This window comes from Oncorhynchus masou, chromosome 24 (genome assembly GCF_036934945.1).
Source record: "Oncorhynchus masou masou isolate Uvic2021 chromosome 24, UVic_Omas_1.1, whole genome shotgun sequence".
NCBI lineage: Eukaryota > Metazoa > Chordata > Actinopteri > Salmoniformes > Salmonidae > Oncorhynchus > Oncorhynchus masou.
The window spans coordinates 80,720,168-80,792,256 of NC_088235.1; the positions used below are offsets into that span (position 1 = coordinate 80,720,168).

General features: G+C 43.4%; 3 protein-coding genes and 1 long non-coding RNA gene across 6 annotated transcripts; 2 read left to right on the forward strand and 2 right to left on the reverse strand.

The window, feature by feature from the left end:
• The first annotated feature begins 10,050 nt into the window (after window positions 1–10,050).
• Window positions 10,051–26,283, forward strand: onecut3a (one cut homeobox 3a). The gene is made up of 2 exons (XM_064932960.1): window positions 10,051–11,092; window positions 25,991–26,283. Exons 1-2 carry the CDS (start codon window positions 10,051–10,053, stop codon window positions 26,281–26,283), a joined length of 1,335 nt encoding a protein of 444 aa, XP_064789032.1.
• Window positions 26,284–34,602: 8,319 nt separating this feature from the next.
• Window positions 34,603–41,167, reverse strand: atp8b3 (ATPase phospholipid transporting 8B3). 2 transcript variants are annotated; one of them, XR_010451304.1, is made up of 11 exons: window positions 41,130–41,167; window positions 40,919–41,005; window positions 38,581–38,612; window positions 38,047–38,203; window positions 37,728–37,906; window positions 37,304–37,416; window positions 36,702–36,813; window positions 35,941–36,594; window positions 35,210–35,815; window positions 34,841–35,079; window positions 34,603–34,717 (listed from the first exon to the last, which is right to left on the reverse strand). XR_010451304.1 is itself a non-coding variant. In XM_064933194.1 (10 exons), exons 5-8 carry the CDS (start codon window positions 37,738–37,740, stop codon window positions 36,575–36,577), a joined length of 258 nt encoding a protein of 85 aa, XP_064789266.1. In that variant the 5' UTR covers window positions 37,741–37,906; window positions 38,047–38,203; window positions 38,581–38,612; window positions 40,919–41,005; window positions 41,130–41,167; the 3' UTR covers window positions 34,603–34,717; window positions 34,841–35,079; window positions 35,210–36,574. The 2 variants fall into 2 exon arrangements, 1 of the variants encoding a protein (XP_064789266.1); XM_064933194.1 differs by having other exon boundaries at window positions 35,210–36,594.
• Window positions 41,168–47,428: 6,261 nt separating this feature from the next.
• On the reverse strand, window positions 47,429–49,109 carry LOC135511721 (uncharacterized). Its single transcript, XR_010451305.1, has 4 exons — window positions 48,682–49,109; window positions 48,005–48,062; window positions 47,792–47,870; window positions 47,429–47,583 (listed from the first exon to the last, which is right to left on the reverse strand). It is a non-coding gene; the product is annotated as an uncharacterized LOC135511721 (long non-coding RNA).
• Window positions 49,110–55,352: 6,243 nt separating this feature from the next.
• On the forward strand, window positions 55,353–68,928 carry nfil3-4 (nuclear factor, interleukin 3 regulated, member 4). 2 transcript variants are annotated; one of them, XM_064933195.1, is made up of 3 exons: window positions 55,353–55,433; window positions 55,916–56,577; window positions 67,684–68,928. In XM_064933195.1, the coding sequence occupies exon 3, from the start codon at window positions 67,791–67,793 to the stop codon at window positions 68,628–68,630; it is 840 nt and encodes a 279-aa protein (XP_064789267.1). In that variant the 5' UTR covers window positions 55,353–55,433; window positions 55,916–56,577; window positions 67,684–67,790; the 3' UTR covers window positions 68,631–68,928. The 2 variants fall into 2 exon arrangements, with proteins under 2 accessions (XP_064789267.1, XP_064789268.1); XM_064933196.1 differs by lacking the exons at window positions 55,353–55,433; window positions 55,916–56,577 and adding an exon at window positions 61,426–61,456.
• The last annotated feature ends 3,161 nt before the right edge of the window (window positions 68,929–72,089 follow it).

Below are 72,089 nucleotides of genomic sequence, written 5' to 3' on the forward strand. Positions count from 1 at the left end.
CAGCGATATGCCATCCCATCTGGTTTGCGCTTAGTGAGACTATCATTTGTTTTCAATAGGACAATGACCCAACACAGGGCTATTTGAAGAAGTAGGAGAGCGATGGAGTGCTGCATCAGATGACCTGGCCTCCACAATCACCCGACCTCAACCTAATTGAGATGGTTTGAAATGAGTTGGACCGTAGAGGTAAGGAAAAGCAGCCAACAAGTGCTCAACATATATGGGAACTCCTTCAAGACTATTTGAAAAGCATTCCAGGTGAAGCTGGTTGAGATAATGCCAAGAGTGTGCAAAGCTGTCATCAAGGCAAAGGGTGGCTACATTGCAGAATCTCAAATATGAAATGTATTTTGATTTGTTAAAAACTCTTTTTAGTTACTGCATGATTCCATATGTGTTATTTCATAGTTTTGATGTCTTCACTATTATTCTACAATGTAGAATAGTAAAAATAAAAAAAGACCCTTGAATGAGTAGGTGTGTCCAAACTTTTGACTGGTACTGTACATCCAGTATCGTTCAGGGTCTCAAAATGCTGATGCTGACAGGTTGTCCAGATGACCGCATAATGGATGTCCAGTTGAAGATGATGAGTCCTCAGCAGAAGAGAGGAGAATAATGATACTGAAGTTAAGAGTGGTGGAGTTGACTGATGCAGATACTGTACCATAGTGGATAAGGCTGTCCTGAACATAGTTTCACAGGTGCACATGGTGATAATCAATAATCAAACAAGAAGACTTACTCTTACTCTTACACATATGGATGAAGAAGATGTAAATGCAAATGACACTGCCATGGTGGAGGGTCTTGGATCTGGAGAAAAAGCCCTCCTGATGGATTTTGAAGAACTAGAGCAGTGGCCAGGTTAACCCTCCTTGCCTGACTTAACAGCAGAAGACTGGTATAAGCTTCAGCTGGAAGACCCACACCTCTTAGTGGTAATATGCTGTTTTGAAGTAGGTGAGAAGCATCGTGAGAAACAAAGGATGCAAGAGCCTGCCGAAGTCAGGATAATGCTCAGAGAATGGGATAAGTTTGTTGTCAGAAAAAGCATGATGTTTCTAAAAGTTTAAGAGCAGCGTGGAGAACCTTTCTTCCAAATGGTAATACCCTAAAGGCAATGTGCACTATTTATTTATTTATTTATTTAACCTTTATTTAACCAGGTAGGCAAGTTGAGAACAAGTTCTCATTTACAATTGCGACCTGGCCAAGATAAAGCAAAGCAGTTCGACACATACAACGACACAGAGTTACACATGGAGCAAAACAAACATACAGTCAATAATACAGTATAAACAAGTCTATATACGATGTGAGCAAATGAGGTGAGATAAGGGAGGTAAAGGCAAAAAAAGGCCATGGTGGCAAAGTAAATACAATATAGCAAGTAAAACACTGGAATGGTAGATTTGCAATGGAAGAATGTGCAAAGTAGAAATAAAAATAATGGGGTGCAAAGGAGCAAAATAAATAAATCAAATACAGTAGGGAAAGAGGTAGTTGTTTGGGCTAAAATATAGGTGGGCTATGTACAGGTGCAGTAATCTGTGAGCTGCTCTGACAGTTCAGACACTTCAGACACTAGAAGGTATCCATAATGAAGCTGGACACCTCAGTACTGACCGAACTCTCGATCTTGCAAAGGCTCGCTTCTACTGGCCTAGAATGGCATTCGAAGTCGACAAGAAGTATAAAGAATGTCTGAGGTGCGTGTTACGCAAGGGTTGAGTGCAAAACCTAGTGAATATCAAAACACAGCTACAGTGGCTAGAAAAAACATGTGAACCCTTTGGAATTACCTGTATTTCTACATAAATTGGTCATACAATTTGATCTTATCTTCATCTAAGTCACAACAATAGACAAACACAGTCTGCTTAAACTAATAACACACACATTATTGTATTTTTCTTGACTATATTGAATACATCATTTAAACATTCCATGTGTAGGTTGGAAAAAGTATGTGAAACCCTAGGCTAATGACTTCTCCAAAAGCTAATTGGAGTCAGGAGTCAGCTAACCTGGAGTCCAATCAATGAGACGAGATTGGAGATGTTGGTTAGAGCTGCCTGACCCTATAAAAACACTCACAAAGTTTGAGTTTGCTATTCACAAGAAGCATTGCCTGATGTGAACCATGCTTCGAGCAAAAGAGATCGCAGAAGACCTAAGAATTGTTGACTTGCATAAAGCTTGAAAGGGTTACAAAAGTATCTCTAAAAGCCTTGATGTCAGTCCACGGTAAGACAAATTGTCTATAAATGGAGAAGGTTCAGCACTGTTGCTACTCTCCCTAGGAGTGGCTGTAAGAGAAAGATGACTGCAAGAGCACAAAATGCTAAATGAGGTTAAGAAGAATCTAGAGTGTCAGCTAAAGACTTACAGAAATTTCTGGAACATGTTAATAACACCACTGTTGACGAGTCTACGATACGTAAAGCACTAAACAATAATGGTGTTCATAGGAGGACACCATGAAAGAAGCCACTGATATCCAAAAAAACCTGTTGCTGCGCATCTGAATTCTGCAAAAGTGCACCTGGATTTTCCAGCGCTACCGTCAAAATATTCTGTGTACAGATGAAACTACAGTTGAGTTTTTTACAAGGAACACACAACACTATGTGTGGAGAAAAACATCAAAACCTCATCCCAACTGTAAAGTATGGTGGAGGGAGCATCATGGTTTGGGGCTGCTTTGCTGCCTCAGGGCCTGGAAAGCTTGCTATCATCGACGGAAAAATGAATTCCCAAGTTTTATCAAGACATTTTGCAGGAGAATAAAAGGCTGTCTGTCTGCCAATTGAAGCTCAACAGAAGTTGGGTGACGCAACAGGACAATGACCCAAAACACAGAAGTAAATGCACCTTCTGAGTGGCCCAGTCCTGACCTCAACCCAATTGAGATACTGTGGCATGACCTCAAGAGAGCAGTTCACACCAAACATCACAAGAATATTGCTGAACTGGAGCAGTTTTGTAAGGAGGAAGGGTCCAAAATTCTTCCTGACCATTGTGCAGGTCTGATTCCAACTACAAAAACGTTTGGTTGAGGTTATTGCTGCCAAAGGAGGGACAACCAGTTATTAAATCCAAAGGTTCACATACTGTGAATGTTTAGTGTGTTCAATAAAGACATGAAAACGTGTAATTGTTGTTGTGTTATTAGTTTAAACAGACTGTGTTTGTCTATTGTTGTGACTTAGATGAAGATCAGAAAAAATTTCATGACCAATTTATGTAGAAATCCAGGTCATTCCAAAGGGTTCACATACTTTTTCTTGACACTATATGTTACTAAAACTAGTCTGTATAGATTTTCTCTCACAAGAACCTGACAATTCAGACACCAGAAACATCTTAGTGATGTCAGATCATTTTACAAAGTACTCTTTAGCTATCCCAACTAAAGGTCAAACCAACAAGACTGTAGCCAGAGCACTTTAGGAGAGTTTGATTTTTTCATTATGGATTTCCTCAGAGTATTCATAGTGACCAAGGAGCCAGTTTTGAGTTTAAGCTGATAGCGGACATATGCTCTATTGGAAATCACAAACAACCCCATACCACCCTTGTGGTAATCCTGTTGAGCGCTTAAATAGGACTTTATTCGACATGTTAGGCACACTGAGTGACAAGAGAAAAGAAGAGTGGAGACATTATGTGGAACCCATAGTACATGCATACAATTGCACTCGCATTGACAAAACAGGTGAGACTCCATTCTTTCTCATGTTTGGGCCACAAGCTTGGTTATGCATTGACCTTTGTTTTGGCCTGAGGCCTGCTGGCCACATTGCAACCATGCATCAGAACTACGCTAAACAGCTAAGAGATGACTGAAGTACACTCACGAGTTGGCTGTGAAATCTGCAGAGAAGAGTCAGATGTCCAACAAATGCAGATGTGACTCAAAAGTGATAGCATCTACAATCACTTAAGTTGACAGAGTGCTCGTCTAGAAGTGCATTCGAGAGAAACACAAGCTACTGATCGCTGGGAGTCTGATGTGCACATTGTGGTACGGAAGATATCAGATGACATCATAGTGTTTGAGGTGAGGTCCAATAGAGCCGACGGCCCAGAAAGAACCCTCCACTGTGACGTGCTAAGACCCTGCGGCTTCCTGTCCCCATCTGATGATAACCAGCAGGAAGAAGTGAACGTCCTGACTCCACCTAACACCAGGCAGAGAATGCGGAAGCATGGAGGTGATGTTTTAGAGAGATGGATAAGGATGTGGATGAAGACATCCTGGAGCCTTTCCCAAGTGGTCATGAGAGTCATGACATGGGAAAGGGTGTATCAGTGAATTTTGAAGTTCTGGCAGGTGATATTGCGAAAGGTGAACCACAATCCTCACCATTAAAGGCTCGATCATTAAGGCTTGATCATTAAGGCTTGATCATTAAGGCTTGATCCTTAAGCCGAAGAGTTATCTTTGCCCAATGGGGTGGAGTCCATTGTTGAGACAGTGGAGGAGGTCACAACTGCTCCAAGAAGTTTGACTCAGGAGCGCAGACCTCACAACAGATTGAGTTATCCTATGATGCTGGCGGAAATCACACCTATGGTATCAGACTGTGAGGATCTCAAAGAGCTCTCTGACCTAGGGAGGTTCTTAGTAAATTTTGTCACAAAACAAAGTGAATTAATGCAGCATCAGTGTAAAGTCATTAAAAAGCTAATAGAACTCTTAGCTCAATCATGTTACTGGATTGTCGGGACAACGATGTTAAGCAGGGGAGAGTGTAACCCTGTGTTACTTTTGGATATCATAGTGCAGTTGATAGTACCAGTAAAGCACTATAGTAAAATTGTGCGTTGCCCCTTTAAAGTTCCTTAATTATTCTATGGCTGCTGCTTTATCCAGACGTGTCCTGTATTACTCACAGAAGTATTCATGTGGGATGTTTTTTAACGTGTTTTGAGCTACTGTTTTAGTCATATGGAACTCTGTTACTAGGCAAATTATGGATACCTGCGCATCATACACCATTGCTCTTGCTTAAAGGTGGAACTGGTTCTGAAGTCATCACGTGATCAGCGAGGGATCATCTCGTGTCCAACATAGTTCCACATCCATCACATCCCTGCTCTTCAAAGCCATTGTGCACAAAGTTTTACAGCTTAAATAGGCATTTTATTTCTGGGATTTCCTTTCCTATGACCATAGGTTTATTTCTGACTGGTTGTATTTAGTTCTTTACATGAGATTATTAAATAACAACAATCTAGCAGTAATCATTTGTCTCTGAAAATACTGTTGCATATTAACTTCTGCATAAGCACACGGCTGGCTATATTTGATTATATACACAAATATACAGTTACACATGCAAAAGAGAACTATTAATAATGTCATTTGAAACCGATAGTCTTTGAATATTGACAGAGCTAGGCATGTAATTTACAAATCAGGCAAAGAAAATCAAGACAAATAGGCCACAATAATTATTCACGCATTGAGGTAACCACCTGACAGGCTAAATCCCATTTTAAAGTGGAGCTACGAGTAAAATATCCTCAAAATTTGGACCGCCTACCCAAAAAGCCTTTTCTACAATCCCATATCTGATGTTTTTCGTGATCCAAAGAAGCACCTTTGGCGTCTGTATATTTTACTACTGCACTATTGATGAATCGCACCCTGATTTATAGATCCATTGACACTGATGAATTAGGACTGACTTTAGCAGGCAGCAAGCTTTAAAACCTCTTAAGGATTAGCCCCCTTTTTCGACCTAAAGAAGGAAATCAGACCTAAGACCAAGAATAATAGGTGAGGCACCAGTAGCCTTCTCTCTTAAAACCAAAGGTGCAAGTTGGATCCAAATAAGGTTCTTGAGAGTGATGCCATAGGGGAACCGTTTTAGGGTCTCTGAAGAACCATACAAAAATACAAAACCAGAAATATTTTGGCCCTCCAGGACAGAAATTGAATATCCCTGCTGTAGGGTTTCAAGACTTATTTGCATATTCCCCAGGGTGCCTTTGGATTGAGTTTTAGAGTTACCAGTACAACCCATGACTGTGTTTGAAATGGTTATTGCATTAATTAAAAAACAAATCCATTCCAAATGTATTTATCATATGCACTGAATGCAATGAAACACAAGAATTAAAATATATACAGGGAGTACCAGTACCAGATTGATGTGCAGTGATACGAGGTATTTGAGGTAGATATGTACATGAAGGCCTTGTAAAGTGACAAGGCATCAGGATAGATAATAATAATAAGGGATAAATAAAGAACATAGTAGCAACATCATATGATAAGTGTAGATGTGTGTGTGTGTGTGTGTGTGTGTGTGTGTGTGTGTGTGTGTGTGTGTGTGTGTGTGTGTGTGTGTGTGTGTGTGTGTGTGTGTGTGTGTGTGTGTGTGTGTGTGTGTGTGTGTGTGTGTGTGTGTGTGTGTGTGTGTGTGTGTGTGTGTGTGTGCGCGCGCGCGTTTTGACTCCATTGGCTTGGGTGGCTGAAGTCCTTGGCAATTTCTCCAGCCTTCCTCTGACACCGCCTGATATAGAGGTCCTGGATGGCAGGGAGCTGAGCCCCAATGATGTACTGGGCCATCCGCATCAACATCTGTAGTGCTTTGAAGTCAAGGGCGGTACATTTACCATACCAAGGGGTGATGCAGCCAGTCAAGGTGCTCTCGGTGGTGCAGCTGTAAAACGTTTTGAGGATCTGAGGGCCCATGACAAATCTTTTCAGCCTCCTAAGAGGGAAGAGGCGCTGTCGTGCCTTCTTCAATATACATGTTTGGTCCTGTGGCCTTCACCAAGTGAGATCATAAGTGAAAATGTTGACATTCAAATATAATTATTTAAGACAATACAATACAGATTTCATAAGGCCTTCTTTTGAGGGCCTAGTTCTACCATAATACAGTGGCCTGAAACTCGTTGTTCACAGGTCACATCAGACCTGCAAGGCACATTATGCTGACTTGCAATATGATGTGTAATTCCTATTGGAATCCGGCCAGATTGGGGATATTCAACATTTGGAATTTGCATTCACCTGCATTCAGAATGGCTACAAGGGTTGGGAAGACTAAGATATCAGACTACCTTAAACATCTAAACTGGAACAACCATTTCAGTAACGGGTGCAAAATGTCCAAGTAACAGATTGGAATAGTTTCGAAAAAAATGTATGTATTTATACTGTATTTGATTAGCGTAACATTTATTTATCAATCAACATACATGCAAAAACAGATATTGAAACAAACAACTCTGCTTATTAACAACAACACTGATGTTCTTTTTCACCACTGAGTGTTAATTTAACGTTTTACAGTGTTACTTTAACTCCTGAATCAACACTAGAAATGTTACATGGAAAAATCAACACTCGTTAACACTTTGCTATAAAAGAGACACATCTGCTGGCTTTCATACATTTCAATAACCTTTTACAATTCTGAAGAACCGTAGATGCCATGTCAAGAACCCCACACTTACCTCAAAGGTTTTTTATCAGGCAAGAGTTCTTGAAGTAACCTTAAGAGCTGAGGAAGAACCATTTACGAACCTTTGTTTTTTTCAGTGTATAGCGTCCAACTGTTGCCACATTCACTGCATACAATTGCATACGGCCTATTGCCTATACCTTTCAAGGGGAATGTATGTTTTTCTTATTTGCAAACATTTAAAAAAAAAGTGTTTTTGCTTTGTCATTAAGGGGTATTGTGTGTAGATTGATGAGGGAAAGAAACATTTTCAACAATTTTAGAATAAGGCTGTAACGTCACAAAATACGAAAAAAAGTGAAGGGGTCTGAATACTTTCCCGAATGCACTGTAAATATTCACACCCCTGAGTCAATACATATTAGAATCACATTTGGCATTGATTACAGCTGTGAGTCTTTCTGGGTTTTTTTTCTCTAAGTGTTTTTGCACACCTGGATTGTGCAATATTTTCCAAATGTGACTTTCAAAATGATTACAAGCATACCCATAGCAATGATTACAAGCATACCCATCGCATGACGCAGCCACCACTATGCTTGACAATATGGAGAGTGGTACTCAGTAATGTGTTGTATTGGATTTATCCCAAACATAACACTTTCTATTCAGGACAAAAGTAAATAGCTTTGACTATTTTTTTCCAGTATTACTTAGTGCCTTGTTGCAAACAGGATGCATGTTTTGGAACATTTTTATTCTGTACATGGTTACTTATTTTCACTCTGTCAATTAGGTTTGTATTGTGGAGTAACTACAACATTGTTGATCCAACCCCAGTTTTCTCCTATAACAGCCTTTAAACTCTAACTGTTTTAAAGTTACCATTAGCCTCATGGTGAAATCCCAGAGCGCTTTCCTTCCTCTCTGGCAACTGAGTTAGGATGGACGACTGTATCTTTGTAGTGACTGGGTCTATTGATACACCATCCAAAGTGTAATTAATAACTTCACCATGTTCAAAGGGATATTCAATGTCTGCTTTTTAATTTGGACCCATCTATCAATAGGTGTCTTTCTTTGCGAGGCATTGGAAAACCTCCCTGGTTTTTGTGGTTGAATCTGTGTTTGAAATTCTTTGCTCCACTGTGGGACCTTACATATTATTGTATGTGTGGGGTAGAGAGATGAGGCAGTCGTTCAAAAATCATGTTAAACACTATTATTGCACACAGAGTGAATCCATGCAACTTCTTATGTGACTTGTTATGCACATTTCTACTCCTGAACTTATTTAGGTTTGTCATAACAAAGGAGTTGAATTCTTATTGACTCAAGACATTTCAGCTTTTCATTTTCATTGATTTGTAAACATTTCTGAAAATATTTAAAAAATCTCTATTTAATCTATTTTAAATTCCAGCTGTAGCTCAACAAAATGTGGAAAAAGTCAAGGGAGTGAATACTTTGTGGAGGCACAACAAAAGGCATAGCATTTTCCCAATGACTTCTCCCTAAATTGCATTCTAAAAAACAAACAGCATATAGCATGTGTGTGAAATAAACAATGTGTGTGTCCTCTCCTGACTGAAAACTCCAAGGTGGATAGGCTACCTTGCCATTTTTACAAAGTGCAAGATTTTTTTAGAAGAACAGAGCTTTTATTCATGGCAGTAGCATGATGTTAAGCATTTCAATTAATATTTAACTATTGAGAAATCACATGTTCTGGTGCCAAGTTAGGCAGCTTTATCAGGCTAAACCAAAGTCTCTTATCCAGGACTCCCAAATAGCTCAAGGTAAATGTTGCTTGGCGAGGGCTTGCAGTTTGGCTTAAGATACATGTCTGTCTCTTATCTCTTTAAATGTCCAATGTAATCTTGTTGAGGAATTCCAGGTTTAGTTTACAACATGAGCAAACCTCTGTCTGACAAAGGGCTAATGATGTCAGACAGCCCCAGACTGAATCAGGGGCAGACTGGGACCAGAAATCGGCCCTGGGAGTTCTAATGGCAACTGTCCATTTTTTCTGTTGTGGCCACACTAGCCATTTTTTTCACCCGAGACACCCACACCGGACAATTTTATCCTTGAGGTCCCCATTATTAGCCAGCTAAAGATTATTTTGCCCATAAAACCCAAGTCAGATAGCGCCACTGGGCTAAAAATGGAACAACCCATCTGGCATTTGTCCGAAATGCCAGATGGTCAGTCCACCTTTGGACTGAATGCTAACACTGTAACACAGTGCGCGCGCACATGCACAGTCACGTCTTAACATTTGCGCGGGCACGTCAACATACACGCTGGAAGCACAGCCTTTGCTTTCGATAGTAGTGGTGCGCTACAGCGAATGGAATAGGTTACAAACAAGCAGGCACCATACCAGAAGTGTGAGCAGTGGTTGGTGGCACAGCTCTGTCGCGGGCAACTGATCGCTTGAAATCATGCTGGATTGACTGAAGAGACTACTACAATCAATGGCTTGGCTTTGAAATCGTTAACATTTTATTGGAAAGGAGTGTGTGAGACAGAGGGAGAGGGAGAGCGAGGGAACAAGAGAGTGCGCACGAGTGAGAGAGGGGAGAGAGAGGTGTAAATAAAGATTATTTCAACAATGGAACTTACAATGGAAAACATTGGAAATCTGCACGGCGTATCTCATTCTCATCAAACGGGTGACTTAATGAACTCTCCGCACCACGCACGGCAGTCCTTGGCGTCACATCGGAACTTGGTGTCGCACGGACGGTCAGCCATGGTGTCCAGTATGGCCTCAATATTAGAGGGAGCTGGGGAGTATCGCACAGACCATGCATTGTCCGGTCCCTTGCACCCCGCCATGACTATGTCCTGCGACTCCGGGATGACCATGAGCAGCACTTACACTACGCTGACACCACTGCAGCACCTGCCTCCCATAGCCACCGTCTCGGATAAATTTCACCATCATCCCCACCCGCACGCTCACCACCATCCGGCCCATCAGCGTCTCACCGCCGGTAACGTCAGCGGCAGCTTCACGCTCATGCGGGATGACAGGAGCCTTGCCTCAATGAGCAACCTCTACGGCCACTACCCTAAAGACATGTCTGGCATGGGCCAGCCACTGTCCCCTCTCTCCAACGGCATCGGGTCTTTGCACAACTCGCAGCAGACTCTTGGCGCATATGGTCAAGGAGCCCACCTCTCCAACGACAAGATGCTCTCTTCGGGAGGCTTCGAGTCTCACGCAGCGATGCTGTCCCGGAGCGAGGAACACCTGGCCCGGGGATTTGGGGGCCACGGGGCCGGGATCATGTCATCCCTGAACGGTATGCACCATCACAGCCATCCGCACTCTCAGGCTAACGGATCCATGCTCTCTGACCGGGAGAGGCAGGGGGCGGGGGGCGGGCAGGGAGGTGGGTCCGGGCAGGTGGAAGAAATAAACACCAAGGAGGTGGCACAACGAATAACGGCCGAACTCAAGCGCTACAGCATTCCCCAGGCCATCTTCGCCCAGCGGATCTTGTGTCGGTCCCAGGGTACCCTGTCTGACCTGCTGAGGAACCCTAAGCCCTGGAGTAAACTCAAGTCTGGCCGGGAAACCTTCCGGAGGATGTGGAAGTGGCTGCAAGAACCGGAGTTCCAGAGAATGTCGGCACTCAGACTAGCAGGTGAGTAAAGAGACGTCCAAATGTGAAGGGATCTTAGAAGTCAATGTGGCGAGACTATCAATCGCTACTCAAACAGATATCACTGTAACAAGTTAGTATAGATTCTTTGAGGAGTTAACAATGGCTATTATTCTTTAAACTTTGTTAAACCAGCATGTTGAATTGGTTGTTTGAAAATATATTTAAATCCAGATTTGATTGACTGCTTCATGCTCATATAATAAAGTATTCTTGAGTAAACAGCAGCTGTGGTAGTCTACTCTGCAGGTGATATTCTAACGTGTGCTTCCAACGTTATACTTGAATCAATTTTACGCACGCGCGTAATGGGGAACACACACACACACACACACACACACACACACGCGACAAGGTGTTTAGACCACAGACAATAGGAAATCAAACAGGGAAAGCCCTGCATCAAATTGATTGTGCTTCTCTGTAACTGTATAATTTGGGCCACAATAACGCATCTAGGCCTACACTGGTGGGATTATTGACCAGAAGTTCAAAATGCACATATTCACTCTTCTTCTGGTGTTGAGTCGTTCCATTAGCCTCATGTTAAATATCGTTTTGTCAGCGTGTTATGTATCAAATGGACCTGGAATTCTCGTGGGCTTTCCCTTCCCCTGTCTACTCCGCGAGGCACAAACAAGGCGCGTCTGAGATGCTAGGGCCTAGCAGCGAGTCGGGAGCGTGACCCCTTGCAAATCGATACTTCGGGTCCCCGCGTCCCTTTTCAAAGTAGAACACTGATAAATGATCGATTTGGATCTGAAAGACAGCTCAACAAACAGATGCGCCTGTCTTTGATTTTCAACATTCTGCGGCTTACGCTTTATTTATAAAGTTTCCAAGTCCTTTATAGGTGGAATAGAGACTTCATAGTGATATTGTGATTATGAATAAGTAAGAGTAAAATAAGAACTGAAAATAAGAACTGAATGGAGGTGAAATAAAAATAGGCCTAATGTCAGAATGAACTGTGAACGATGACTTTCCATACCAACTCTAAAACATCAGCAATAACAATACAGTCGAAGTTGTACATTGTGTTGTAGCCTGTACTGGCTCTAAAAATACATAAGCCTAGTATGTTGTTGTTTTTACATAGGTCTATGCAACTCTAATGCACACAACTATAAGGTATTAAGGCCTACACTAACCTACTTAAGGATGGCAAAGCAAAAAAGCTAAAGGCATTTACTTCAATAATGTTATTGGTATTAGTTGAACCCCAAACATAATCAATACTTGGTCTCAAGTTTGGAAACGCACCAGAAATGTACAATTTAATTGGCAATCATTGCTATAATCACTCCACTTTGAGACTGAGAAATATATTTCGAGAGATGGGATGTTTATATAGCTACGATTGAAATATTTATCCATTATTTCCACATTTACCTCTGAATTCATAAGTTATAACCATGTATTCATTCATCAGTTCATGTATTAATGTGTCCAGTGAGAGGTAAGAGTTTGGAACAATGACCACCCGGCTATCCCAAGCACCTGCGGTGAAAGCTCCAAGAAGACAAAAAAAAAAGCAACCGAAAACTGTGTTCTTGTACAAGATATAAAGCTTAGGAGATAATTAACGAGTTGGAAGTGAGGGCCACTTTCATTGATGTTTCTCCAAATGACTCCGTTTGGACATGCACGCGCTTCAAAACGCCAATCAGTACTTCTCTGTCTTATTTCAGTGGACAGTTCAATTAAGCAGATATAGTGGCATATTTTAGTTCCAGTCAATGCCCTATTGAAAAGCACTTAATGGCATGTAAATTGTTCCGCATTTAGTGGGGTTCTGGTAAATAAAGATTTAAACACTCTACAATTGTCTCTTTAAGTGCCATTGCTGTTAAACCTAATTGAGCAGTGGGGTTTTAAAGGCCCCCCCCACACACACACACACACTATGATACAAACCTCTAAATGACTGGACTGAAGGCACAAAACTAGAGCTATGGCACATAACTTCCCATACATGTGTATTTCTGCATGCATGTAGTCCTACAGTATGCCTGTGTATGTGTAGCATGCATGCACGTTAGCATGCATTCATTTTAGAATTGATACGCCTGTGCTCTATTTGTACCCCGATGGCTATTCTTCATACTTCATTAGTTTACAGGCTATAGGCCTAATAGGTATAGTGCAAGTATCATTAATTATTATCAAGTATCAATCAATATCATTCGTAGTAGTGATATTATCGTGATTGTTATGGTTATTGTTGTTATGGTTATGATTATGGCTGTGATTGTTAAATAGCTGCGCTCTTTGCGAGCGAGTGGTTATCCTCTGGCCCTGACGTGCTGTCTGTTGTCATGTGAGCTACCTTGTGCTGTCAGTTGCTCGCAGGCAAAATGACAAATGACTGTGGTATGTAAATGGTGGGAGCTACATTTTACTTATTGCATTTCAATTCGCCATTATCCACTGTGCGCATGTGGGTTGGGAGTGAGAGTTAGGATTCTAAAAGGGAGGGTGCGGATTCTCGGTCGGCCACATCAATCAATACATTCAAATTACTATTCCAAATTCATCATAGTCCCACAAATCAATGCCGCTTCCCTGCTTAGCTAATGTGAAAATGCCAGTGTCTGCACACTCACATGACAATCTTCCCCAGAAAATTAAAAACAGAGCACGATGTAGTCAAATGAGGGGGGCTGCATGCCCTTTATTCGCACACCATAAAACACATGGTTACAAATGTGTGCTGCGTTGTCCCCGAGTGGAGGGCAAGGTGAATCTCACTAAAGTACAAACCTATAGTATGGCCTACAATTAAGTCCAACCTGTGCCTCGTAAAGCATTACGTTGATCATGTATCAAGCTGATTGGCTTTTTAGGACAGCTCATTTACAAAAACAAGCTCACAAAGTGTATATGTTGAAATGTTGAACCAACGCAAACAAGGGTGCATTATAGGTAAAAACAACAACTTGGATTGTGTCGAGAAAGATACGGAAAATGGAGGTCTGAGAGACATTTAAAGATTGCATTTACGATCAAAACAATTCGTATTTGCATCTGCGTTGAATTCCACACTCCATCTCAATGTATTTAGTCGGGTCAATAATGCAGTGATCGATAACGATAGCCAGTGCATCTATCAATTATTCCGCCTCAGCACTCTCTCCCATTGGACTCTCCCAGAGCGGTGGGGGGTGTCGGGAGCTGAAGGGGGTGGAGAGACTGGAAAAATCCCCCATTGCACACCTTTTTCTCTCTCTCTGTTGTAATCATGTTACATCTGTAGACTGGATGGCAAACTCACTCTCAAAACACCCTTTGGGGGTTGGGTTATACAATCAGCCTGGATCTGTGTAAACATGTATTCACCAACGCATTGTTCCAGACACACTCGGGAGCCAAGAGGAAGACAATAGAGACAACAAAAATGATTCGATCCTGCCAAACCACCCATGCGTAAAATACGACGCAATGAAAAATTTCGCAAGAGCATCAATCTCATTTATCCAAAATGTAAAGGGGGAATATCAAAATTGTGTCGTTTGTAAAAATTCGATTTTGGGGGTGAGATTATTCTCTGTTCTGTTTTGTTCTGTACCAAAATACAGGCAGACTATGGATAGGGAGAGAATAGCTCAATCAACTTCATTAGAGGCTAGGCCTACATTCACATCAAGGGAGGTCAACCTCTCTGCTGTCCCCATACCTTTTCCTATTTATGGATGGAGGAATATTTAAGATGGCTATGCTACTCATGAAAAGCTAATATAAGTAAAATGAGTATTTTATGAATCTATTACCTAGCAGTCATCCACATGCATGCATCCTTCATATACTCGGAAAAATGTCTGCCTGCCTCTAAACAGTTGGGACATAATCCCAATGCCATCACTGTACCTAAGCATCGACCAACCCAGCCTGTTCCACACACCACTAGCATTTCTATCCACCTCCAAGTGTATTTGCTACAGAAATGCTCACCCCCACCGACAAAAAAACATTTTCATTTGGGATCACCGCTGTCCATGGTGCTGAAATCTTAGAACCGTACTGTTGTCCTGTTTGAGGTAATGAATTTTGGCTTTGCTGTAGCCCTTTCCTGCAGTGAAGTGACCTAGTGAACCAATGGGTGGAATTGTATTCATATTTGTCATAATTTCATAATTTATAAACTGTTTACGCTGAAAATCTGGTGTTTCTATGTCAAACGGTTTTGTTTTATTTCCATCATTAGTTAAGTATTTAAAGTGTAATATTGGGATGCAAACTCAAAATTGAATACATTTCAACTATATATCTGACATGGTACAGGTGTCTTCCTTTTTTAAGCAGATAACCATGTGTGGGGTGTATAAAGGGCTTGTAGTAATAAAAGACTGTGCAACAATGTATGGTTGAGGTAGGCTATGTTCATCTCCCAGATGAGTCAAATTCTTTCTTTTGACATGTTCATATAGCCTGCGTCTAGCATACTGTATGTCCTTCACCCACCATCAACATGTCAAGATCAATAATATCACACAATGTCACAATCAGATCAGTCTCACCATCCTGTGTGGGCTATGTTAAGACACATAGTTCAGTCCCTAGAATAAGGTCCATATACTCAATCTGGAAAACACTTTTCTGGGAGATTCTTCTCAAGAATGCACCTTTTCCAGTACTTAAAAAAGCTAAAAAAAAGAAGCTAAACGACACTCAGCAACATATTAATCAAAAGCTGTGATGCAAGAATGTTGTTTATGTTCTAACCCGGAAATCCGGTTAGCGGTTTTGATTGAATATAGCCTTTAGGCGTGATTGATTTAGAATAATCGAAAGCAGGCTTTTTTCATGAAGAGACGGGTTGATACAGGCCTGCGAAATGATCGATGCGAACTTTAATAATTGATAGGCATGGGGAACAGAAGGGGAGAGAATCATGCAGCTGCGGTTTCACAGACGCATTTTGTTAAGCACAGCAATGTGTGCTGTAAATAGGTCTACTGGGATTCACACACGCGCGCACGCATGCACACACTGAAATCATGTGGCTGTTGTGGACAATAGGGGCCATTTTCTCCGGGGCACAAATGAAAATCTATTCACATTCTTCAAATCCATTCCAAATGTTTGTCAATGCAGCCAGATGACGAATTCTGATTTGTTTTTCTGCGTTTGAGGAGACGAATTGAGTATAGTGATGGAGAACGTGCACTCACAGACACGGCTCCCCATTTTTCCAGTGTAGCCTATGTGCCTGCATGTGTGTATGTGATCGGGATACTGAGTGCGTCTGCGCCATACATTGTTAAGGCTGATCTGGCGAGCTCTGAATCTGTATCGATTTCCATTCCCGGGTCTCTCCCTTCCATCGCTGGAGCTACGCCATGCAGGCATAGGCCTACTCCCGCTAACACTTCCCCCCTCCGCTGATGTGCAACACCATTTTCTCCATTAACAGCTCACCCTTCATAACGTACAACGGAATGACTATTAAACGCATGCTTTCATTGGCACTTGCATTCACACGACCAAATCCTAACTAGTATTCCACTAATCATAGGCTATGTTGACGTTTCACTAAAATGGTGAAGCAGTATTCTATGGATAAGGGAATAGCCTAAAATGAGATTAGGCCTATGCCCAGACAGACCTACTCTGAAAATTACAAAGTGATCAATAAATGATAAAGTAAAGCTCTGAGACAAAATACTATTCCGTCCCTTACACAAGAAAATGTGCGCAGTCGCACCTGCCTGCGCCCCACTCACGCTGTACAGTAGCCTTGCTGCACTCTTGCTGCATATTGAGGGACCAATATCGTTCAAATGTTCATCCTGTATGTACATGCTCACACAGGCTACACACAGTACACACACACAGTCGGGCAGAGAGAGAATTCACACGGGGGCATGCAATTATAAATGCAGCACATATAGGTCTTTCTAACCCGTTTGCCTCAATAGGCCTACAGTTTAGAATACCGTCTATTCTATTTTAGATGATCAATTCCTCCGCTTTTCCGTCGCCCCCTCGCCAAACCGGATCGATAGGAGAGAATGACCTTTAAATCAAATTGCTAGGAGACTGAACTGTGCGCACGAGGCTAGCATCTAAGGGTTAAATGACGTTGCGTCACCGATTTCAAATATAAAACAGTAAGAGAAGCCATTTGCTGAATTACAGGATCATTGTTGTAGCCTGAAATCACAGCAACATTTCCCTGCCAGATAATATGAAAATTATGCTGTTTGTAGGCCTATCATATGTTTTATTAGGCACATTGAATATTCTATCCAAAATAACTTTGGCACCGTAAACTGTGACTCTAATTATCAACACGTGAATTGGCATATGGCTGAAACAAAGGCATATCGTTTTGGGTTTAATCGATTTCCCAAAATATTTTGGTGAAGTGGAATGAGTAGCTAGCGAGACAACATTATACATCTAGCCAACCTTCACGTTATGCTGTTTGTAGCCTAAATGGGTATTTGTAGTGTGAAAATGTTGTGACAAGAATCAACCAAGCCAATGCGCGTGCATGTGATGATGGAATCTGAGCTAATGCAAGTCAACTGCATCCACTTCTATGGGTGCGTATACTGTCCAATACAACACTTCCCGTGCGCCCTGCGTAGCCGGGGCCTGGTGGTAAATCTCTGCGCCATGGTGCTGAAATGCTCTCTCTCTCCTTTTAGCAGTAGACGCTTATCTGACGCCAGACAGGACATTGGTTATTAAAGGTCCGATAATGGCTTGTTTAATGCCCGATCTAAGGCGAATAGTGCAACGTTCGAAGAACAAGGGAAAGACAATGCCCACGCAATTCTTTGAAGGAGAGAAAATGCACACATCCCCATTTAAGCCTGAACGAATAGGTTAATAATAGGGCAGCATTAGCCAATAGCCAACCAATTAGGCTGCACTGATAATTGAATGGCAACATGCAATGACAGCAGCCTCATGCATAGACCAATACTGAATTCATAGTGATTTAATGAACACAACCATGTTTGCATATTACAGGTTCGGTTGTAGACAATAGGCCTATACAAATTCTACGGCAGTATCACGGATGATAGAAATAAGATGTTTTATGAGTATGCTTTTGTAAAAGTATGATTAAAACTGACTTCCGAAAAGGCCCCTATTACCATAAAACGTGTTCGGGCACTGCATGCCAACAATCATCTGCAGACAGAATTGGCTTAATCGATTATTGTCGGATCACAGCAAAGAGATAAATAAGCAGTCGAGGGGCGTAATGTTGTGCATGCTTGTAACAAGATGATTTGCACAATAACACATGGTTGTGTCTACATTTTACAGTGGTATGAATAGTAAAACAAATAGAACACACGGGAATGTCACGCCTCCTTTTTTTTACGCCATACACATTTTTTTCCAACATTTAAACTTTTCATTTAACTCAGAGTTGAATAGTAGACAAGTAATTCCAAATAGCATGCAGCTTGACTCATTGAAGACGGAAAACTGAAAGTTAGGACAAATTGTTATTAACCATACTTTCACATGAACAAATATGTGATCATATTACGGACATATTATTGAATACATAAATAATTAAAGAGCCTGAAAAAGACAAATATTTGAATGTCCAAACGGCCTAACCTGAGAGAGCCGAGCCTGCATGCGCTCAAATACACTGACTGTAACCTGGGTCGATCACCAGCCGATTGCAGAAAACCGCAGTCACACACACACAGTACCCACAGATGCAACCCGAAACTCCAGTTGGGCAAACCCACACAAATCAACAAAGGAACAAAACGACCGTGAAATCAATTGATGAAATAATCAATGCGATATTACATGCGAAATAAACAAACGGAGTGGAGTCCAATATAAAAATGTGAATTGATGTTTGAATATCAATTCAGTGAGCCTATCGTTTTGATTATTCAGGCCAATACGGATCCGGAATCTTTAGACCCCTTTTCTACTATTGGCTACAAATGAACAATGTTGTTGCTCATAGAAGCTATATATATACATAATTACATAAAATGCATATCACATTCAATAATCCAATATCAAAATTAACACACTTAATATGTGTATGAGTGTACGTGTGCTTGTATGTAAATCATGCCCATGTATGGCATTAATTGCGGTTTATTACTATTCGTTCAGGATTTTCACAAGGTACAATAATTACACCACGGTGTATATCTCAATCATATAACGCAGGCAAGCTCCTTTAGCTCATTTGTTTTGGGTCCAATGCAGATAATTATGTTACCTAAACTAGCCACACGGTTGTTGCCATTTTTGATACTTTCACGCCATAGTTCGCAGTGTTTTAGATGTTAATGATACAGGTCTTGTCTCCAATTTCATTAACGCAACTCACACCCACATATTATGTGACCTCAAGCCCAACTTTTTTTTTACCATGCTCCACTTTTGTTCGATAGACTATAGTTATATAATTGATAAAATATTGGATTCATTTTAATTCAATCTACTCTGATTTGTTAATTCTAATAATAATTATTATTCGTAGTATTTATTGATACTACAATTCTGCTTTTATTACATAGGCTACTATTTAGTCATATTTGCAGCCATTTGAGCTGCCTCGTTGGTTGAATAACATTTTCCATACAAGTTCTCATCTGCACTGTTTTTTCAGCTGACTGCAGAATTAAATCCATCAAAATTGACCTTTGAGATGATTAGCAGGCTGCTTCAGTGATAAAAATGTTCAGACCTTCCCATAAATCACTAAAAATAAGAAAAATACTCAAAGAGCGACGTAAAGTAAATCAACTTAAGGTTTAACTTAATAAACAGGGGTAGGATTGGTACCCTAGGCCTAAGCAATATGTTGTTTTTTTTGGCGTTACAGAGCAAATTAAAGTTCTGAACATGCCAGGAACAGTAGGCCTATATGAGTACGGAAGAACAAACACCACTGTGATGTTTGAACAAGCATTTCTCTACACTCGCATTAACGTCTGCTAACCATGTGTATGTGACAAACACAATTTGATTTGAACAAGATTCCCTTACTGATAGGCGGGTGCGCAGTGTTAATGTTGGCCACACAACTCACTCAACGATATGTGTTGTTTCCTGCGGTAAATCATCTATACTGCCAATGAAATAACACTGACTGTTTGTCTTCATTTTATTTTAAAACGTAAAACAACATACCTCAACAGTCTCTGGGCCAGGGTATTGGAGTTTTTCATTGTCTATTTGATGTTGTGGCCTGTAGGCCTATATATATCGCTTGATGGTGTATTTTTTTTAACCAACCCATCTATGGAGATTTGTTGCTATAAAACAATTTAAGAATAGGATAGGCTATGCAAAAACAAATGTGTATAAGTACGATCACACAAGAAAAGACTGCCCACATTCACAATATCAACATAATATAACTGCACTTAAATAATCGAAAACGATGAGGTGATAATCCCTATTGGAATAAACTAAATAACAGCCCATATTAATGATTTGAAAAGCATATTGCATGTCCACCTCTCACATTGACCCAATGACTTGTTACATGCCAGTTATTCATAGTAAGTAATTATGAACAACAGGTTGAGTCCATGGTTGACATAGTGACTGTTTCTCGCCCGCAGTAGCCCGGCCTCTGCGGGAGAGAGTCGCACCGCACCCAATTTCAGATCAGCCCCATTCAAGCCATCGATCCCAGGCAGACCGGTTGGCTGAACGGTGCGGTTAGTTATCGATTCCCCCACCATACCCCACCCCCTCTGCTCTCCCACTTCAAATCCGACAGAGCACACACCTCTAGCCTGGCTGCTGAGACAGATTTCACACGCTCACATATTTATTTATTTCAGAAATGTGTTTATTTATTTATATAGGCCTACCTGTTTGTTTATTTTTTTTAAAGTCATCTGGAAGCATGACGTGTCTTTTACTAAAATTGGGGATTAGTAACTCAGGTATAACTTAAAAATAATAACAATGAGATCAAATGTGTTATGATTATATACATCAAATAAGTTCACAATTAATTTACAACGAATCCCATAACATCAAATGATTTATAAACAGACAAATAGACAATGTCGTCCAAATTTGAGATACACCTGTTGTTATTTAGGATTTAGATAAGAAACTCACAGACATGACAGACCTCTTGATGTAAAAATATTATTATTATTATTATTTTGTAGTCTTAAGTATAGATCAAGTCAATCTCAGCGAAGTTAGTCAATGTATTAACATGATCTGACTCTTGCAAACATGTTGCACTAGTACTTGTATTGCTGTTTCACATGAACTGTATATCTCTAACAAGAAGAATCAGTCGGTTATTGCCTTTCTTAAATCAGGGAAACACCAACATGACAGAGTGCATAAAATAAAGTAATGAGGTGTCACCCAATTCTAAATGTTTAATCATAAAACAAAAGTAGAGTTTATAACACTATTGCAATCTATAGATGGGCACTCCTACGTTTCCCTTGCAGGCTGTTTACTGAGAAATGCCACCATATTTCATTGTGCAACTTTCACTGACTTTTGTTGCCAATTATGATATGCTTTATCAATCAATTTAAGCATGACGTCTACAACATTTGCCAAGACACTAATTTAGTCACATTTGACTTCAGTTAAACATTACTGGTAATAATCTGAATGTTTCCATCGATAATCTGAACACTTGAGCACTGTTTTCAAAGGAATTATGCAACTGTGAATGGCACAGCTGTTATCACAAGTAATGAGGTACGTACATATTGTATTATATCAGGTTCTGGGCCTGCATACTTCATAATATGTATCTTAAGGTGATTAAGGAAGTGATCACTTGGCTTCTATTTAAGGCAAATATTAAAGCAAAAACAACAACATTTGACTGGTGAATGTTGCACACAAAGAAATCTCTGACTGATGATCTCATATATAATGGTAGCCTAATGACTGGTAAAATATTAACTATAAATAACATATTTAAAAAAAATAAAAATAAATAAAAAAAAGTCAAATGAAAACGTACGCTACCACTGAATTTATCCTGAACTGCAGTTAGAACCATTCTTCTTCCATCAAGTGATTTGAGCCGGGTGACTTTCAAAGTGTTATTAAAGTCGTGGGGGAATGCCTTGCAGCAGAGCAGTGTGCAAGGTAAACAAACACATTGTATCAAGTTATCAGTATATTAGCATCAACTCTGCCTCATTACATTAAGGAGTATTGAGTTGGAAGTACTTTGCATTGGGAAACCTTGGCACTGCCCTGCGGTCTGAATGGAATAAATACTGTACAAACTAGCCTTTAAAGTGCAGCCCAGTCGATACACATACTATCAATCTTTGTGCAACACAACATAAGTGAAAAACAAAAAAAACATTCCTTTATAATACTGCACGTCCCATCTTACAGCACTATTCAAGGTCTGGAGAAAAGGTGCATCCGATTCTGTGGCATCTAGAATCCTGCAGGGGGAAATAATAGAGTTTTAGATAACACATTGATACATGCCAACTGGCAGTGCTTATAAGGCAGAGATAAGTGCCTCGGGTTCTTTTCTGTAAGGGCAATGGAAGCATGACTTGAAGGTGGCTTTATAGTGTGTATGATGTTGAACCGCAGCCAGTAAAAATGTTTATTGGTAGATTAATTACATCGGTAGAGTAGACCATACACCCTATACACTTTAACCAGAAGTCCTGAACGGAGATGTGTTTTACATTTAGGACTGTTGACATTAAATATTTAGCCATGGCTATTAGACAGTATTAGCTATATTGTAGGACTAGATGATCATCGCCCTACGGGGCATTATATTTATTCTGCATGGCCAATAACCAAAACTCGTTACAAAATATCGTTCATTCCATAGATCCAATGTGATTTCAATGTCTAAAGATTAGGCTACTTCTATCTTTTGGCACGAACTTTATTTTACACCTAGTAGATTTCTGTTTTTCTCATACAAATAGAAAGGCAGCACAAGATTGGCAACATGGCCTTTGGATGGCTTTTGGATAACCCAGGAACTGTCAAGCGAAGTCCTACGAATAACAAGCTTCGTAGGCAAGTGCAATTACATAGCGGTTTTTGGGAACCATTGTTTCTACAAAATTTTAGCAAATAAAACCTACAATTAACCAACTCGAAAGACGCTTGCTACATGGCGCGTCACGACACGATTAGTATCTGTAGGTTATTTAGCATCCGTCTCCTTTCCCTGCATGTTTTGTGTCCCTGCCCCGCCTCTTCCCATTCTCTTCTGATGCATATTTAATTACACGAACTGATTTTCACACATTAATTATTCACAAATCTACCAACCGATATTGAACACCCAGGGCCTTTCCCGTAACCTCTGTAATGCTAGCAATAATAACTCCCAGAGAAAGAGAAGTTAGTCTATTTTTCAAAGTTTTTACACAACTTTCAACTTTATATTGACACACATTTAGACTTTACATTGTGGTTCAATACAAATGAGTTCAAGTCAGGATACTCCCGTCTATTGTGAGATTGTTTTGAGTGACCATGACAAAAGCGGACACCCATAGGCTATATTATGGTAAACCCTATACCGACCCAAATGTATCGATTGGTAATTATGATGATTAATTGAGTAGGGTAGGCCTATACTCTGATGGCTACTCTGATTACCATCTCTAAAATGTGTTAAATGGCATTTTACAGAAATGTGAGAACTTAGGCTCGTATTCTGCACAATATGTCAATACTAATAAGAGGAGTAGGTACATATAGCTTCAATCTTATATGAACACATTTCAGAGCACATTTTGTTTCTGCCAAAGCATGCGCCACAGTATTGTATCTTAATACAATATTGTTTGGAATGAGTTGCTTTAATAGCAACTTCCCCCTAACCTTATACACATGCCAAACGTAGGCTATAGGCGATTATCCAATACAATTCTCAAGTTTAGGACGGAAAAATATTGAATAAACAAAAAAATATAATTGTATATATTTAGCCTATCTATTTATTAATTTTACTACGATGATTCCACTGCAGCCACAGCTAAGTAACGAACGGGTAGACTAATTGCCAGGGTGTTAGGCCGGAAAGAGTAGACCAACTTGAAAGCCAAAAATAAAAGCCAAATACATTTCTATTATGAGTCCAATGTGGATAGTTCTTTGTGCATGAGTTTATGTCCGTCTCTGTGCCTACTGTAGCTCTAAAAGCTGCAGTGATCGATTTTCTTCTTCTCTACGGCGCGCTTGGTTCAGTAATCAGGGCCCCCTTCCTCATCGATCGATCGCTATTGATTACTAAATCCAGCGCCTGTAGCAAGGCAGCCCAGTATGGGGCCCCATACGGCCAGGGCACAGCGCTAGTGACACCTTCTGACTGACTAAGAGACGATAAAACAACGGGGCCAAAAGTCTCCCACAGAGCTCTGCGTACAACTCGAACATAATGAGATGAAGGGGCTGGATGGAGAGAGGGATAAGAGTGGATAGCTGTGTTAATAATTATACACTACACACATCAATAGCCTGTTGAATCTAATGTCATCTGTTGCTCAAGCTAACTACAATGATGATACATCCAGACTATATGAAACTATCATCATCACCACCACAACTAAACCAGCAGCACTAACTGATGAGCTATAAATTAATGTCAATAGGGTCGGCTAAACACTGTACAAGTGTGTCAATAGTGCAGACCCAGTGTATAGTGTATGTGGGTACAGTAGGAAAGGCCTGTAGTGTTGATGTGAAACATGAATATGATGGATGTGCTGGTGTGGAGGTTAGACGGCTGTAGTAAACAGATTTGACATGCAATGGCTGATCAATGGGCTCTGGACCACTGTAATTAGACACACAGCGCCAAAGCCTTGCTCCAGCCACTTCAGCACAATCACACACACAGGCGCACACACATCAGAGAAAGTGAAGAATAAAGGAATAAAGGAACATTGGAGTGAAAAAAGGTAGAAAAGAGGGTAATTATGGCAACAGCAGGGGAAATAACCCACTGCCTTGAATCCTCAGGGACGAAACACACCTCCTCCGCATCTATACCCGTCTCATCATGTTTTCACTGTTCATTTCACCTTTATACATAGTTCATACTTAGTTTACTGTACATGACATATTCTGTACATTTGTATTTAGTGCCTCTAAGTATTACTAGATGGTTTCTTTTCAAATTGCTCCTCATAGAAGTCAGTACACACTCAACACTCCATTTTGTGTTGGAGGCAGTTATAAATACCACCTCAGAGCTCAATGGACAGGGCTCCAGTGGCTCTATGTTTGATGTAGCAGACGGCAGACCTGCTGGAGGGGATTCTGACCTCCGTCCCTGTAGAGAACCCCCCAATTCCTACAGCAATGTGGGTCAATATCTCCCTCTCTACCACTCCCTCTCTCATACACACATGCACACACACTAAGCTCTCTTTCTCCCTTCTCTCACTCTCTGTCTCTCACTCACGCGGATGCGTGCGTGTGCACACGCACACATACACACAGGCACACAAACACACACACACACACAAACGCTCACTTTTGTGTAACAGTCACTCAGTCTCCCATTGCGACCCAAACTGCATTAATATTGAATCAAACAGCAGTGTCTCCACCAGGCAGCCAGAGCAGCTCACCGCAGGCTAGCTCCGTCTGCACTCTGCAGGATGGAAGGAATATTCCCACTGGGCACCAAGTTTAATACATGGCAATATAAGGGAGCTCAATCTATTTTGCTGCTGTTGAAACCTGTTTTTATGTCTGGCTAATGGCTAATTTCCCACACCTTCCCCTAATTCTCCCTCTGCATCTCTCACCATTTTACTCTATCTGAAATACTCATATTCATATAGTATTACAGTACTATAACTATAACACTGCATTTATGCTATGTTTATCTCTTCCCTTTTGTCTTCCCAACCCCAACTCTACCACCCCTTACAGCCTGCAAGCGCAAGGAGCAGGAGCAGCACAAAGACTGCAACATGGCGCCCAAAAAGCAGCGGCTGGTCTTCACAGACCTGCAGCGCCGCACACTCATCGCCATCTTCAAGGAGAACAAGCGCCCGTCCAAGGAGATGCAGATCACCATCTCCCAGCAGCTGGGCCTGGAGCTCAACACCGTCAGCAACTTCTTCATGAATGCCCGGCGCCGCTGCGTGGATCGCTGGCACGACGAACACGGCACCAGCCCCGGCCAGCCGGGCACCTCGGCCAACACCTTCTCCAAAGTCTGAGAGGCCCGGGGGGAGCCACGGGGTGGCATGGGGATGGGAAGGTAGTACCTCCTGTAGCCCACTCTGTTCCCAATAACCATGTTGATGCCTCATTCCTTCCATGCAACCACCTCTTGGTCAGTCGTAACTTTAACCACAACGATCTGAAAGTCTCACCACTGGACTGTTATGAAGCAAGTGAAACGTAAAGGTAACATGTAGTCAGGTCCACACAAGGACAATCATCTTTTTTTTGATTGAATTGGGTTTCTGTTGATGGTGTCAGTCCATCTACACTACAGGCACCATGATACGTTGCTATGTTTAAACGATCTCAACATCAAGCCTCAGCTAGCCTCCCTATCCAGGTAGTTGCTGCTGAATCCCTCCAAGCTCTCCCCTTTGTGTCTGCTATGAGTCTGCTCAGCCCCATTCTCTACTCACATTTCTCAACAAAGACAAAAGAACATCAATAAACCTGACAGCACACAGCCCTGTTATCTAACCCAGTCCTGTGCGCAAGACCATCCTAGAGAAAACAACACAACCCCATGAAAAAACAAAAGCTCTACCAGTCTTCTCCTCCCTCTCTCCACTCCTTCTTTGCCAAAGGTATTCCCTGATGGCCAGCCATTTCAGCGAGCCACTCGGATCATACGCCGGCAAACTAATGAATTGAAAAATGAATCGATGCAGACAGGGAGAGGGAGCAGGGCCTTGACCCTTCCTGAAGGTGAAACAGAAGACGCTTGGCAGTAAAGATACTCAGGTCTGCCCGGCTGCCCAGGTCTATATTTTTGCACAGATGTTGGAGGCCTGCAGGGAGACTGTCGTTGCTTTGGAGAAGCAGAAGCGTCTGTGTTTGTGACCATCGGGGAGGAGATAAGTCTGGACATGCTCTTTGTTCAGGAGGGAGCTGCTTTTCACTGATCAATACAGAAACCAAGCGACAACATGGCCAGGCAGGCGTCCAGCCAACTGTATTACAGCTGCTGCAGAAAAGAATGTAAGAAGAGCACATGGGGAATTCAATGGAGGTGGCGACACAATGGCCTCACCCGGCGGCAGCGTCCAGTCTACTCTGCACTGAAGGTGCCCTAGTGCCCCCTGCTGGTTATAGGAGAAGCTGCAGACCGCAGTCCTCTTAGGAGAAGCTTCTCAGTGTGTTCCAGGGCTGGGGAGAGAGAGGCCATGGCACAACATTTTCAGGCCCTCGCACCTCTCTGAAGGCAGATCAATAGAGAGCCATTATCCTATTGTTGTTCCTCATCCAACAAGGACTGGTGAAGTAGGAGGAGGGGATGGTTCAACCAGCCGCCTATACACGGAGAAAAAGAAGAGGCAGGTTTTTAGTAAACACTCCAAATTCGTTAACTTGATAACACTCACCAATCAAATAGATTACCTTGTGTCACAACATACACGTCAGGTTATTGAAAAGATACACTCAGAAACACATACAGTTGATATAGAGATATGTCTCAGTTTAATTTAGTGGACAGAGGGGTAATGATGGATGCAGAAACATTTGAGGTGCTACGGAGATTTAGTATTACATCATCGTTTACGCAAAAATGGTGGGGAGGCTTCCTGTTTTGAAACTGAATGACAAACAGTTTAGATGCATCCGTCTTTTACCAAAAATAGGGATCAGCAGATTTGGAAAAGAGCCAATCTTCCACTTGATATTCCCACTCAATGGTTATTGTCTGTGGCTTGCCGCGACATACTACAGTCACAAATGCTACAAGAACTAGTGCCAATGCTAACTGCCTTAATGATAATCAGAGAATATGGCATTGCATTCACATACAGCTACAGTGTGCCCTACTCCTACTGATGGGCAGTATGTGCCATAGCAACCCACAATAAACTTTTAAGTGAATTAGAATCTGCTTTTTTAGAAAACAAAAAAATGTACCCGATTTTATTAAAGCATACAATACCAAACCTCAAAACTACAAAGATACCACAATATGTTACAAAGAAAATCCACCAACACATACAGGACACATTTTGAAACAGAGGAGAATCTCTCTCGCTTTCATTATATCTTTGGTTATCTACCTCCACTTCCCCTACACCCTCTTTTCCCTCTCTTACTTTCTTACACTCTATAATATTGATGCGGGTAATTAGTACCATAGACACAAAGTTTATATTTCTTGTTACTTTTGTGCTCTGTCGTGCATAAGTAAGGCACCTTGTTGATAAATCAAACAAAGACAAATGTAAGGACTTTTTAAAAGAAAAAAAAAGATGGATGCAAAGGACCGAGACCAATGAAGGACATCTGTTTTTGCATTATATGTGAATATTGACGAGGAGGCGATATCTCCCAAGAGAAGCAGAAACCAGGGAGATGGACGATGTATTCTTTCGTGGCGTTTCATGTCGGGCTGCGGTCCGTACATCAGCACCCCTTTAATCTGAGCCTCAAAACTGGCTGTGGAAAGGGGACGCAGAATGACCTCCATACGTCCTTTCTGGTTATGTGTGTGTATGGGGGGGGGGGTGAAGGTTAAAGGGGAGTTGGGACATGGATGCTATCTGAATGGTCTTAAAATGCAACTGTAGCATTTCCAACAATATAGTTAGATTAACTGTGCAGATTAGATAAGACATTGTCATGGTAAATGGTTTGATAAAACGGCTGTAAACTCACTTTGCTATAAGCAGTGAGTTTGAAGTCTCGAACGATGAGAAAAATTGATTTGTGGTACACAGTTCAGCAAGGATAGGATTCAGCTCTGTGTCCGTGGCTGAAAAAAATGACCTTTGTTTGTAGTGAGAACCAATGTGGCTACCTCACTAAGCTGAGTGGTTTGTGAAACCGCCACGAATACCAAAGATTACTCCAGCCTGCCAGTCCAATGCTGCCTGGGGGACACACCAAAAAGAGCCCCCCTCTGCCCCAACGCTGTTACAGACAGACACAATGACACAGTTAGACACACTGACATGCTCCATACACACACAGTGCAGTCAGGCTGCATTGTGCCACAAAGGAGGAGGTGGCTACCATGTAGATTGAGTTGAGTGCCTTTTTCCTTCAACCACGGGTGGGACTGCTCTGGACACACGCGCGCGCACACACTCACACATAGACATTACATTCATTATTAGATGGACAGAAAGGGGGGCCAAACAAAGGGCGTGGGGGCTGTGTCAGCATCTTCTTTCATGTTGACTTTCCATCTTGATACACTAGAATCCAAGCACTTTATCATGAAGGAAGTCTAGAAAACATTTTCTATACACTATTTATTTGAGACAAAAAAACATGTTACTTCGAATTCCTTCGATGGCTTTGTTACCGCGCAGTAGTTGCTGTCGGAGTAGCGCAGAGCCCTAGTTTCTGTAGCCTGGTGTTCTTCTGCTCTTTGTCCCTTTACCCCTCCCAACAGAGATATTTTTATGTAACAGAAAGGGAGGTGGTTAAGGGCTTTGACAGAAGTCAGAAGTGACCAGGTTGTAGTTGTAATATCGCCCCACTGCATGCCACTCTCCCTCTCCACACCTGGTGCCAGAACTAATGAAGCACTGGGCACTGGAACAGTCATTGACAATTATAGACTGACACAACTTCCCGCTCCCTCCAACCCCACCCTGTCTACTCGTCTCACACATCAACTTCTCCCCCTGGCTAGAGCTAAGACTTGGTAGGCATGTGTTGACAATTAATTCTGAAATACCTCAAACCTTTCATGTAAAGTTTATGTAATTTAACTTAAAATAGTAATGCGAATGATAACAATGATTATGATACTACGATACTATGATAGTTAGTTTTGGAACTTGTAACTTGAAGCTTTATACTGTTACATTTTTGAATTTGTTTGCTCATTTTCTTGTCTGTTTCCTGCTTGTTTTGCTACGGCATGTACTTAATGTTTTCAGAAAGGAAAGACATTGTGAATGTTTCTGTGGAAGTTAAAATGGGAAAAGAACAAGGGACAGGAGAGAAAGCTATAAGAGGAAGGAAAGAGAGGAAGAGTGCTACAAGAGCTACTCAACACATAGTTAGCTCAACTCTTTGAGAGGTATTTTTTCAAAGACAAAAAAAAACGGATTTGGATCGAATTCCAAAAAGTATCATTTGAATATCAACCAAAGGAAGACCTTTTACTCATCCTAAGCTTTCTTCTGCCATGTTGTTCTCTTTTCTCCAAAACAATTTCACAGTTACTTTTGAAGGTTCCTGAGTGTGTTCAAGTACTCCTGATGTTATTAAAATATAAAAAACAGCACCTCTCACTGAAAGGGGGGTGCAACCTTTTTTTTCTGCATGGATATTGTATAACTGTATAGAAACCTACAGGAATGACCTGTGATTTTGTGGGAGAGGAGGAAGGAAAGACTGGGGGGGGAGGGGGACTGGGGGGGCGGAGGGGGGTATTTGGTAAAAGGGTGTGGTTGGGGTTTGGCGTTGGAGGGGTCTTTGTTTTTAGACTTTTTGTCACTGTTGGATTCACTGGTTGTGTGCATGTGTTGTTTCAACCCTTTCCCCCTCCCCAATGTATATAAATCCTGACAGTAGGGGGCAGTGTGCTGGGGAGATTCCACTCCTCCTCTCCAATCAATCTCATTCAATCTCATTCCTCAGCCTGGCTACTAACAAGGTCCTGTTGGTGGCTGTCCTGCTTTTCCAAGGCCGGGTTGTTTCCTTGGAGTTAATCAGAGGGACTAAGCCACAGGCCTGGGTGGAGCTGCCTATATGTACTGTATGTCTCATCCTTTTCTTTCATCTGTGTGTGTTTGTGCGTGTGCATTTGAATTTATGTGAAAAATTGTTCTTTCATTGGGTTCTAATCTTTTTCATGCAAAATGTAAACATTTACCAACCAACCAGTACGTTGGCAACTGACCCCTCCAACCAGAGATGTTCTCATCTTCTGTCAAACAGCATATGTGCATCATTTCCCCTTGGGATGTAAAGTTGCCAGTCGGCCTGCAGTCAGACCCCGTTACCACCCCCAGTCACACTGTGCTCTCCCTCTTCTGGTACCTGTTAATCAATCAGAACCAAGTGTCTTTGTGATGGTAGAAGACAATCAGTTTCAAAACAAGGAAAAGGTCGAGAGAGGACAGGCCGGTAGGGGGGATTGGGAAATCGGGAAAAGAGGCTCTCCGGGTTGTTTACTGCTGTAGTGCCCCAACTGCCAAAAGATGCCCACAACCCACTACCCCACACTCCAATACACTCCCTATCATAAATCTCATCACAAGCCACACATGTAGTAGGGTGGCAAGTAGCCTAGTGGTTTAGACTGTTGGGCCAGTAACCAAAAAGGTTCCTGGTTCAAATCCTGAGCTGACTAGGTAAAAATCTGTCAATGCGCCCTTGAACAAGGCACTTAACCATAATTGCTCCTGTATGTTGCTCTGTCTGCTAAAATGTAAAATCATCCCAAACGTTTAGCCCTTACCTTGAGAAACTCTTACTCTGACATCCCTTGTCTATAATAGTAACCAATTTCTGATCAAGAAGGACACCAAACAACATTCCCTCTCACCTGTCGGTCTCACGTGCCTTCCCTCACTGGCACTGCATTGGGTGGGAGAAAAACTACACAATGCAGTGCAAAACAGCTATCACTACATTTCCCATCTAACCCCTCTCCTTCTGATCTAATGTTGACAAAACCAGCCGTGAGAGATAAGAGGATCTGGCTGGTGGCTTTTGCACAGAAATCTATGCAAACACCTGACCCCCCAATCTTAGTCATTGCTGCTGGGTCAGAGTGTACAACCTTCTATCCCCCACCTACCCTTTCCATTTCATAACCCCTGACCCCTCCCGGTTTCCCCCAGAGTGGGTCTAGCAGCTCCAGACACTCAGGGTACTGTAGAGTGCCTGGAGAGGAGAGGCACTACAGCACTGACTCTCTAGTGGGTACCAGACTGTATTTTTACTAGATTTTAGAACGGTCCCAAACTGCCATTGACATGACATGGAGTCCATGCCCATACACGGGTAGCCTAAATCATTTTGCTATATGGTCACACGTTACAATGTTGGATAGTCTCTGTTTAGGGACAAGGAAGGCCCCAGTCAATCAATGCAGACATCCAAATGGACCATAGTTTACATAAGTTTCAAAAGGCAAGGGTGACTTTCAGTAAACGCAAACTAACTCATACAGACACACACACATGGAATTGAAGTCTGCCATTTGAGAGCGTATGCTAAAAACCAAAGATGAAATCAGAGGTATGAAAACCTGACCACTGAATCAAGACAATGGCCAGCTCTCAAAGCTGCTCTATTGATTCCAACACTGGCCATGTAAACACACACACACACCCGCCCACCCACCCAGCCTCTGGTCTGAGAGCCTCTTTTCCCTCCTCCCACTGCAGAAGCCGGAGAGCCTGTGGATAACTTTTTGTTTAGCTCTAGTGGAGACTTTTTAAATGGAAAAAAATCTGAGTAATAGCTAACTGTTACAGAAAATAAAAACTTAAAAGGATAATATGGGTAAATTGCGTGTTTTGAAATAAATTAACAAATAAAACAAGGATAAAACATCTTTGCTGTCTCAGTTTGGTTTGTTGCTTTTGAAAGGATGGAATCTTCTATGGGCAAACACAAAAATATATCCCAAAGCATGGTGCACACATCCTATCAGTGGAGGCCCCTCAGAGGAGGAAGGGGAGGACCATCCTCCTAAGTTCATTTCAAAAAAAGAATAATAGTGAAACATTAAAAAAGTTATCCTTTTCAAAAAAAACTATATAAAATACACTATATATACAAAAGTATGAGGATACCCCTTCAAATTAGTGGATTTGGCTATTTCATGCTGACAGGTGTATAAAATCGTGAACACAGTCATGCAATCTCCATAGATAAACATTGACAGTAGAATGACCTTACTGAAGAGCTCAGTGACTTTCAACATGGCACTGTCGTAGGATGCCACCTTTCCAAGAAATCAGTTCATCAAATTTCTGCCCTGCTAGAGCTGCCGGTCAACTGTAAGTGCTGTTATTGTGAAGTGGAAATATCTAGGAGCAACAACGGCTCAGCCGAGAAGTGGTAGGCCACACAAGCTCACAGAACGGGACCGCCGAGTGCTGAAGTGCGTAAAAATAGTCTGTCCTCATTTGCAACACTCACTACCAAGTTCCAAACTGCCTCTGGAAGCAACATCAGCACAATAACTGTTCGTCGGGAGCTTCATGAAATGTGTTTCCATGGCCGAGCAGCCGCACACAAGCCTAAGATCACCACGCGCAATACGAAGCGTCTACTGGAGTGGTGTAAAGCTCACCGCCATTGGACTCTGAAGCAGCGGAAATGCATTCTCTGGAGTGATGAATCACGCTTCACAATCTGGCAGTCCGACAGATGAATCTTGGTTTGGCGGATGCCAGGAGAATTCTACTGGCCCCAATGCATAGTGCCAACTGTAAGTTTTGGTGGAGGAGGAATCTGGGGTGGTTTTTCATGCTTCGGGCTAGGCCCCTTAGTTCCAGTGAAGGGAAATAGTAATGCTACATTATACAATGACATTCTGTGCTTCCAACTTTGTGGTAACAGTTTGGGGAAGGCCAGTTCCTGTCTCAGCATGACAATGCCCCCCGTGCACAAAGCGAGGTCCATACAGAAATGGTTTGTCCAGATTAGTGTGGAAGAAATTGACCAGCCTGAACAGAGCCCTGATCTCAACCCCATCAAACATATTTTGGATGAATTGGAGCGCCAACTGCAAGCCAGGCCTAATCCCCCAACATCAGGGTCCGACCTCACTAATGCTCTTGTGGCTGAATGGAAGCAAGTCCCTGCAGCAATGTTTCAACATCTAGTGGAAGCCTTCCCATAAGAGTAGAAGCTGTTATAGCAGCAAAGGGGGGACCAAGTCCGTATTTTTGACCATGATTTTGGAATGAGATGTTCGATGAGGACATGTCCACATACTTTTGATCATGTAGTATATATTCACGTCACCAAATAATTGATTAAAACACACTGTTTTGTAATGAAGGTCTACAGTAGCCTCAGCAGCACTCTGTAGGGTAGCACCATGGTGTAGCCGGAGGACAGCTAGCTTCCGTCCTCTTGGTACATTGACTTCAATACAAAACCTAGGAGGCTCATGGTTCTCACCCCCTTCCAAAGACATAGACAGTAATTATGACAACTTCCGGAGTACATCCTCCAACAAATCAGAGCTCTTGCAGCATGAACTGACATGTTGTCCACCCAATCAAAGGATCAGAGAATGAATCTACTACTGAAACACAAGCTACAGCCAGCTAGCACTGCAATTCATAAAATGTGGTGAGTAGTTGACTCAATGAGAGAGAAAGACAATAGTTGGACAGTTTTGAACAAATTCATTTCTTCCAAAAATATGGAGAAGCAAGAGAGCAAGAGAGAGAGAGAGAGACAGAGAGAGAGCTCTACGCAGCCACACTCCACAGTCCCGTGTCTGGTCAGGAGAATAATCTAAGGGACACAAACCAAAATATAACATAAATTAAATATCATGTCATACATTCATATCAAAATCATCACATTCAATCTGCAGCCTTCGACAACAATCAACAGTGATTGCTAAACTCCACAGACCTCTGTTGACGTCCATTCCATGAATTCTAACCACAATGGTGGCAGAGAACACTGATGCTAAGGTGACGGTAACGGCCATGGTCTGGTAGTCCAGAGCAGAGTTCTAGAAAACCCCCAGGGGCACGAAGAAGAGGACCAGGGAGGTGTAGAGGGCATAGAACAGGGTGGCAGTCAGCAGCCAGGGGTTGGACAGCTCCTGTCACTGGCCAACCTTATGGAGCTCCGACTGCCCTCATCTCCTGTAGCAGGGAGGAGATCAACAACAGTATGGTAAGGGTCAGGAGTGTTTCCATGACCACATATGGAGTAAAATAAACTCTGGGCTCCTAGGGCCCTACCCTAGGGGGAGGCCTTTCTCTTTTCTCTTACCTGCTCAAAAAAGCCCAGGCATTCTACTGGCATGTCGGTGTAGAAGACGTTGTACAGGACGATGAACCAATTCTCATACAGAGACTGGAAGAAAACATTGGGGTCTGTTAAAAAAGGTTGCAGTTCCATTTATGATGCAAAACCAATGTGACCAGTTGGACCATCTAACCTGGACACTGAAGCCATTGAAGAAGCTGAACCAGATGTGTACCAGAGCAAAGCCTCTACCTACATTACCTCTACAACCTGTACCCCAGCACATTGACTCGGTACCGGTACCCTCTGTATATAGCCTCGTTATTGTTATTTACATTTTTTTTATAAAAACTAAAAAAAAGTTTTATTTGGTCAATATTTTCTAAACTCTTTCTTGAACTGCACTGTTGGTTATGGGCTTATAAGTACGCATTTAACGGTTGTATTCGGCGCAGGTGACAAATAAAGTTTGATTTGAATTGTACAGGAAGTAGCGCAGGAAGACAGCGATGCTGCGGTACGACCAGCTTCTGTGGACCAATAGGAGTCTCTATAGGAAGCTGAACTGGGGCAGGGCATAGTCAGCATTCTGCCCTGCCTGACCCCCCTCTACACCAGCCAAACCTACCCCTATATGAGCCGGTAGAGGAAGGAGAAGGGGGAGAGGGGGAGAGAGGGAGAGAAAACATGTTAAATACAACCTGCCTTTGAACAGACATAATTTCACTGCCAACTTCTCTGTCCATCACACTCACCGTTGATCAGGTTCACATTGTTGGCATCATCGCCTATCGCCATAGTGATGGAGGTGATGTGTTTCCCAATGAGCATGACCACATCAGCCTTCTGGCCCGGAGTGACACGACAACACAGCACTGACTGGCACAGCCCTGCCAGGGACATGAACCTGGCACTCACCCTCTGGCCTGGAGTCAAACTCTCCCTGAACACTATCAACATGACACTGCCTTTTGTGTGATGCCTTCTTGAGAAGAAACACCAAGAGAAGGCAGCCTTCAGATAAAGAGAGTGTTTACTAGACTCGGAGCAAAGAAACGATACGGATCATCACTAAGCCATAAGATATTCAGTCTTGTAGTCTTAAGGCACGCTCTATTAGTCCTTATCCATATGTTTACCAGTTCAGGGCCGGTGAGGACCAATGCTGATTTCTCTCCAGCCATCTTTCTGTCCACACGCCATAGTTATGTCTCTTTGCCCTTGGAGAAAGTCCTCTCTGGATCAGGAGAAGACTGCCCGCGGCAGGAAACACACTAATAGATACAGTATATTGGAAAAGTATAGTGTGTGTGTGTGTGCGTGTACATATGACCTCAGTTCCTCCCCTTCTAATAGTCTGGTATCAGGTTCCAGAAGTCTGCAGGAGTATCATATGTTCACCACTGTCTCTTCAGAGAGAAAGAGAGAGACAGTGACAGAGAGACAGAGAGGGATTAATGACTGAGAAGAACAGAACATTGAGAGTTTTCTCCACTCAGTATGGTGTGGTGCCTACCTTTCTTGTCCCCGGTCAGCACCCAGACTTGGAGTCCAGCCTCTCTGAGCAAGGAGATGATCTCAGGGACCCCGTTCTGCAGCCAGTCCTCTGTAGCCGTCACCCCCAGCAGCTGCACAACATGAACCAGGATATACAGAGAGTTTATCACTCTGATAGTGGATCACATTACATTTATGTAAAAGCTTTCATGAGTTTCCTTGACTGGAATCATCCGTTGGAGCATATAGTGATTCTCGTCAAATCCCATCGTATGAACATACTGTAACGCAGTGCCCTGATCATGAGGATTCCTTTACATCTCTCTCCATGTCGTCAGACAGCTGATCCAGCATGTCCTCATGGTTACGGGTTGTCAAGGCAGTATGTTCAGTATGTGTTCAGTATGTGTTCAGTGTGTTCAGCATGTTCATGGTTCTCAGACAGGACAGGGCAACAGCTAGAAGAGGGCAGGAATATACCTGACGAGATGTTGCATGAGATCTGTTTGTTCTGCTTACTCTATGTAGTGTGTGTGTGTGTGTGTGTGTGTGTGTGTGTGTGTGTGTGTGTCTGTATTGTGTGTATGTGTGTGTGTCTGTGCGTGCACGTTTGTGTCTCACATCTAAAGCTTTCTCAGTGCTCTCCAGATATGGACAGTCTTTTTGTAGTCTCTCCAAGATCACTATGTCAGCACCTTTACAGTATAACTTCAGCCCTCCCTCTGGCTCCCGCACTGCACACACAACAACATACATCAGAGGATAGAGCAGATCTACACATGTCAGGAGAATACATCAAGACCAGAGACTGGGGGATAGAGAGATAAATGGAGAGAAAGGGAAATGTGCCAGGATATGGGAGCTGTGGGGCAGATGCATCCAGTCTCACTCAGGTAGTCACTAGATAGCCATGCTCGTAAGGACAAAAGAGGCAATTCTGTCAGATCTTTTGAGAAGGTACATAATTAGTGTATATTTGTTAGGGGTAAGCTCAGGGTTATATATTCCTCCTTCTAGCATGGTCAAATGGTAACGTCAGTCTCACCCTGTACAGACATGTCTGGTGAAGTCGAGCAGGGTGAGGGAGCTGGTAGTGGCGTTTGAGGCCCAGCTCACTGACTGTTAGAGAGTCCCTGGTCCTGGAGAGGAAGACCCAGCCCAGCTCCCTGCCTGCCCACACCAGGGCCTCTTTGTCTGGGGACGCAGCCTGGTACACCGGGGCCCCTGGAACAAACACCAGAAACAGACTGTATTTCTGTATCAGGATGACATGCAGTTTCCTACTTCTTGAGAAGGTTTAGTACAAGTTTGTTTGACTGTATGGAAAATGATTTACCTAGTTAAACTAACTACACAATTCTTACCTGTTTGCCTTCACATTTCTTCCATTCTGGCAGAGTGCCAGTGCAGTGAGGAAGTGTCTGCTCTGTGTGCACTGCTGCCCCCTCAACCTGTCCTCCACTGCTGGTCAGACAGATACAGAGCCTCTCAGGAGAATAGGATCCAGCTCAGGTGGAATGTCTGGGGGAGCCAGAGACCTTTATTTAACTAGGCAAGTTAGTTATGAACAAAATCTTATTTACAATGACGGCCGAACCTGGTCAAACCTTAACCCGGATGACGCTGGGCCAATTGTGCGCCACCCTATGGGACTCCCAATCACAGCCGGTTGTGATACAGCCTGGAATGGAACCAGGGACTGTAGTGACACCTCTTGCACTGAGACGCAGTGCCTTAGACTGCTGCGCCACTCGGGAGCCCTTCCCTTCCTGACGGATTTGACTATGACCCCAACCCCACAGCCAGCAAATGTGCAAATAATACTGGACTGAACCGCATAACGTATATAGTATGTTTTTCTCGACAATAATATGGAACATCTGAACCTGGATCATTACCTGTGATTCCTCTGCACTGATTGACGCATCTCCTGAAAAAATGCAAGAAAGAGAAATGAAGACATTTGCAGATAGAATAGACAGCCCTCTATCCCCACTCTAAGACCAGACAAAGAGTAGTAGTAGACAGTGGGCAGAGGGGGAGTGTGATTCCAGCCACATTTCAGATCACACCTCGACTCTAGAGGGCTGGACCATCATTAAATATTTAGCACTTATAGGCGTGTCTATTTGAATATTTAAGGGTGCCCTGATTTGTCATACAGTGCCCAGAACCTCCAGTCAGCCTGTAACTCAAACAGAGTCTGACACTCACATATGTAGGTCTGGGTCATTGGTCAGATGCAAACAAAAGTGAGTTCAGTCATAATCTATGCAAACCAGGGACCAAACTGAGAACCCTCTGCACAATAACACAAGGTACTTCAGAAGGTACTTTAGTAGTGGTGAAACCAAATCTAACACATACAGACAGAGGCAGACTGCTCCCAGGTCATAGGCCATCCATACTGGGGCGGCAGGGTAGCCTAGTGGTTAGAGCGTCGGACTTGTAACCGGAAGGTTGCAAGTTCAAACCCCCGAGCTGACAAGGTACTAATCTGTACTTCTGCCCCTGAACAGGCAGTTAACCCACCGTTCCCAGGCCGTCATTGAAAATAAGAATTTGTTCTTAACTGACTTGCCTAGTTAAATAAAGGTAAGTACTAGATGTGTGACAGACAGAGACATTTCAGATGAAGTATGTGTACACAGTAATATAGGATTGGAGGAGCCGATTCCATTGAAATGACAAGCTCTAGTAGGTGAGGAAGACTATGGAGACGGGCGAGTTGCCCCCCGCACCTCTATTTGGGATGATACGTGTCCCTCAAACCCCCCCAACCCCACAGCCAGCAGCAGAGCCACCAGGAGCAGCAATATCTGAGATCACAGTTTAACACACACTGTTACACAAAAACACATTTAATACACTAATAAAACACATGTTAAAGTTAAATAATTCGTCAAGATAAAAGACACATATAACTCAGAATATAAAACCATCTGTCTCCATAACTCTCACTGCTTTACTTCGTCATCCTCTCCAGGTCTCTATCACTCGTTCAGGTCCTATCACTCACCACAATGACGACCTCGTTCAGGTCTCTATCACTCACCACAATGACGACCTCGTTCAGGTCCTATCACTCACCACAATGATGACCTCGTTCAGGTCCTATCACTCACCACAATGACGACCTCGTTCAGGTCTCTATCACTCACCACAATGACGACCTCGTTCAGGTCTCTATCACTCACCACAATGATGACCTCGTTCAGGTCCTATCACTCACCACAATGACGACCTCGTTCAGGTCCTATCACTCACCACAATGACGACCTCGTTCAGGTCTCTATCACTCACCACAATGACGACCTCGTTCAGATCCTCATCACTGACGACACCACAATGACGACGTTCAGGTCCTATCACTCACCACAATGACGACCTCGTTCAGGTCCTATCACTCACCACAATGACGACCTCGTTCAGGTCCTATCACTCAACACCTTCTCAATCTGAGTCATCTTGACTCTGTGCCGACCAACATTACACAGGATCTTACTGCCTGAGGGGCTGTAAAGTCTATTTGAAATCGGACACTGTGGTGGGATTAACCACAAGATGACCTTTAAAATGGTATAAAATACATGTATGTTTGAGGAATTTTAATTATGAGATTTCTGTTGTTTTGAATTTGGAGCCCTGCACTTTCATTGACTGTTGTCATATCATCCCTTTAACGGGATTGCAGCCCTAAGAAGTTTTAACCCAACTTATCTAGTGTTACATGTAAATATGATTTAATGCATGTGATTCTATGCAAGGACTAATGTCTATTGACAATTGATGAATATTGATAAGAAGAATGAAAACGTTTTCTTTATAGGGATTTCGTGAACAATCTGATAAACTTTTCTTAGCATTGAAGTGTATTTGTTTTATAACATTTTTCCCCGTGCCTCTCCATTAAAAGGGGGTATTACACTGAGATAAAATGTCTGAATAATTATTTAGCTATATAATAAGAAACATTGCGTATACGTATAGGATATCTATCAGACAAGGTAGAAGACCACTCGATGAGTCATCACACTCTGAAAGGTATGTCTCATTTCAACTTCAAATGTTTCATTTCATAGTCCTTATAATTGATCTGTTCGGGGAGGAAAAGAGGATCCATTTTAAAGTATTGGAGCAGGGCCTATGTATGTGTCCTGAGTATCGGTGTATATGAACATGCCATAGGCTGTGTCTGCATTGCAAAGGACTGTTCCGCTCAGCAGGATGTTTCACCGTCCAGAGGGTGGTGCTCTCCCCTCTAGTGGAGCTCTCCTCGGATGGTGTGCGGATCACTGTTGGGCCCCTCACACAACATAATGCCTGAGAGACAGAGACAGAGAGAGGGAGAGAGAGGGGCAGGAAGAAAATGATGCAGTGGTAGAGTGAAAGAAAGGGCTGTTTACATTTCTAACCTGACACTGACATATAGTTATTAGGAGCTCACCATATTTTGAATACACTTTGCATTTGAACTATTTGAACTGACAGTGGTCATCTCTGTGTGGGTGGAGTTGCCCTGTTGGGTCATTGGTGGGTGGAGCCAGGGTCTGCTCTGTTGGGTCAGTGGTCATCTCTGTGTGGGTGGAGGCCAGGGTCTGCTCTGTTGGGTCAGTGGTAATTCTGTGTGGGTGGAGGCCAGGGTCTGCCCTGTTGGGTCAGTGGTCATCTCTGTGTGGGTGGAGGCATCTGCTCTGTTGGGTCAGTGGTCATCTCTGTGTGGGTGGAGGCCAGGGTCTGCCCTGAGTAGTCCTCTGTGTGGGTGGAGGGTCTGCTCTGTTGGGTCAGTGGTCATCTCTCTCTGTGTGGGTGGAGGCCAGGGTCTGCTCTGTTGGGTCAGTGGTCATCTCTGTGTGGGTGGAGGCCAGGGTCTGCTCTGTTGGGTCAGTGGTCATCTCTGTGTGGGTGGAGGCCAGGGTCTGCTCTGTTGGGTCAGTGGTCATCTCTGTGTGGGTGGAGGTCTGCTCTGTTGGGTCATCATCTCTGTGTGGGTGGAGGCCAGGGTCTGCCCTGTTGGGTCAGTGGTCATCTCTGTGTGGGTGGAGGCCAGGGTCTGCTCTGTTGGGTCAGTAGTCATCTCTGTGTGGGTGGAGGCCAGGGTCTGCTCTGTTGGGTCAGTGGTCTGCTCTGTTGGGTCAGTATCTCTGTGTGGGTGGAGGCCAGGGTCTGCTCTGTTGGGTCAGTAGTCATCTCTGTGTGGGTGGAGGCCAGGGTCTGCTCTGTTGGGTCAGTGGTCATCTCTGTGTGGGTGGCGGCCAGGGTCTGCCCTGTTGGGTCAGTGGTCATCTCTGTGTGGGTGGAGGCCAGGGTCTGCTCTGTTGGGTCAAAAAAATCAAATCAAATTTTATTTGTCACATACACATGGTTAGCAGATGTTAATGCGAGTGTAGCGAAATGCTTGTGCTTCTAGTTCCGACAATGCAGTAATAACCAACAAGTAATCTAACTAACAATTCCTAAACTACTGTCTTATACACAGTGTAAGGCGATAAAGAATATGTACATAAGGATATATGAATGAGTGATGGTACAGAGCAGCATAGGCAAGATACAGTAGATGGTATCGAGTACAGTATATACATATGAGATGAGTATGTAAACAAAGTGGCATAGTTAAAGTGGCTAGTGATACATGTATTACATAAGGATGCAGTCGATGATATAGAGTACAGTATATACGTATGCATATGAGATGAATAATGTAGGGTAAGTAACATTATATAAGGTAGCATTGTTTAAAGTGGCTAGTGATATATTTACATCATTTCCCATCAATTCCCATTATTAAAGTGGCTGGAGTTGAGTCAGTGTCAGTGTGTTGGCAGCAGCCACTCAATGTTAGTGGTGGCTGTTTAACAGTCTGATGGCCTTGAGATAGAAGCTGTTTTTCAGTCTCTCGGTCCCAGCTTTGATGCACCTGTACTGACCTCGCCTTCTGGATGATAGCGGGGTGAACAGGCAGTGGCTTGGGTGGTTGATGTCCTTGATGATCTTTATAGCCTTCCTGTAACATCGGGTGGTGTAGGTGTCCTGGAGGGCAGGTAGTTTGCCCCCGGTGATGCGTTGTGCAGACCTCACTACCCTCTGGAGAGCCTTACGGTTGAGGGCGGAGCTGTTGCCGTACCAGGCGGTGATACAGCCCGCCAGGATGCTGTCGATTGTGCATCTGTAGAAGTTTGTGAGTGCTTTTGGTGACAAGCCAAATTTTTTCAGCCTCCTGAGGTTGAAGAGGCGCTGCTGCGCCTTCTTCACGATGCTGTCTGTGTGAGTGGACCAATTCAGTTTGTCTGTGATGTGTATGCCGAGGAACTTAAAACTTGCTACTCTCTCCACTACTGTTCCATCGATGTGGATAGGGGTGTTCCCTCTGCTGTTTCCTGAAGTCCACAATCATCTCCTTAGTTTTGTTGACGTTGAGTGTGAGGTTATTTTCCTGACACCACACTCCGAGGGCCCATCACCTCCTCCCTGTTGGCCGTCTCGTCGTTGTTGGTAATCAAGCCTACCACTGTTGTGTCGTCCGCAAACTTGATGATTGAGTTGGAGGCGTGCGTGGCCACGCAGTCGTGGGTGAACAGGGAGTACAGGAGAGGGCTCAGAACGCACCCTTGTGGGGCCCCAGTGTTGAGGATCAGCGGGGAGGAGATGTTGTTACCTACCCTCACCACCTGGGGGCGGCCCGTCAGGAAGTCCAGTACCCAGTTGCACAGGGCGGGGTCGAGACCCAGGGTCTCGAGCTTGATGACGAGCTTGGAGGGTACTATGGTGTTGAATGCCGAGCTGTAGTCGATGAACAGCATTCTCACATAGGTATTCCTCTTGTCCAGATGGGTTAGGGCAGTGTGCAGTGTGGTTGAGATTGCATCGTCTGTGGACCTATTTGAGCGGTAAGCAAATTGGAGTGGGTCTAGGGTGTCAGGTAGGGTGGAGGTGATATGGTCCTTGACTAGTCTCTCAAAGCACTTCATGATGACGGAAGTGAGTGCTACGGGGCGGTAGTCGTTTAGCTCAGTTACCTTAGCTTTCTTGGGAACAGGAACAATGGTGGCCCTCTTGAAGCATGTGGGAACAGCAGACTGGTATAGGGATTGATTGAATATGTCCATAAACACAACAGCCAGCTGGTCTGCGCATGCTCTGAGGGCGCGGCTGGGGATGCCGTCTGGGCCTGCAGCCTTGCGAGGGTTAACACGTTTAAATGTTTTACTCACCTCGGCTGCAGTGAAGGAGAGACCGCATTTTTCCGTTGCAGGCAGTGTCAGTGGCACTGTATTGTCCTCAAAGCGGGCAAAAAGTTATTTAGTCTGCCTGGGAGCAAGACATCCTGGTCCGTGACTGGGCTGGATTTCTTCCAGTAGTCCGTGATTGACTGTAGACCCTGCCACATGCCTCTTGTGTCTGAGCCGTTGAATTGGGATTCTACTTTGTCTCTGTACTGACGCTTAGCTTGTTTGATAGCCTTACGGAGGGAATAGCTGCATTGTTTGTATTCAGTCATGTTACCAGACACCTTGCCCTGATTGAAAGCAGTGGTTCGCGCTTTCAGTTTCACGCGAATGCTGCCATCAATCCAAGGTTTCTGGTTAGGGAATGTTTTAATCGTTGCTATGGGAACGACATCTTCAACGCACATTCTAATGAACTCGCACACCGAATCAGCGTATTCGTCAATGTTGTTATCTGACGCAATACGAAACATGTCCCAGTCCACGTGATGGAAGCAGTCTTGGAGTGTGGAGTCAGCTTGGTCGGACCAGCGTTGGACAGACCTCAGCGTGGGAGCTTCTTTTTTAGCTTTTGTCTGTAGGCAGGTATCAGCAAAATGGAGTCGTGGTCAGCTTTTCCGAAAGGGGGCGGGGCAGGGCCTTATATGCGTCGCGGAAGTTAGAGTAACAGTGATCCAAGGTTTTTCCGCCCCTGGTTGCGCAATCGATATGCTGATAAAATTTAGGGAGTCTTGTTTTCAGATTAGCCTTGTTAAAATCCCCAACAACAATGAATGCAGCCTCCGGATAAATGGTTTCCAGTTTGCAAAGAGTTAAATAAAGTTCGTTCAGAGCCATCGATGTGTCTGCTTGGGGGGGATATATACGGCTGTGATTATAATCGAAGAGAATTCTCTTGGTAGATAATGCGGTCTACATTTGATTGTGAGGAATTCTAAAATCAGGTGAACAGAAGGATTTGAGTTCCTGTATGTTTCTTTCATCGCACCATGCCTCGTTAGCCATAAGGCATACACCCCCACCCCTCTTCTTACCAGAAAGGTGTTTGTTTCTGTCGGCGCGATGCGTGGAGAAACCTGTTGGCTGCACCGCTTCGGATAGCGTCTCTCCAGTGAGCCATGTTTCCGTGAAGCACAGAATGTTACAGTCTCTGATGTCCCTCTGGAATGCTACCCTTGCTCGGATTTCATCAACCTTGTTGTCAAGAGACTGGACATTGGCAAGAAGAATGCTAGGAAGTGGGGCAAGATGTGCCCGTCTCCGTAGTCTGACCAGAAGACCGCCACGTTTCCCTCTTTTTCGGAGTCGTTTTTTTGGGTCGCTGCATGCGATCCATTCCGTTGTCCTGTTTGTAAGGCAGAACACAGGATGCGCGTCGCGAAAAACATATTCTTGGTCGTACTGATGGTGAGTTGACGCTGATCTTATATACAGTAGTTCTTCTCGACTGTATGTAATGAAACCTAAGATGACCTGGGGTACTAATGTAAGAAATAACACGTAAAAAAACAAATAACTGCATAGTTTCCTAGAACGCGAAGCAGGCGGCCATGGTCATCTGTCGGCGCTCTGGGGTCAGTGGTCATCTCTGTGTGGGTGGAGGCATAGTTTCTGCTAGGATCTCTGTGCAGGTGGCGGCGGCTGCTCTGTTGGGTCAGTGGTCATCTCTGTGTGGGTGGAGGCCAGGGTCTGCAGTGGTCATCTCTGTTGGGTCAGTGGTCATCTCTGTGTGGGTGGAGGCCAGGGTCTGCTCTGTTGGGTCAGTGGTCATCTCTGTGTGGGTGGAGGCCAGGGTCTGCTCTGTCCAGGGTCTGCTCTGTTGGGTCAGTGGTCATCTCTGTGTAGGTGGAGGCCAGGGTCTGCCCTGTTGGGTCAGTAGTCATCTCTGTGTGGGTGGAGGCCAGGGTCTGCTCTGTTGGGTCAGTGGTCATCTCTGTGTGGGTGGAGGCCAGGGTCTGCCCTGTTGGGTCAGTAGTCATCTCTGTGTGGGTGGCGGCCAGGGTCTGCTCTGTTGGGTCAGTGGTCATCTCTGTGTGGGTGGAGGCCAGGGTCTGCTCTGTTGGGTCAGTGGTCATCTCTGTGTGGGTGGAGGCCAGGGTCTGCTCTGTTGGGTCAGTGGTCATCTCTGTGTGGGTGGAGGCCAGGGTCTGCTCTGTTGGGTCAGTGGTCATCTCTGTGTGGGTGGAGGCCAGGGTCTGCTCTGTTGGGTCAGTGGTCATCTCTGTGTGGGTGGAGGCCAGGGTCTGCTCTGTTGGGTCAGTGGTCATCTCTGTGTGGGTGGAGGCCAGGGTCTGCTCTGTTGGGTCAGTGGTCATCTCTGTGTGGGTGGAGGCCAGGGTCTGCTCTGTTGGGTCAGTGGTCATCTCTGTGTGGGTGGAGGCCAGGGTCTGCTCTGTTGGGTCAGTGGTCATCTCTGTGTGGGTGGAGGCCAGGGTCTGCTCTGTTGGGTCAGTGGTCATCTCTGTGTGGGTGGAGGCCAGGGTCTGCTCTGTTGGGTCAGTGGTCATCTCTGTGTGGGTGGAGGCCAGGGTCTGCTCTGTTGGGTCAGTGGTCATCTCTGTGTGGGTGGAGGCCAGGGTCTGCTCTGTTGGGTCAGTGGTCATCTCTGTGTGGGTGGAGGCCAGGGTCTGCTCTGTTGGGTCAGTGGTCATCTCTGTGTGGGTGGAGGCCAGGGTCTGCTCTGTTGGGTCAGTGGTCATCTCTGTGTGGGTGGAGGCCAGGGTCTGCTCTGTTGGGTCAGTGGTCATCTCTGTGTGGGTGGAGGCCAGGGTCTGCTCTGTTGGGTCAGGTCATCTCTGTGTGGGTGGAGGCCAGGGTCTGCTCTGTTGGGTCAGTGGTCATCTCTGTGTGGGTGGAGGCCAGGGTCTGCTCTGTTGGGTCAGTGGTCATCTCTCTGTGTGGGTGGAGGCCAGGGTCTGTGTTGGGTCAGTGGTCATCTCTGTGTGGGTGGAGGCCAGGGTCTGCTCTGTTGGGTCAGTGGTCATCTCTGTGTGGGTGGAGGCCAGGGTCTGCTCTGTTCAGGGTCATCTCTGTGTGGGTGGAGGCCAGGGTCTGCTCTGTTGGGTCAGTGGTCATCTCTGTGTGGGTGGAGGCCAGGGTCTGCTGTTGGGTCAGTGGTCATCTCTGGTGGGTGGAGGCCAGGGTCTGCTCTGTTGGGTCAGTGGGTCAGTGGTCATCTCTGTGTGGGTGGAGGCCAGGGTCTGCCCTGTTGGGTCAGTAGTCATCTCTGTGTGGGTGGAGGCCAGGGTCTGCTCTGTTGGGTCAGTGGTCATCTCTGTGTGGGTGGAGGCCAGGGTCTGCCCTGTTGGGTCAGTAGTCATCTCTGTGTGGGTGGAGGCCAGGGTCTGCTCTGTTGGGTCAGTGGTCATCTCTGTGTGGGTGGAGGCCATAGTGGTCATCTCTGTGGGGTGGAGAAGTATTACGTTGGTCCCTTTGCAAACACAACACTGCAGTGACTCTGCATAATAGAAGTATTATAATATGGATATAATATGTGTAAGAGGAAGACACATACTTCTGGGGAGCCGTGCTCCTCATAACAATGATGTCAATCTCAGAATAAAAGCCAAGTGCATTGTTAGAACCCAGATGTTCCTGGACCTTTCCATTACTGTCAGCTGTCTCCAAGTAGCACAGGCTGTGAGGCTCGGAGCTGCAGAGGAGAAGCGGAGCCGCCTGTACAAGAGATACAAAGCGAGAAGCGGGAATAGAGAGGATCAAAGGCAGAGGGGGAGAAAGGGGAACAAGAGTCAGGGACAGGAGACCAGATCGCAAGAGAGACACAGGTTTTGAATTAACATTACTTTTCACAATCTGTGACTGTTTGTAAACCTGCAGGGGGTGCTGAGTAAGCTGAAGCATCAGCCTAGGCTTAGAAACTCACTGGGATGATCTGGTCTTCGTGAATCCACAACACATCTCCCACACATTCATCCTTCCACTGGGATGGGCTGAAACTGAGACTGGAGTGGAGAGAGACAGAAGGACAAAGGAACTGATATTGATTTACACAGAAGTTTGAGGGGTTTACAGTACACATGGGTGTCTCAAATTAGGTTTTTGCCCTGAGAAACAGAGCTGGCCTCTTTGTACTCACCTCTGGGAGATGAGGACATCACAGAGTTATTCATCTGAGAGTCACTGCGTCTCCTGGCCTGATGGAGAGAGGAGAAATAGACAGATAGATCGATACATATATATATATATTAAAAGCCAACATTTACTCCTGAGATGCTGACCCGTTGCAACATTTTCAACCGCTGTGATTATTATTATTATTATTTGACCCTGCTGGTCATCTATGAACATTTGAACATCTTGGCCATGTTCTGGTTTCTTCTTAGGTTCCTGCCTTTCTAGGGAGTTTTTCCGAGCCACCGTGCTTCTACATCGCTTGGTGTTTTAGGCTGGGTTTCTGTACAGCACTTTGTGACATCGGCTGATGTAAAAAGGGCTTTATAATAAATTTGATTGATTGATGAGATGGCAGGAGATATACTGGAAACACACACACACACACACACACACACACACACACACACACACACACACACACACACACACACACACACACACACACACACACACACACACACACTTCATTGAATCACAAATATGGATTGAACATTAATAAGACCTGCTCACACTTTAGTCTAAAACAACCAAAAATATAAAAATATTACGATTCTATATCACCATACATACAGATAATTAAATTCACCAATATCAAATATTGTCTAAAAACTGAGAGTTGAAACCTAGAGTTTGACCTACATCAACACGATGATGAGGAAGTAGTGGTTGGCTTCTCACTGGAACTGTTTGTACAGCGTGAGGGGAAGTCCTGACAACAAAACCCAGCGGACAGACACAGAAAGAAAGAAACAGAGAAAGAGAAACAGAGAGAGAGAAACAGAGAGAGAGAGAGAGAGAGAGAAAAAACAGAGAGAGAGAAAAACAGCGAGAGAGAGAGAGAGAGAAACAGAGAGAGAGAGAGAAACAGAGAGAGAGAGAGAAACAGAGAGCGAGAGAGAAACAGAGAGCGAGAGAAACCGAGAGAGAGAGAGAAAACGGAGAGAGAGAGAGAAACAGAGAGAGAGAGAGAAACAGAGAGAGAGAAACAGAGAGCGAGAGAGAAACAGAGAGCGAGAGAGAAACAGAGAGCGAGAGAAACCGAGAGAGAGAGAGAGAGAAACGGAGAGAGAGAGAGAGAGAGAGAGAGAGAGAAAAAAAAACAGAGAGAGAGAAAAACAGAGAGAGAGAGAGAGAGAAACAGAGAGAGAGAAAAACAGAGAGAGAAAAACAGAGAGAGAGAGAGAAAAAACAGAGAGAGAGAGAAAAAACAGAGAGAGAGAGAGAAACAGAGAGAGAGAGAGAAACAGAGAGAGAGAGAGAAACAGAGAGAGAGAGAGAAACAGAGAGAGAGAAACAGAGAGAGAGAGAGAAACAGAGAGCGAGAGAGAGAGAAACAGAGAGAGAGAGAAACAGAGAGAGAGAGAGAAACAGAGAGAGAAACAGAGAGAGAGAGAGAAACAGAGAGCGAGAGAGAGAGAAACAGAGAGAGAGAGAGAAACAGAGAGAGAGAGAGAAACAGAGAGCGAGAGAGAAACAGAGAGCGAGAGAAACCGAGAGAGAGAGAGAGAAACCGAGTGAGAGAGAAAACGGAGAGAGAGAGAGAGAGAAACGGAGAGAGAGAGAGAAACAGAGAGAGAGAAACAGAGAGAGAGAGAGAGAGAGAAAAACAGAGAGAGAGAGAGAGAGAAACAGAGAGAGAGAAAAACAGAGAGAGAGAAAAACAGAGAGAGAGAAAAACAGAGAGAGAGAGAGAGAGAGAAAAAAAACAGAGAGAGAGAAAAACAGAGAGAGAGAGAACAGAGAGAGAGAGAACAGAGAGAGAGAAAACAGAGAGAGAGAAAAACAGAGAGAGAGAAAAACAGAGAGAGAGAGAGAGAAAAAAAACAGAGAGAGAAAAACAGAGAGAGAGAGAACAGAGAGAGAGAGAACAGAGAGAGAGAGAGAAACAGAGAGAGAGAGAGAGAGAGAAACAGAGAGAGAGAAACAGAGAGAGAGAGAGATGTGAGAGTTTGTCAATTAGTGGGTTAGCGTGTTTGTGCCAGCAGTGTTGGATCACAACACAGTGTACTCTGTGACTCACGGTATATCGGTCCCAGTGGAAACACAGAAAGGATCTCTGCTGTCAATGTTTGTGGAAGCGGCGGCTGTTTGCTCTCACCTCCCACGTGATATGTGTTATAAACAGAGTTAAAGAAAAGCCTTATATAACTGCAAATGTGCTTTATCTATTACCAGGTCAGGTCACTCTCCATCACAGATGGAGTTAGGATGAGATCATGTGTGTGTGTGTGTGTGTGTGTGTGTGTGTGTGTGTGTGTGTGTGTGTGTGTGTGTGTGTGTGTGTGTGTGTGTGTGTGAGTGTGTGAGAGAGTGTGCGAGTGACAGACTGTAGTGTGTTATTATGCCATCTCTCAGGGGGAATCTTGCAGGTCCCTATTCGCCCATACCGTGCCTGGAGAAGACAGAAATTACTCTAATAGCTTCTTCTGAGGAAACCGGACCCCTTAAAACACTCCGTCATTATCAAACTAGGTCAAAGGTCATATATTGGATGCTTTATTTGACATCTAAACACTTTTCTTTGTTTCATGCAAATATGGGATGGACACAAAGACTGGACTGACCGGTTTCAGGGTTGGTGGTATTATCCCCTTTTGGGCACAGTGCCATAATGACCACAGACGCTGTTCTGGAGGAGTGAAACGTCAGGAAGCAACAGACAACAAGTTATTTAAAACATTGACTCGCATGGCAGCCTTCTAACTCATTACATTGCTGCCATGCTTACTACCTCACAGAACACACAGAGAAAGGGAAACTTGTCTCCTCAAATCATTGACTGTGACCTATTCTCAATAGAAGGTCCTATGTTACTACTGGTCATTTGAGGTGACTGAGTGTCAAATCAAATGGTTCTAAGGTTGAATATTTAAGATGTTTGATCAGTAGTAGACAAAATGCCTACCGATCATGAGTTAATCCAGCTCGAGTTGAAGGTCTTCTTTTGGTATGCGTTTGGTAAAAACAAGTGTCGATCCAACACTTTGAGCATAAGCCCTTTTAAGCCCGGACTCTCAGAGATGGTGTATTCTGGTTCGGGAAGTAGATATCCTGTTTTCATCTGTCGTCATAACCTAAAGAGGAGACCGAATCATATTCAGTGGAAAGAATGTCAACCCAGTTCACCTCAGACAGGTCTGAGAGAGGGCCTCCACCTCCGTAGCTGTAACTCCGTAGCTGTAACCTCCGTAGCTGTAACATTTCGTAACATTCACCTGCATGGGAGTGTTCCCTCTCTTCTCCCTCGCTACCTTACTCTCGGTCTCTGCCCCTCTCCATCTCCCAGGTAGCTTCACTATCAACATGTTCCACCTGTACCTGCCAGAAAGAGAGGGAGGAAAGGAGGGCAGGGACAAAGCGTGAGGAGAGAGACGGGAGAAAAACAGGGAAATATAAAGGGGGAAAGGTCACCAGTGCTTAGTTTGAGGACAGAAACACCAGTGGTCCCTCATTTTCCAGCTCCTTTTCCAAGTCCATTCAACACTAGACCATTGAGATATACTCATCCGCACTGAAGATCTCACTGACTGAATCTCAATAGTCTAAGGAAAACGGGAGAGGTCAAGAGGAAACAAGGAAATGATGTTGAGATTCATCCTTTGTCACAATGCTAATAAGGTTAACATTGGACTAAAGGTCTGATGAGAGTAATCTATGAGCAGGAAGGGCTGTGTGGAGAAACGGAAACACTACGTCTTTGTCCTGGAAATACCTGGACAAACTCACAGTTCTGACTTTCTTTCACCATGGGTTTTATATTATTTCCCCTCACAATACAGAGGTCTCCTTTTCTTCCCCACATCACCCCCCTCTCTGCCTCATCTCCCCCTCGCTCTATTTCTTCCTCCCTCTCTCTCATTTTCTCTCTCGGAGGGAGGACAAACAGTGGGACTGTGGATGTGTCTCAGATGTAATCAGCCTGTCACAAGGAAGGCCTATTAGTGCACTCTGAGCTGCAGGAGGACTGAGATGAGGACGAAGGGCCACAATGAGCTCCCTCCCAGTGGTGGCCACTAAGTTTGATCCTTAAACGGAAGGTTCTCGCTACAAAAAGACCACCATTTATTGACACCGGTCATTTATTGACACCAGTCACACAATTACATTATTTATGGCATAACATTTTCTGTTAAATCACTATGATAAATCACTCATCACTATGCATGTGATAATCAATGATGTTTGTGAAAGAAATATGTTACAATAAGAAGCCCATTACATTCCATGTGTATTATATACTGTATTTAAATAGCCATTCTGATCTAAATTCTCTTTCCATTCCTCTTGTGCATCTCATGTTCTCAACCACATTCAGAGGACTGATGCTGACCAATAAAACCAAGGTGGCCACAACAGTGGAAACTACTAAGTGGCCTGGAATCACGATGGAACCACAGCAACTGCCAGGATTGTATATCAAAACAGTAGATCAATTCCTTTAGGTCAAAAGGCAAATGATCACCATTATTGTTCAAAAGGCAACATGCAATGAAATATAAACTTGTATAAAAGCCACAAAGATATATAGCTAAATAGCTCAAAGCATGTTTTAGGTTATAAAGACATGTGTAATAAGATGCATGTATTTAGATGGATCTGTATGTAATAATACAAACTAATCCATTGTTCAGTCAGCACACCTTCTTGTGCTTTTCTCTATTGCATTGCCATCTGGTGGTTATAAATATCCACTGCAGCTTGATAAGCCACTAAACAGTTTATTAACGGTTTCTAAACTATATTAAATTGTCATCATGTGTCATCACATAAATATCTTACATCCAGTTCAATTGCATGTAGTCTATCTAACATAGTGTTAAATGTGCTTATGTGTTTTACTCGTTGAATTATCCTCAAAAGGGCCACAGTCTAATCCTTGAACGCGAGTGTCTGTGTGTTCATGTAGCACATGGAGATGTGTGAAACTTACTCCTCGGCCTTAAATGTCCTGCTTGTGTCGCCTCAATAGCTGGCTCTTGCGGTGACGCAATGGGCTAAGACACTCGAAGGAGGGCTGTCATGTGTGCTAGCAAGGAGGGGGTCCTGAGTTCGTGCCAGGTATGGGCCTGAATCGGGAGGAAGTGGTACTCGCTAGGCAAGCAGCACGGCGCCCTTTTCATTCACATCTGTGTATTTTCATCAAGTACAATCAGTCCAATCTATTTTTAAACGTGGGCTTGCAGCAGAGTGGTTTTCTTAGATGTGTTGTGGCATGGGGGTCTCAAACCTCCACACACAATGAGACCAGTCAGCCAGGCTTTTTCCACTACAGTTTAACTGCTGGCTATTATACCTGCTAAACCTCATATCCCTCAGCAAGCATTCACACATACAGACTTCAATGTGAATCCATCACACCATTAGAAATAGTTCAAAAGGTGGAGGCCTACTTACCATATAACAGTTGGGATGGTTGCTAATTGACGTCCACACCAAAGCAACAGAGAGATGGATGGACAGATATACCGCAAGTATCTTTGGTACATTTTACAGAGCGATGTCACTGTGGGGTCAAACTGTGGCCATTTAGCACACAACAGACAGTTGACACACAGGACGTCTGAGAGAGGACTGGAGGCCATTTTGACCAAGCTCCATCCCGCCTGGTTACTGTAGATCAAACCCACACTCAATCACTAAGGCATCTTCCACATGAGATCAGAACCAGAGTAACACCATGACACAAAATTAGGTACTTGTACACTTGCACAAACTGTGGAGTCAACCTTGTCAAACTAGAATCTCTGTAGCTCATTACATATTACTGGATCTGTACAGTACCATCACTTGTCTATGCCTGGTCCATCTTTCCCATGAATGAGTGGATCAGTGTGAGAAAACTTTTCTGATGGAGGGGGTCGACAGCCAGGCTCTGACCAACCTCTGCTCTCAGTCACCCAGTCACACTGCATCTGAAGCAGAAGGTTACACCCAGAGAGCTAAATGAGGCAGTGAAACTTCCTGTGAAAAGTGGTTAGCAGCTTCGCTGACAGGATAGGACTAGGAATCATGCAAAGACCATTTCAGATTGGCCTTTCAACCAAGATGGTGAATTTAAAAGCATGACCTGGTTTAAAATAGAACCACGTCTTGTCATTCACGCGTACTCTATTGTCAACATGCACACACTTCTGACAACTACAAACAGCTAGCACAAGAAACAAGGCTTTTTCAAAAGTATTTCAGATACATGGCTAAAGAGTAGAGAGTAAGATAAGGAGTCATAACCTGGCTAACAATACTTGACGTTTACTGGTTTACACCACAACGAGTCACTTTGTGGAAGTACTGTATTTGAGACTGTATGTGGGCACAGCATCATGTGTACGTTAGCTGTGATAGAGTTGGGAGGGTGAAAGGGTGAGCTGGACGGGGTTCTGCTACTTGCCTAGAGGGTCACTTTGTTGATATATGGTTGGCCTATGTAGACCGAGGAGGGGAATTTCATGTCAGCATAAAGGCAGGAAGTGGTTTTGCCACACAATGAACTGAAACCTGGGCTGCATCTCAATAGTTTAAAGTGACTTTCTCCCCTCATATCCTCCCTTCCATCTGCACACATTATTTTCAGCCACCATATGTTATCAGTTCAGTGCAGGTAAATGAAGAGGAAACCACTTCAGACAATGGTGATGCCACCTGGTACCTGTAATATAATGAATCCTGAAATCACTACCGTGCACAAGTCTGAGCACCACAACAAGCCCTGCCACTGTCTACAAAATCTCTAAATGTATCCCTGCTCCCACAGACAGTTGCTTTTTCACTTCTACAGTAATGGCATAAAAGGTATACTTGTGGTAAGTGAAACTAGACATTTATTCAGGTGAATGTCTGTGGTTTAACCCTTTCAGTTCTAGGAAATAGAGACTTTATGAGTCATTGCGACCACAGAATCGGTCAGGTTGTTGAGCTTCGGCAGTTTGGAACTAAGGAAGACCTATGGATGAGTCACAAGAGAGCGCAAGCAACACGTGCACCCTCTTCTCACAGGACAGTCCCTCACTTACTGCCTGGACAATCCTCCACTCACCACATGCCCATTGGCCCATCCACAGATACATGATAAAGTACACAAACACTGGCCCATTTCTGTGGAGAGGAGGCCTGTAAAGGTAGGCTACGGCTATGTTGACAATACATAGGGCAGGTCATTTAGATCCTTTCTGGATTTACTTTTTACAACGGTGATCTGGATTTCACCTTTCAGAACTCCTGAAGAAACTAGGCACAACCATTGATATTGACCATTGTTTCTGTCAACCACACAGACGAGCGCGCTTGCACAGAAATAAACACACAACATGCACAAAGGTTTCACAGCTCTAAGCGAAATATGCGCCTTGTCTCATTATCACTTCAGCACTTCACAGCGTGACAGCGACAAAAAGGTAGGCCTGCTAGAGCTTGTAGCCGAACTATATTTTAAACCTTAACTCCTCTTATACTTCCTAAAAACTCACTAAACAGAATTTGTGTCATGGCAAAATGTATAGGATGCAGAAAACACACGACAAAAGCCCAAAATGCCGTTCAGATTTTCTTAATTTTTTGTAAAAGTTAAATATCTAAATGATCACTTGCTTACCAAAACTGCATTTAAACATAACCTAGAGCACTGTGTAGTTAATGGTTTTAGTCTTTTCGCATCAGCATTTTCAGTGTATTTGTTGAAATTCCAGCCTTGGCTACTTTTGTATAAATATTTTGTATAAAGTCTAATATACTTTTTAAATATTTTCTGCAGCCTTTGAATTAGGCTTAGCTTGCAGACATACTATGCAACACATCACAAGTAATAAATCAGGTGTGAATAATGTCTTCAAAAGCAATTGTACTATAGAGCCTTTACAGCCTCTTTGTCCTCTCATAGCCTACTGAGTGACATGTCTACCCCACGGAGTAGTGACAGGCCCCTGGAGGATATGGGCCAGCCCTCCTCCTCAGTGGAGAGCAGTGGTGGGGAGGAGGAGATGTGGGACCCTGGCCTCCTCTTCCCAGAGGTCCGGCCGTCCCTTCTGGACCACAGACAACTGAGGCTCCGGACCTGCCAGAGCCATCTGTACCCCAGCACGCGCCGCAAAAGAGAGATGACCCCTGCCGATAAGAAGGACGCCAACTACTGGGATAAGCGCCACAAGAACAACGAGTCGGCCAAGCGCTCGCAGGAGAAGAGGAGGGCGAATGACCTGATGCTGGAGGGCCAGCTGCTGGCCCTGAGTGAGGAGAATGCCCGGCTGAGGGCTGAGTTGATCACCCTGCAGTACCACATGGGCCTGGGGAAAGAGGCAGGCCCAGCCACCCTGCGTTCCCATGGCACGGTTCCACTGCACAGCCTGCTGCCCTGTCTGAATCGCTCATCAGTGCCTACCAATCTGTTGATGCCCTGGGGCTCCCTCTGCCTCCCCCAGCCAGCCCTGTACCCCAGCCTGCCTCTCTACCTGCCACACTGGAGGAGTATGAGCGGCAGAACCAAGCCCTGGACATACACAGAAGCTTCAGGGGCAGGTTCAACAAATTGACTCAGCTCAGAAGGTACCTCAGTCCAGACAGCTGCTAGCTAACGGAGTGGCTTAGAACAAATCAACCCCAGATTATACATAGGCCTAATTTAATGGCATGTATTAAATGTCAGATCATGTCAAATAATACATGGACACTATTTATTGAGTGGTTGCTAATCAATTGCAAATCATAGTTTAAAATATTGTTATAAATACCATATGTGTATTAATTACATTTTGAGAGTGAACTGGGAGTTTATTAAAATAATCTCAGACTGTTACATGAGGAATATGACATCGGTATTTTCGGTGAATTTGTGGTGATTTTCTATTTAGTTGAATAGGATATAAAAGATAATATGTGGAAATTATACCTCTTTGCAGATCTTAAAAATGAGCAGTTTGGTTTTTATATTTTATATTTAGGACAGCAAATAAGTAGTCTATATTCTGTGGAACACAAGATGGGGCTCCATAGTATGTCCTCTACTTATTATGCTGTATATCTAATACAAGTGTTCTTTTTCAAATGACACATCAATACAACTGGTTTAACCACTTTTACAAGTACAGTGAAGATTAAATTATTCAAGGGTAAAATAGACCGACTGCATTTCCCCCCCAATTAAATGTTGCATTTTTAACACCAATGGAATAAAAATATATTATTTTTCAAAGAGCAGAAAATATTTTTCACATTCTCATATAAGCAAGTAGGGTAGTAATGAAAGCAGTCAAAGATGGTTTTTTTCTCAATCACTTTTAATTCAATGGCTCGCTCTGTTCTGTACACACACACAATTGCTGTATTAGCCTAATGGCAAGAATTAGAAAAACTAACATGACAATCAACCTTCTAAAACACACTCTGCAACTATGGATTTAAAATGCTCCGACCGCTAAAAAACGGAGATGAGCAATATTGGTTTGAATTTGACTGTTCAAAAAGCAGTTTTTCTGCAGTGTGAAGCTTCGAATAAGGCTTCACTGAAACTAGGTGCTCTTTTTGGTTGGTTGGTGGGTGGTAATCCCCACGCCGTGAATTCCCTTATTGCCAACTATTGCACATTAGTTAGATATACAGTACCATTCAAAAGTTTGAACACGCCTACTCATTCAATGGTTTTTCTTTATTTTTACTATTTTCTACATTGTAGAATAATAGTGAAGACATCAAAACTATGAAATAACACATATGGAATCATGTAGTAACCAAAACATTTGGCAACATTTGGCAATTGGTGGCCAACCTTTTGCCTTGATGACAGCTTTGCACACTCTTGGCATTCTCTCAACCAGCTTCACATGGAATGCTTTTCCAACAGGCTTGAAGGAGTTCTCACATATGCTGAGCACTTGTTGGCTGCTATTCCTTCCCTCTGCGGTCCAACTCATCCCAAACCATCTCAATTGAGTTGAGGTCGGGTGATTGTGGAGCCCAGGTCATCTGATGCAGCACTCCATCACTCTCCTTCTTGGTCAAATAGCCCTTACACCGCCTGGAGGTGTGTTGGGTCATTGTCCTGTTGAAAAACAAAATGATAGTCCCACTAAGCGCAAACCAGATGGGATGGCGTATTGCTGCAGAATGTTGTGGTAGCCATGCTGGTTAAGTGTGCCTTGAATTCTAATTAAATCACAGACAGTGTCACCAGCAAAGCACCCCCACACCATCACACCTCTTCCTCCATGCTTCACCTTGGGAACCCCACATGCAGATATCATCTATTCTCTTACTCTGCGTCTCACAAAGACACTTTGGGTGGAACCCATAATCTCAAATCTGGACTCATCAGATTTCCGCCGGTCTAATGTCCATAACTCATGTTTCTTGGCCTAAGCAAGTCTCTTGTTATTATTGGTGTCCTTTAGTAGTGGTTTCTTTGCAGCAGTTCGACCATGAAGGCCTGATTCACACAGTCTCCTCTGAACAGTTGATGTTTAAATGTCTGTTTCTTGAACTCTGTGAAGCATTTATTTGGGCTGCAATTTCTGAGGCTGGTAACTCTAATGAACTTATCCTCTGCAGCAGAGGTTACTCTGGGTCATCCTTTCCGGTGGTGGTCCTAATGAGAGCCAGTTTCATCATAGTGCCTGATGGTTTTTGTGGCTACACCTGAAGAAATGTTCAAAGTTCTAATTCTTCCAGAATGACTGACCTTCATGTCTTAAAGTAATGATGGACTGTCGTTTCTCTTTACTTATTTGAGCTGTTTCTCTTTACTTTTTTGGTTAATACATGATTCCATATGTGTTATTTCATAGTTCTGATGTCTTCACTATTATTCTACAATGTAGAAAATAGTTAAAAATAAAGAAAAACCCTTGAATGAGTAGATTTGCCCAAACGTTTGACTGGTAGGCTAATTCAATGCATTTTTATCGAAAAGCGGGCATTTTACCAATTCACATACTGATATACCTTCAAATGGCTGGCTTGTTGCTGGCTGGCTGCAACCTGGTCTCAGAGCATTTCGTATTTTTCTGTAGGTAAATTCCAGACACTCCATTTAGTATATGTTACGTTTCATATGGTATGTATTCATTTGTGGATGTCAAATCCGACTATTACAATTCATATTATATGTTACGAATATGCAAAACATACAATATGTTACGAATTTGCTAAACTTATGGGTATGTTACGAATTCTAGCTTGGTGGCCAAGCGGTTAACGTTAGCTAGGTGGCCAACGCTAGCTAGGCTAGGGGTAAGGGTTAAGTTTAGGAGTTGGGTTAAAGGGTTAAGGTTAGGGGGAGGTTTAATGTCAGGTAGCCTTTCCTCTAAGCTTAACCCTTTTCCTAAACCACGTTTAACACCTTGAAGTATGGCGATTCACAGTATACCCTTCAGTAGCTTTAACTGCACATCTAAGATCACGCCACCGATGTTCTAAACAGTAGTAAGAAAAGCACTAGGCTTATGATTAATTCACATTTTCACACTTTTGCACATAGACCTCTCACCATTGTAAACTGTGCACCTACAGGTGTTCCAGTACAGACTTGCCAAGATAATAGCAAGTGATTCTAGAACACTAAATTCCTACAGTAGCCTACTCATTGTCAAATAACAAAATACAATACTTCTACATGAGTTATTTATACCAGCCATATGTGAAGTCTATTTCATGTGGGTGAGGAGAGTGTCATTGCCACGCTGCTGTGGGGTGTGAAACCAATGGTGACAGCATGGACACGTCTGTTAATACCAGACTCTTTTGAGCACATGTCATTTTTGACTGAGGCCCTTCACACTCATGTGAGAACATCACTCATTCCATATGAGATATGGTTTCCCCATCATCACCTCCTGCATGCTGCTATGGCAGTAAATAGCTGAATGTATAACTATAAATACAATTAAAACCAAACTAAAGCCATCTAGTGCACAGTAACTACAAAACGAGTATAGCAACAGTTATAGTAACAAAACGACTACTAGTAATAGTAAGAAAACGAGATGACATTGGAGACCTAACTGGGTAACCAATGAACCCTTGAAGCATGGTCATCACTCAACGGAAAGAAAATTCAGAGTTGAGCAGATGTCTCCATAGGTCCCGTAATGGATGATTTCCACTGGCCACATTCTACGGGCTGGTTTCCCAGAACCTAGATTAAACATATTGCTGCACTAAAAAGCACGCCAATTGGATATTCTTCATTGAAAGTGCTTTTTAGTACAGGACTAGGCTTGACCTGAATCAGGAAAACGCACTATTCTTCATGAGTAAAACTTACTAGGTATCCAGCAGAAGGCACTGCAGTATAGCACTTTACTGCGCAACACGTTATAATCTTATGGCAATCCATGCAATAATGTCTACCTGCAGACTGCAGTTACTACAAGGAGCGCCCAGCATGAAACGTCTATTAGCATTGCCTCACTAAATGTCACGCCCACTGCCGTTGAGGCTGCTTGTCACAGTAGGCCTGTTTCCATGATTAGCCACTAGATGGCGTACTGTACAACATGACATGGAATCTCAGTCATGACATGCTTGGTCAATAAAGTATTGTTTGTCAAAATCTTCCAAATCATACAGGTCAACCCCCCTAAAAAAATGTATGTCAAATTGCAAGAAGTAATTATGAAATAGTTGTTAACAAACTAGAAAGATCATGACAGTTGTGAACAAATGTAGCCTAACTGTTGACGCTGGATAATTAAAACGTTCGCTGACACAGTAGGACTATGTTATTTTACCATTGCACTGGAATTTCCCAATCTTAGCAGGATGGTACTTGACCTCAGGTTTACAACATAATCCTTTATAATAAAGCTATACAACGTTTTCACAAGATCCCACTTCCAGTGTTTACCCCAGTAGACAAAGAAATGTCACCCCTAGTATGACAAAGGACAAACAAATGATTGAAAGTTGGTGGAAAACTTGTGGTCATACGAGGTAAACTGCCTTATCACAACCAAGAATACAGAGTGATAGGTAAGGGGCTAGAAAGAGAGAAAAGGGAAGGACCTGGTAAGCCAGGTACCAGATCTAATGGCTGACAATTCCAGCCTCCCTCTGCTCAAACATCTCCCAGACGATGAAAATAAGTAAGCCACGACCACCACATTAAGGGTGACAGGAGGATACAGACACACAGAACAGAAGGGATGGGCTAGGCTAGGTGGAGTGGGGGGGTAGACAGACAGACAGACAGACTTAATATGCTAAGAAAGAGAAGAAAAAAAAGGTCACACATTGTGGTGGTCTGTGACGAAGCCACTTTACCGTAGGTGAACTTCAGGTGAGATACAGGGGAAGGATGAGTATACAGTTCTGTAAGTTACCATCTGCTGCTCACAGAGACACAATGGGCGGGCGGTGGAACATTGACTGAGGTCATTGTCACATTGCGTCAGTGTTGTACTTACTGGAATATAGTTGCCAGCAGCAGAAGGTAAGGTCCTGTGTTCATTTTCATAACATTTTCACTCACCTCTGTGGTGGACAGACAACGTCTAAATTAAAGTTCCCTATACATATGACATATGGAGCTACAGAGAGTAAGGTAAATGGGTCAAATATGTTATTTTTCTTACCCATGAACTGGCAGTCCACAGCTTGACTTACCGCTGTCAATCTCAAGTCTCAACTTGGAGCAGTAATCAGAGAATAATAACACCGAAACGTTTGTCTTAACTTACAGTATTCTGGTTTTCAGACCTTTTGGAGGTGTTATAATAGCAAGTCTATTTTAGACGTGGTATCTCAGATCTGGTTATATTTTAAATGAGGTGACTTCCCTACTACAAAAAGATAACACATTTTTATAAAACTTTGATACTGGCTATGATCTAGTTCTTGAAACAGATGAACAACTTTCTTTAACTTGTTTAGAATACCTTTGTGCAACATACAAAAAGCACTACAATCATGCTACTTTGGGCATTTTTGTTGCTTAAGTGACATCTATGAGAAATGTGAAACGTTCATCAGCCTGTGTAGGACCTGTAAGACCTTTCCAAATGTACATAGTAAAAGTGATTATAGCAATGACAAAATGTCTTTAAGTGACCAATTATTATTCTAAATAAAAGAGGGGAAAAGGTATCGTTGAAAAAAGAGAGAGATATCAGCAGATAATATTATCTCCAAGTAAACATTTATTTTGGTATTTTCTTCGCTGTTGAAAACAGTACAAACTGTGCAGATGTACAAAGGTTTAGTTAGTCTGGCTCTACATGTAGATGGTAGAACAACCAGAAAAGGAATAATGGAGCTTTTTGCTGTTCTTCTTCTGTCGATGAGAAAATTAAAAAGTGTCAATTAAAAAACTGTGAGTAAAGTACTTTTACAAAAAAACAGTGTTTATTAAACAGTACTTTTCCTATAGACTCTAGACACATACAATGGAAGAAAGTTACTACAGTACATCCCTAACTAATTTGATATCTTATATTTCAAGGAATGTATGTGTTAACTGAAAAGGCATGCTTGTGGTAAAGGCAATATTCTCTGGAGAATTTAAGAGGTACTGGACATCCATGTTTTGTTATTGCCGCCATGACAGATCGCTGAAAACATTAACAGTAAAAGTCAGGACGTTAACCAATGGTTTCCTATTAGGTACCAGGGAGAGAGACTCAAGTACTTCACAAAGCAAGGAAGGAAACAACAATAGACCAACTGGTGCTGTGACTTATGCTGTAAAAAAACAGATAGGTGTCAAAAGAAGAAGTTTAAAAGTTCCTTACTAAAAAGCAGTGTCTATAATTAGCGTGTCAATAAGCAGCAGGTGCAGTAACTCACGCAGTGAGGGACTCGTCTCTGGAGAGGACTGTTCAGGAAGCTGAGCAACACTCTGCTGCAGTCCTCTGTTGTCCTACTCCCTACACAGCAGCAGTGCTCTCCACTTGCTAGGCCTCAGCCCTTGACCCCTGACAAATGTCCTCCAATTCACTGTTGGGGCAAGTTTTAGGCCACTCTGCAATCACGACACAGCTCTGCTAAACCTCCAGCAACTCTAGCAACCAGCAACTCTAGCACCTGGCTATAAACATGCAACACCCCATGAAATACTTTAGCAATGTCAATGAGGTTTAAAATGGTTTGGGTATGATTGTACACTCCATAAGCACATTGTTTGCTTCTAGTTATGAATTGATGAAGAAGAGGCATAAATCATTATGGTTTGCAATTTTTCTAGCTTGTTGCACAACAATGTAAAGAGAAGGCACAACAGCATGGGAAATCTTGAGAAGTTTGCCCACAAGCCTTGGACGGAGGTCCATCTACAGTATATTTAGTGCAGGGGATTGGGCAGACTCTGTGCATTTTCAATCTCAAGGTGCATGTACTCTCCACCACAAGGCAGAGCTTTACTCTCTGTCTCACCTCAGTCTTTGGGTACATTTTGATACCCTTCGCTCTGACTGCCACTTCAAAGAGTAAGTAAAGCAGCAAAGCACAACAGAGTTGGTCTACTGTAAACTTGAAGAAGAAATCATATTTATCACAAAGTTGTATTTCCTGGGGTTCTCGTACTTGCAACATGCTCCTTCTCAATAGTGTTAGTAATCATAACATTGCATTTTTGCTTCAGGCTATGCCAAGATCTACATAATGAATCTAATAGAAGGATAGGACAGACAGACTTCTCACAAAGTATTAATAAAAAAGAGAACTGGAAGGACATTTCACGATAAGTCGAGGTAACATTATAAGAAGCTATAATAACTATGTTATGTGGCAAAAAGGAAAACACGAAGCAGACTCAACTCTTTAAAAACCTGCTTTATGTAAAATATTGTGCGCTATAGCTTGGAACATGAAAACGTGACTCTGAATGACAACATAAGGCTGTTTGTTTATTTCCAATATAATTATTATTATTCTCAAGAAATGTAGTGCGCTTCATGTTTTAATTTGTGTTTAAAATCATACTTCTGAATATCATGACACTGGCAAACCCTCTGACCCATATAAATGAACAATTCATTGTTATTTTGACCTTTGGGGAATTTTGTAAAAACACACAGATGTAGTTTGTTGCTTTAAAATACAGACCCAATATCAAAAGTGCAGAGAGAGAGTCATGTTGTCATCAAACACAGGATATCTTACACATCTAGATAATGATACCTGTGTGATAGCATCTGTAATCATTCTCATTTCATTAGTTATCTTCAGATGATGTACCTGCCAGTATAATTACACTAGTTTAGGAGGGACACACTGTATTATGCACAATTGTGATTGTGATAAAACATATGAGTAAGTAGTCTCACCCAAGTGCACAGTCATTTATGGGATGTTTAAAGCATTGGAAATCCTCCCTGGTCTTTGTGGTTGAATCTGTTGAATGTGTTTGAAATGCACTGCTTGATTGAGGGACCTTAACGATAATTGTATGTGTGGGGTACAGAGATGAGGTAGACATTCAAAAATCATGTTAAACACTATTATTGCACACAGAGTGAGTCCATTCAACTTATGTTGTGACTTGGTAAGCACATTTTTACTCCTGAACTTATTTAGGTTAGCCGTAACAAAAGAGTTGAATAGTTATTGACTCAAGACTTTTCAGCTTTTCATTATTAATTAAATTGTTAACAACATCTAAAAACATGTTTCCTCTTTGACATTATGGGGTATTGTGTGTAGGCCAGTGACAGTTTTAAATTCAGGCTGTAACACCATCACATCTAGAAAAAGAAAAAGTCTACTTTCTGAAGGCACTGTATGTGTGTGTGTTGGAGTGTCCGTGTAGTATGTGTGAGTAAAGTCCAGTGAGTGTGCATACAGCCAGCGCAAGAGAGTTAGTGCAAAAAGGGGATCAATGCAAATAGTCTAGGTTGCCATTTGATTAACTGTTCAGCAGTCGTAAGACTTGCAGGTAGAAGCTGTTCCCTTTGGTCCCAGACTTGGAGTCTTTGATGATTTTTAGGGCCCTGACACTAACTTGTATAGAGGTCCTGGACGGCAGGAAGCTTGGCCCCAGTGATGTACTGGGCAGTACGCACTACCCTCTGTAGTGCCTTACGGTCGGATACCAAGCAGTTGTCATACCAAGCGGTGACGCAGCCAGTCAAGATGCTCTCAATGGTGCAGCTGGAGAACTCTTTGAGGATCTGAGAGGCTAAATCTTTTCAGCCTCCTGAGGGGACTCTGTCGGTGTGTTTGGACCATGACAGGTCCTCAGTGCTGTGGACACCGAGGAACTCTCAACCCGATCCACTACAGCCCTGTCGATGTGAATGTGGGCGTGCTCCCCATCTGTTTCCTGTCGTCTACGATCAGCTCCTTTGTCTGGTTGACATTGGGGGAGAGGTTGTTTGCACCACCATGTCAGGTCTCTGACTTCCTCCCTGTAGGTTGTCTCATTGTCGTCGGCGATCAGGCCTATCACCGGTGTGTTGTCGGCAAACTTAATGAAGGTGTTGGAGTGGTGGGTGAATAGGGAGTACAGGAAGGGACTAAACATGCACCCCTGAGGGGCCCCCGTGTTGAGAGTTAGCGTGGTGGATGTGTTGTTGCCTACCCTCACTACCTGTGGAGCCCGTCAGAAAATCCATGATAGCGTTGCAGAGGAAGGTGTTTAATCCCAGCGTCCTCAAATCAAATGTCATTTGTCACATGCGCTGCTGTAGACTTTACCGGGTCCTTAGCTTAGTCCTGTGCTTGGAGGGCACGATGGTGTTGAACGCTGAGCTGCAGTGAATGAACAGCACTCACATACTGTAGGTGTTCCTTTTGTCCGTGTGGGAAAGGGCAGTGAGGGGTGCAACAGAGATTGCGTCATCTGTGGATCTGTAGTGCAAATTGGATTTTTGACTATGTCACACATGCACTTATCACAATAGCAACACACCACTATAGGACCTCAGCTTGTCTCTGCATACCCTGTCTATAACTACTTCAGCCTATAGAGCTACATTCATCTGGTCTCCTTCGGAGGATTCTAGTAGTTATTATGTTGCTCTGGTGGTTATGCTGCTGGCATCACGGGGCTGACAGCTGGTACAGAATGGTCTCAGCTCTCTCTGCTGTAGGGAAACATGGTGGCCAAACAACATCAATCAGCAGCCAACATTGAAATCCAAACCAATCAATCAAACTATTGAGCTGCATAACACTGACATTCAGACAGATCAGAGTTCACATTGGGACATGGTGCGCTCATTAATAAGCATGTAATGGTTCAGGAGTGGCTTTACACTGGCTAAAAAAGATGAATATGCATAATAGCTCGATAACATGTAACTGTAGGAATTCGGTTTCAGATGTTCCCAGATTGATGAAGAATATCTCAGTCTGATGTTTCTGCATGTGTGTGTGAGAGAGTGGGTCTGTGTATTCACTTCACACACTACACACACAGGCCGCGTCGTCTCATAGCTGTGGTTAAGCAAATCTAACATAGCCTTTTTCCTCCTGCACAGCTTCCCACCAAACCCACCCACTCACTCACCCACCCACTCACCCTCCCCTGCAATGAAACAGATGAGCAGGGCTCAATTGTAGTGCTTTTTCATCTGAGGGTTTCTATGTTCCTGTTTGTACGTATTGTCCTCTGGCTAGGGCACATGACGTCTCACTCCTAACTGACCCCCCTCTAATCTGCATGTAAGGGGCGAGGGACAAAAAATGAAAGGGAGGTAGAAGAGATGGAGCGAGCGGTGGGCACATTGCAGACAATCCGTAGCTGGGGGTGGACAAGTGAGTGCACCGTCAAAAAAATATGACTGTGAGAGTGTGTGTATGTGGGAGAGAGAAAGAGAGAGAGAGAGAGAGAGAGAGAGAGAGAGAGAGAGAGAGAGAGAGAGAGAAAGCGAGAGAGCAGCATTGTGAAAACAAAACCTTGCTTGTTTCTAAAACGAGCCTGCTCTGCACCGAGCAGATTGCGTGTGTTTGTAACTCTCAATCACTTGACTTGTCCACTCTATCAGCCAACATTATTCATGCCACGGATCAGTATGTCACAAATTACATTTGGCTCATATCTTAACTTTGCAAATCATTAAAAGTCCACAAAAACAGCTATTTTCTCAACTATGTGTATTCAGTGTCTAAGCTAGGAGAAGAATATGAGTTGATTAGTCAAGTTGAAAGAAGAGGCAGGTCCAGAGAAGTTCCTGTGTCAAATCTAGAAATTGTTTGTGTGAATGACATAAGAGCTGGTAGAGCCGAGACCAGCCATATAATACCGTATCATACCAACTGTCCAACATTTTAACTTGGTCATGCTCCCTCATGTCCATCTTACATACTATATTAATCACCAATTCAACTTACTTGAACACTCCGGAAGTCTTTCAGACATAAAGATTATTTTAGTCACACTAGAGGGGCTGGTTACACCTCAGACAACAACTCCTCTCTGCCTTTCCACCACTGTTTTATTCAGCTTGTCTAGACGTGGAGGTGTCTGGTCTCAAAGACAGACTGAGGGCTGGGAAGTGGTCTGACAGTGGGCTGACAGTGGGCTGACAGTGGGATAGGAGTGGGCTTTGTGGCTCTATAACAGCATTTCATTCAAAGCTGTCAACGGTCAAACACAGAAATCCATAAATGTTCTGATCTGTGACCCAGGCACTTAAACATACTGTATAGCAGAAATGGGTAAATGTATAGTCTATACATACAATTTGACAAATACTTTACTAATTAACCTGCCCTTCACAGGTGACATCCTAGAAAACCAACCTGAAAGAAGTGCATGAGAAGTTACTTATCTTCCTTTTACCTGCCCAACAAAGAAACAGCCATCCTACTTTCTATACTGAGACCAGATGGAACCCATGTCGCTATCTCCAAACGGGAGCATCGAGGAAGTGGAGGACGGTCACATAGCCTACCTAGATGGGGAGCTGGCACCCAAGGGCCTGCGGCGCAAGAGAGAGTTTATCCCAAATGAGAAGAAGGACGCCACCTACTGGGAGAAGCGTCGCAAGAACAATGAGGCGGCCAAGCGGTCGCGGGAGAAGAGGAGGGTGAACGATTATGTGCTGGAGAGCCGCCTGGTGGCCATGAGTGAAGAGAACGCCCGGTTGAACACAGAACTGCTGGCCCTCAAACTCCACTTTGGCCTGGTGAGTCCTGCGGCCTACGCTGCCCACCAGAACAGCCTGCTACGGCTCCACCATGCCAACACCTATAGCCCCCAGTCTCCGCCACCCAGCAGCTCAACCCAGTCCCTGGACAGGGATGTCTACTGGGGCAGGAGTCCCTGCTACAGAGACCCTTCCACCCTGCCCACTTACCACCACCAACCCTCCGTCCTGACTGGGCAACCTGCCCCTGCCCTGATCCATCCAAATGCTCTACCAACCAGAAGGGGCTATCCATACATCTTAGACATGCCCAGTGTCCTCCACCCTGCAAACTCATCCTCCCTTCTCCTGCCCCCACTTCTCCCCCCTGCCCTATCGTCGTGGCCGGGGGTTCCCCTGCTGAGGCCCACCCCTAAGAGAAGGTGTTCAGATGAGGAGGGGGAACAGCAGGTCCCAGCAGCCTCCTCCAGTGGTGCATTACCGCACAAGCTGAGGCTGAAGACCCCCAGAGCTTCTACTGTCCTTAGGGATGTCAGAGATAGGGCCTCCCCCCCACTCCCGCTTTATGTATCTGACTGACCACACTGCACAGGGCAGACAAACCACAGCGCTGGAACATTGACACCAAAGTTATAGCAAAGACGTTATGTACAACTTAAAACAGACATTTGTTTGATTTTTTTAATTATTGTTTTTGCTTCTCTGCCATGCTTCTTTAGTGTCCAAGTTAACGGGACAAAATCTATTATAGCATACTTTACTGTAAATTCTGCATAATTAGCCAGACTTTAAGTGTTTTATAGCACTGAGAGACTCCAGTTCACTTATAGTATGTATGTAAAACTCAATATGGGCAGCCAATATAATAATTTGATTTTAACTTTTTGGAATGGATGGAATTTATCTTTTCAAATTAATAAATTCCTCTTATTGTTCACTCTTTACTGATTAGCACACAAACAGTGTGTGTGTGTGTGCTGCAATGTGTAGGCTACCGCGTGGGTAATGTTTATGTTATGTTGGCTGCCTGGTAGAGCAAGCACTGAGGTCTTGAAGTTGAGATGTGGGGAAAATACCAGACATGACATGAAAGGAGATGAATTTCAACATAACTTGAGACATATTCTGTGTATAATATAGGTGTGAGAACTTAGTGGTTAGTTACCTGTACCTGCTATAACCACCACAAATGCACTTAACGGGATGGGGTATCTATGGTGCAAATGACGAACAGTCACGGACCAATTTCTTTGTCTCGGGCCAACTGATTTGTATTTTAAGACCCTCGAAATCAACCTTATAAGTCTTCTTATGTAGTTGTTTTTGTCCCAATGCATTTTCAGTCAAAAGCTCCCGTTGGCAACAGATGAGAACAAAGGTCCAATCAGTGTGGCCTAACCTCATTTAAATACAACCACTGTGTACAGAGATGGGGTAGTCATTTAAATACAACCACTGTGTACAGAGATGGGGTAGTCATTTAAATACAACCACTGTGTACAGAGATGGGGTAGTCATTTAAATACAACCACTGTGTACAGAGATGGGATAGTCATTTAAATACAACCACTGTGTACAGAGATGGGGTAGTCATTTAAATATCATGTTCAACACTAATATTGCAAATAGAGTGCATTTCAGTAACTGCATCTTCATCGCTCACCTGTTTTTGTATTGACATGAACTCTGAGTCACTGACTGATTTGTTGAATCTTCACCTTTGTGAAATGACAAAGAAACTTCCTCTCTACCCCGCTGAGCAACTATTGTGGGGAAGCTTACTTCCTGGTCGAACAGGGTGACAGCTCACCGTCTCACAGAACCCAAAACCTCTTCCACACGTCTAAATGTACTACGATCGTGAGCCGACACTGGCAACAACAAAAAAAATCAGTCAAGCCATCCGTTCATCAGTTTCCGCGAATTCACAACACTTTACGGTATCACGTGTTTTCAGGTAGCGCAACTGAGTTGGAGGCAGAGTATGTGAGCGGAGCGGAGCTGGAGAAGAGCGAGGAGCAGAGCGTGCCCAAAATTGACTGGAGCATGGAAGGAGATTCCCAAAGGCTGAAGCTTCGCCTTCTCGCTCAGCTCCAGTAGTACTCCAATAGGGCCCCAGTAACGCTCACTTCACGAGCTCAGGGCATGCCTCCTCCAGCATGCATTTGTAGTGTATTTATGTGCTGCTAATAGCCCCTTGCTTTAGCTACTGTCATGGAGTTCACTAAATGTTTTCATAAAGAAACTGATAAAACACACAGGTGCTGAATCAAGGTGGCTTACAAAGATGAGGACCAAGAGCAAGAGAGGGAGTGTGGTGACGTAGTGTCCACAACGAAATAATTATTGTGGAATCTGAAAAGACACTTATCCCCCAAATATGATGGTGTACTTACTACCTGCACGTGTTAAAATAAAGGAAAGATGTGCACTGATTAGCGTTTGGGAAACGGAGCTGGGGAGAGGCCCAGAAAATTCAAAATTGGACAAATGCTATACTCGAAGCAAGACAACTGTCCATCTGCAACAAGGTGCAAGAGATGCAATATAAGATTATGCAAAGGGTTCATAGGACTCCCATTATATCGAATTAAATGAACGCAGATTTATCTGATACCTGTTGTAAGTGTAGGGAAAAAGGCACTCATAGCCAGCTCTTTTGGACGTTCAGGAAAAATGTAAAAAAGAAGCTTGTTCACATGGCATATAAGAATGGACCCATAGCTATTTGTACTGATGTCATTGGGAACAGGCCCTCACTTACCTTAGCACAGCTCAATCATATTTAAAACATGACTGTGTGCTCTGCAAATGCATTTTCCTTCATTGGATAAAAGACCAGCCACCAACAATAAATCAGTGGTATTTTGTGATTTTTAAAGTGTCACCTCTGGAGAAAATTTGCATTATATTTAGGAACAAGATTTCTGTCCAATATGGGTAACATTTTTGTACACTTATCCCGCTAATCTTTCAGGTACCCTAAGAAGTGTCAATATAAGAATGTGTGAATTTATGGGTCAACTGGACCCTGGTTGCTTTCTTGTAGAAAATAAATATATTGTTGTATAGTCCTATATACCCTGTTAGGGGTATACTACACATTATAGCCAGACATGTGGCAACAGTGTTAAGTAAGGAAAATTAAAAAATGATGTTCATGAAATCAATGAGAGAAAAAAATGAAGTAATGAAACACTTAAAGCAGAGAACTGAAAGGGAAAGTCATATTGTTTTTGTTGGTTGTTATAAGTTACCTTATTTCATTTTGGAATTCAAATAGATATCTACAATTTGATTATGATGTTGACCTGAAACAAAGAAAATTATATAACATTTATTTTTAAGATAGTGGCAAGAAAAAGTATGTGAACCCTTTGGAATTACCAGGATTTCTGCATAAATTGGTCATAAAATTTGTTCTGATCTTCATCTAAGTCACAACAATAGACAAACAGTCTGCTTAAACTAGTAACACACAATTATACATTTTCATGTCTTTATTGAACACACTGTAAATATTCACAGTGCAGGGTGGGAAAAGTAGGTGAACCCTTGGATTTAATAACTGGTTGACCCTCCTTTGCCAGCAACAACCTCAACTAAATGCTTTCTGTAGTTGCGAATCAGACCTGCACAACAGTCAGCAGGAATTGTGGACCATTCGTCATTACAAAACTTTTAGCTTAGCAATATTCTTGGGATGTCTGGTGTGAACTGCTCTTGAGGTCATACCACACCATCTCAAATCGGGTTGAGGTCAGGAATCTGACTGGGCCACTCCAGAAGGCGTATTTTCTTCTGTTGAAGCCATTCTGTTGTTGATTTACTTTTGTGTTTTGGGTCATTGTCCTGTTGCGTCACCCAACTTCTGTTGAGCTTCAATTGGCAGACAGACAGCCTTTATTCTCCAGCAAAATGTCTTTATAAACTTGGGAATTCATTTCTCCGTCGATGATAACAAGCTTTCCAGGCCCTGAGGCAGCAAAGCAGCCCCAAACAATGATGCTCCCTCCACCATACTTTACAGTTGGGATG

Excerpts from the sequence above, each read along its gene's own strand:
- onecut3a (XM_064932960.1), top strand. The coding sequence starts at position 10,051 with ATGGAACTTACAATGGAAAACATTGGAAATCTGCACGGCGTATCTCAT. Across the intron at positions 11,093-25,990 it reads GTCGGCACTCAGACTAGCAG|CCTGCAAGCGCAAGGAGCAG; the intron begins GTGAGTAAAGAG and ends CACCCCTTACAG.
- atp8b3 (XM_064933194.1), bottom strand. Across the intron at positions 36,814-37,303 it reads GCACTGAGAAAGCTTTAGAT|CTGCTGGGGGTGACGGCTAC; the intron begins GTGAGACACAAA and ends CATGTTGTGCAG. Across the intron at positions 36,595-36,701 it reads GCTGACCGGGGACAAGAAAG|AGACAGTGGTGAACATATGA; the intron begins GTAGGCACCACA and ends TTCTCTCTGAAG.
- nfil3-4 (XM_064933195.1), top strand. The coding sequence starts at position 67,791 with ATGGAACCCATGTCGCTATCTCCAAACGGGAGCATCGAGGAAGTGGAG.